At 38.0% G+C, this 72,089-nt stretch overlaps 2 protein-coding genes across 2 annotated transcripts in view; both read right to left on the bottom strand.

Moving 5' to 3' along the window:
- The window catches only part of LOC139936088 (lysosomal alpha-glucosidase-like), a 23,689-nt gene extending 16,263 nt beyond the window's left edge, over nt 1-7,426 (bottom strand). Inside the window, exons 1-7 of the mRNA XM_071930805.1 lie at nt 7,275-7,426; nt 6,094-6,626; nt 4,849-5,103; nt 3,649-3,779; nt 2,981-3,129; nt 1,707-1,878; nt 178-274 (exon numbers count right to left, since the gene is read on the bottom strand). Of these exons, the coding sequence (XP_071786906.1) occupies nt 178-274; nt 1,707-1,878; nt 2,981-3,129; nt 3,649-3,779; nt 4,849-5,103; nt 6,094-6,626; nt 7,275-7,426 (1,489 nt within the window). The remainder of the gene's footprint in view (nt 1-177; nt 275-1,706; nt 1,879-2,980; nt 3,130-3,648; nt 3,780-4,848; nt 5,104-6,093; nt 6,627-7,274) is intronic.
- A 5,234-nt stretch (nt 7,427-12,660) lies between these two features.
- LOC139936482 (uncharacterized) lies at nt 12,661-71,305 on the bottom strand. Its single transcript, XM_071931308.1, has 42 exons — nt 71,022-71,305; nt 58,985-59,314; nt 56,665-56,943; nt 55,486-55,628; nt 49,888-50,077; nt 48,757-49,083; nt 46,728-47,051; nt 45,333-45,605; nt 44,491-44,769; nt 42,920-43,062; nt 42,085-42,277; nt 40,376-40,705; nt 39,777-40,094; nt 38,998-39,273; nt 37,637-37,972; nt 37,070-37,393; nt 36,245-36,520; nt 35,741-35,883; nt 35,181-35,385; nt 34,004-34,282; nt 33,471-33,613; nt 31,261-31,453; nt 30,575-30,901; nt 29,986-30,312; nt 29,148-29,423; nt 28,550-28,692; nt 27,680-27,884; nt 26,889-27,200; nt 25,942-26,280; nt 25,000-25,308; nt 24,098-24,385; nt 22,275-22,550; nt 21,433-21,557; nt 20,798-20,930; nt 19,400-19,504; nt 18,913-19,023; nt 18,095-18,399; nt 17,197-17,319; nt 16,918-16,988; nt 16,280-16,420; nt 14,282-14,387; nt 12,661-13,757 (listed from the first exon to the last, which is right to left on the bottom strand). The coding sequence occupies exons 1-42, from the start codon at nt 71,149-71,151 to the stop codon at nt 13,050-13,052; spliced, it is 10,164 nt and encodes a 3,387-aa protein (XP_071787409.1). The 5' UTR covers nt 71,152-71,305; the 3' UTR covers nt 12,661-13,049.
- Nucleotides 71,306-72,089: the final 784 nt, after the last annotated feature.

Below are 72,089 nucleotides of genomic sequence, written 5' to 3'. Positions count from 1 at the left end.
CTTTTTTTTGGGGGGGGGGGAGAAATAATTTATTTCTCCATAACCACGTTCAATCAAAGTGAAATGTTTCTCAAAGTGCTTTTATACTATCCAAAGCTATTGTAGGCTTCTTTAAGTTAATTTTAATAGTGATTACCAAACTTTCTTATTTTTGAGTTGTACGTTTCTGCACCATACCTTGTGCATTGCTGTTGAGAATGAGTACACCATGTGTGTTGAAATCCTCTTCAATCACCATGTAGAAGGGATGTACTCCATAAAGGTTCCCATTGGCCTTAAAAAAACCAAAATATCTGTCTTGTCAAATTTGTCCCATAGCTTCCTGTGTTGTTCTCAATTTGTTGTTCAACTTATTTGAAGTAAAACATGAATTAAAGGGACGAAGCAGTGGTTTTGCCCACATCACAAAAGTTGTGCACACTAGTTCCCTATTAATTAAATTAGCGTTTCAAGCAACACCATCTCTCATATCACCCCAAACAATCCTGAGCAGAAAGTAAATCCGGTTACTTTCCAAGAGGATTACCTGTTATCTGGGTTTATAATAATGTTATCAAAAGTATAAGCTGTGTACAGATGAGCTATATTTTGGCACTTTCCTCTTATTGTGTAATAAAGCAGATAGAGAACCAGACTCATCAGCTCTGCTGTGTTTCCAATCAGAAGAGTCTGGGTTCAAGTCCCACCCTTGCAATTGTGTCCTTGGGCAAGTTACTTAACCATGTAATTCTTCTTGTCCTTCGGATGGGACATTAAGCTGTAGGTTATAAAAAGAACCCAGAACACTTATCATGGAATAGTAGGGGATAACCCCAGTGTTTCTGGTTCTCATTGCAAGCATTCTTGCTTAGCAAGCACTCTTGCTTAGCAAGCACTCTTGCTTACAGGTTTTCTCAGGCTTGGGAGCTACAGTGATTAAGTTCACTCATGAGGCATCATTGGTTTCATTACCAGAAATGTAAAAGTTCTGTATTTTTTGTTTTGAAAGATAGCTTCTGGCTATGATTGTTCTCCTGAGAAAAGTGGGCCTACAGTGAACTGAATTTCAATTTTAACTCATTACATTTTTATTAATTTCCATGACACTAATTATGAGATCAAGCTTTTTACTGATTGGTAATGTTGTAGCCAGAAAACATGACATTATCAATACAAAGCCAGGTGATCAGTCTATACTGCAGCACACTGGAAATGCTTTGAGCAAGCTGAAGTCATTGGCTGATCGGAAATTTAAACCAAAAACATTGAGATATAGGTTTTCTGTACAGACTAGACCCTTGGTAAACATACTAACCAAATCCTTCTATATCCTTCTCCTTATTGTAAAAATAACCTATTAGCCCAAATCCTTCTAAATCCTTTTGCGACAAAAGTTAGGGATTCAACGTTGTGATTGTCTTTAGGTGTTCTGATGAGGCCCTTGGTGTATGATTGTGTTTTTCTTCTTTTGTTTTGCTCAAGACCTTCAGAATCCTATTTTGGCCAAGCTGCATCAGACCTAAAACCTTCTAAATCCTCCTTCTAAAACAGGTAGCCCAAGTCCTTCTAAATCCTTCCATAACAAAAACTCATTGTAACCCAAATCTTTCTAAATCCTTCTGTGCTGCAGATCCCTAAAAGCTCAAATCCTTCTCAATCATGCACTTTGGCAATGAGGATAATGAAGGATTTTGGTCCTTTACGATTAAAGATATTATGAGTATTACCGTTGGAGGTTGGTCACGAGAGTACATGCCCATGGTTTGCCAGTTCATCTCATGTCGCAAGGAGTGATGCTCATGCTCTCCAAACCCATACAGCTCACTGTTCTCTGGAAGCTTGGTAGCAAACTGCAGATACTGATCCGAGTAAACAAAGCCACCGAGTGAAGTGTCAATCCTATGGGAAAATAACATTGATTACATATTAGTAATTTTGGTTTTACCCATATACACTGATGTGTGTTAGCACTGTATACTCAGTACCCAAAACAGGGGCATTACTTGCGTGGGGTTTCGAACCCACGACCTTTGCATTCTAGAGCAGTGTCTTAACAAATATGATTACATATTGGTTAAAAATGGAACTTTGGTGTGTGCTTTATCACAGCCAGAACAACAAGCACACCAGTTGACAGTCAACCGTCCAAAATTATTAAGGCAGCACTTTATTGTAAGCCAGATTCCATTTATCCACAAGCTAGTCCGCAATCCTTACATCTGGCAAACTGATATGCAATCCATAAACCAAGCAGTAGGTCCGAGAACAAATTAGTCAACTAGTCAGCCAGGATCTGGGTCTGAGAGATCAAGGTCCCATTTCATAAAGCCAGTAAGCAGCAAAAACTTGTTTAGCACAAAAAAAGTCATCTTTGCTTAGCTAAGAAATTTGCTTAATTTTCTGCTTAACAGATTTATGAAATTTGACCCTAGTCTCTGAGAGATGCAGAGTCAAATTGACCCTAAATATTAGTCAAGATAACCAAAGCCAATCTGCAACCAACCTGACAACCAGCCGACCTAAACCATGTGACTTGACTACACAACAAACAGCTAGCCAATCAATAAAAAGAATGATCAAGCCATTAAATTTGAGCAGACACTTCAAATATTTTTGGTTAAACAAAGACAAATTTACTAGAGCGGGATCTGAACCTGAGACCTTCGGATTTATGTGGCATCGCTCCACCAACTGAACCAACTGAATCAACTCAACCAACTGTTTTGAGGTATCCCAATATCTTTGTTCAGGTAATCGGGGTGCAAGTCAGAAGCCATGCTTTCTTTCACTGCTGTGTAGCCAGGGATCACACCCAAGTTAATGACACAACCTGGAAAGCAGCAGCCAGGGCATCAACTCTCCTTTCTTACTTAACCACACCAAAAATAAAATAGTAAGCACTTGACATCACCATTAACAGTCTTTTGCCTAATCTGTGTCTTGCTATTACAGTCAGCAAAATTTGAGCAAACTATTATTAAACTAGTGAAAACAAACTTACACTACAGTACCAGTTGCATTTCGGATAACCTGCATGTTGAAGATCGGGTAATTGGAGAAAACCACGTCGTATTTTGGACTTGATGCCTTCACAGTAGGAGCAGGTATGTCGAGTGGAACCTCAAAGCGAGACTGCATAGCATCTATGAACTTACAGTTTTAAAAAAATGAACACAAATATGAGTGAGAAATATGAGTTTTGAATAGTCCGTCATTTATTGTTGTATGGTACATTGAAGTAATTTTCATTGTTTTCATAGACCTTCAAGGGAAATGTGACAGGTGGAAACCCCCCCCCCCTCAAAAAATAAAAATACAAATAATTAAATAAATTTTAAAAAAGAATAGGGAAGTTAACTTAATATGGAATTCCTTTAAGAAGCCTTCAGAATCCCTGCCATCACTAAACTAACTTTCAAATTCTCCAAGGTGGAGAAAAGCTCAAGAGGTAAACAAATCAAACGGAGATTGACAAACCCCAAAACTTGGACAAAGATGTAAAGTTATATGGAACTGCATCCCAGATGCCTCACTCAACAACCCACCAAAACTGTTTCAAAATAAATTTTCTAAAGTCATTCAGCTGCTTTTATTTCCATATTCTCTTTGAATTGAACTTTTTATTGGGAAGGCAAGAGGGGGAAGGGTTGGGGTGGTTTACAAACTCACTTTCAAGTGGAGGCGATCATCTGTTTGGAACTCCACAAAGAGGACAAGTTGTTTCATGTCGTCTCCAAATAATGTGAAATCATGCTCCTTCTTGAGAGAGATGATGTATCCAGTCGGCGTTTCAGAGAAACCTATAAGGGGATTATAATATGTCATGTTTTGTTCAATCATTCTTTAAAGGGAGGGTACACGTTTGGTAATTACTCAAAACAAATATTAACTTAAAAACTTACTTGGTAACGAGCATCGGAGAGCTGTTGGAACTATAAAACATTGTGAAATTCGTCCAACAAGGGTGTTTTTTCTCTCATCATTTTCTCGCACCTTAGATGACCAATTTAGCTCAAATTTTCACAGGCTTTTTATTTTTTGCTTATGTTGGGATTTACCTAGTGAGAAGACTGGTCTTTGACAATTACCAAATGTGTAGCTTCCCTTTAAGATAACAACCATGTATAAAATCTCTTTTGGGAGAAGTTTTCGTTGTAAGAAAAACATTTGTGGTCTCAAAATTTTGAAACAATATATTCTGATCGGTCCACCCCAGGAGAGTGCTGGAATGCTGATGCTGAAATGCTGGACTGGAGGGTGCACATTATTAATATGACTAGATTTCAAAAGCATTATTTTAGTTTTATCAGGATTAATGGCAAGATGATTACATTTATTAGAAAACATCTATCATATGCTCCCAGTAGTGTAAATAATAATATCATCAGGAATACTTCCTAAATATTGATTGAGGAATTGGAAATAAATGTTGTACTGAAAATAATACAACTAAGCGCACTTGGAATTAACACTTTGATCTCATTGATATATAGTTAAAAAAGGATCGGTCCAAGAACACTTCCTTGGGGTACTCCACTGAAATATAATTTGGACTTGAAACTTCACCATTGCCCCTATACCACTTGTTTTCTGTCAAAAATGTAGCTCTTTCCTAATTACCCGAAGTACCATGCTGATATTGTTAACTCAAAACTATTGTATTGCAACCAATTGTAATGGATATCCCTAATCACAGACTCATACGGAAATGAGTTCCGCGTGATTTAGGGATAGTAATTGGCTACTTCTAGAAACTATAGGGAGCCTTATAGTTTCTAGAAGTAGTAAGTGGCCTGACATTTCGACCCAAGCCGAGCCAACATCTAACCAAACCCACTTGGTATCTTCGAAAATTGTACTTTTGCTTACCACTCATTGTGTATCCGAGATCAACGGGGAAGAAACACAACGGTGCACCCATGACGTCGGTCCCTGCCAGTTCGCATCCCCTAGCCAAGCACTCGTCGTAGCGGCCGTCAGGAGCGCAGTCGACACGGTAAACATCCAGGGCTGGATCAGGCGATTCCCCGGTGATGTTGAAGAAACACCATGGGGTGCCGGGTGTGGTGGATGCGCACCAGAAACAGCCGCGTGCTTCACAGTTATCCTTGGAAGCACCTCCACCTTTTGGTTGATGGGGGAAATGACAGAGAACAGTGTTTCATCACGACCAGAACAAAGGTACAGAAGAAATGTGGACACTAATTATTGTCATGAATAACGCAAGTTTTGTTTTACAAGATGTCATTCTTCTCGGTGCCTGTTTTGAGCACCTGACCGTATTTAGAGCAAGCACCTGACCGTGTTTAGAGCACCTGACCGTGTTTAGAGCACCTGACACAAGTTGAACTGTCCATCATTTAAGGCACCACGCCCACAATTATTGTTTAGTTCCTTAGCAGGCTTTCAATGTGCAAGTTTGACAATCGAATGCGATACTAGAATCTGTTTGAAGTTTAAAAAGTCTTGTTCATGTGATAACAGTTTTCTTGCAAAATTCTTGGGGAAACTCTTAGTAATAGTACACATCTATTCGAAGAGGAAACACGAAAATGCCTGTATTTGTGGACTAGGATAGCACAACAAACAAGTACCTGCTGGTGAGTAATATTTGCATGTCAAGTGGGAAGAAAAGAAAGAGGGAATCGAGGAGATGGTTTAACCACTTGTTGTAAGTTATAAACCAAAAAGACAAACAAGACAATATCAAAGGTGGGAATAGGGTGTAAAAGTAGATATTTTAGTGACTGAGACAGACTACAAAGGGGCATTTATAGAACAATGAGAAGGCATGCAAAGACAAAAGTATTGCATCTGATTTTAGTTGTAACTTGTCAGTGAAAGTTTGTTTTGTGAGACTCTATCCTGTACTGGCTGAGAGGGTGCACAATGAAAATCACAAAGCTATATTGTTTGAAGTGTGGTATTGTGGTATACCCTGTCTTTTTTTTTAAAAGAAACATCTGAAATCTCATCCATGTTTTTGCACCAAAGCTGTAAGTTTCAAGGTTTCAAGGTTTATTTGTTTCCACAGTTACAAATTATGCAGGCAATACTATTTACACTTTTGTGATACTGCAGGGGAGCAACTGCAATCAAGGGCATTCTACTTACCAGGGTAGCAGTCTCGCCGGCTCTGCTCTGGAATATCAGACCAACATCCACCATCATCACCATCATCACCACCAACTGGATCAGTAGTGGGGTACACTGGGTCAAGTGTTGGGTAGCTACACCAAGGTACTCCATGAGCTTCCTCACACCAGTAGCACCCACGAGCCAAGCACCCTGCTTCACTGGCACCCTGCTCCGGATAGCAATCAATACGCTCTGATGGGAGGAGTGTGGAAGGGCAACCGGGGGATACGGTAAGGGGTGAATCTGCCCTGGTGGAGTTATCGGTCCAGGGTGATGGAGTAGTCGACAGGGGTGGGTTGACGACATTGTCATCGTGGAAACACCATGGTCCTCCGGATTCGGGACACCACACACAACCAGCGTTAACGCACTCACTATTGGTACCCTTACTGCAATCTGCTCGCTTGGATGGAGGTATGCTGGAGGGACACACCCCGTTGTAGCCCGGCTTGGTGTTGTAGAAACACCATGGGGCGTTGCCATCATTTGCCCGGCACCATGTGCACCCCCTTTATGTGTTAATGAATGAAATGAGATTATCACAAGTGAGTCCAAAAATGTTGGCACTATTCTCAATTAGATCTCAAAGAAGTAATTGTGGAGGAAAAGTTTACATGGTGCCTAGAATGATTCCAGAAAAGAAAAAAAATGAAGAGAGAAAGCATCTTCACAAATCTGCCCCTCCAGCAAGTTTAGCCCCACCCAATAAGTTCTCACTACACGTAGATCTGCTGTAATTTAGTAGCAAGGACCCTTGTTCGGAATTGACAAGCGTCACTTGGACAGATGGTAAGAGCTGCAGTTTGGCTACAACCAAAAGTCAGTTGTCCCTTTTATTGGAGTGGTACACTATATCAAAACCAAAGAACCTGACGGGAAAGGGGTGAAAAAAATGTCAGACAAGCTCCTTTTGAAATTTAAAAATTAACATGAATTGAGAACACCCCAAAATATGAATTTATTATTATTATCTGTGGGGCAAAGCCATGGCTCCCTTTACCCAATACCATTACTTTTCTATTAAGTTAACTCACAGTACCAATACCATTGTGTACTTTTTATGTTGACCTATGCACATAAAGTAATAGTTTATGAATATTTTGTTCACCCTCACCCCCCCCCACCCTCTTTGAAAACCCTTTACCCAATACCATTACTTTTGTATACATCCAGCTTCACTTGATCCCGGCTCCTCAAAGCAGTCGACCCTCTCGCTCTCCAGCAACTCTGTGGGGCAGAGCCATGGCTCATAGGCAGAGCAGATGCCCAGAGCCAAGACCAACAGGTACACAGGTGTCATACTCCACATTACAATGCATCAATAATGGACTCTTGGAAAAGAAAACCCGATTTTAAAAGAAATTTCCATTATCTTGTATTAGTATCATATTAACGGTCTGTTGTTGACTTCCAGATTAATTATTAGGTTTTAATTGTAATTACTGGGGCTATGAGCAAATCTGCTTGGGAAAAGGACAGTTGTTTCTAGCTATTTTGTAGGTTTAAGGATTTGCAGCTTTATGTTTCAACACACTGTTACAAAAACATGGATAGATCAGGTCAAACAAAGGAAAGGGAAAAATGTTCCTGACTCCTGATTACATTTCAGTTTTCTCTCCCTGGTTTTGAGTACCCGTACTCTCTTCATGTAAACAAGTGAAAATTTCACTCTTGCCCAAGTGGTGTCAGTTTCACTCTCCTGAGAGTGAAAGTCAATCTGAGTCGCTCTTTTTGAGTGAAATTGGAACAAACTTCACTCTAAATCGTGTTGAAAGTACCCGTCTTTCACTCCAGAAAGAGTTGTCTGCCATATGGCTCTTCACAAGAGTGGTACAGGGAACAAAACCAGTGTTTTTTTAAAACTATTTTACATAAATAGAGTACACTTGCCATCAGTACCAAGATAATCTCTTACCACTTGAATAAAAACAAAATGAAAGGTACACTTGTCAAATTTCTTCACGTTATTTATTATAAATTCAATTTACAAAGAAGCAAAATCTGCTGAACAATAGAACTTTGTGAATTTTTAAAAGAAAATATCAAATAAAATGAAAAAGCATTGATCTCAGACCTTTTTCTTAAGGTACAGAAGTTTCTAATTAAAAAAAAGTCAAAAAAATGTAAGCATAAAGAGCAAAAACGAACCAGCCGCTTTAAAAATTAAAACCAAATAATACATTGTATAATTATTTTTTGCATCTCTTAGGAAAATAATATGGTTGCATTGTCCTTATTGAATCTAGTAATTGACAACAATACAATATTTAAGAGAACTATTCATTCAAAGAATGCCTTTAAAACATGCGTTGTTTTGCCACACTGCCTGCAGGAACAAAACTAAATTAACAAGATCACTTTAATGATAATTTTCTTGCTTTGTAAGTATACATGGCTAATACAACCTACAGTTTACAGCTAAGCATGCATGCTATGAATCCACTACATCGAGTGGTAATACAAACATTTACATCAACGGCTAACAAATTGTTGAAGCAATAATACAGGCAAGTAATATTTGTACAGTGAAATTTATATAATACAGTGTGTCAAAAAAAAGGGGGGGGGGAGGGGAATCAGCAACCTAAAATAACTTAGGTCCTTTAAATAATATCTCTCAAAAATATATTATAAGAATCTTAGTTAAGCCCGGTTCATACTTCCTGCGAATGCGATACGAATGTTGTTGTCACAAAATTCGCAACTAAAAGTTCGCAGCTGTTGAACTCCGCTCAACTCACTTGCGAATATCGCTGCGAAAGGAGGGTTGTGATATCAAATTCACGTCAAATTCGCTTCGCATTCGCATGAAGTATGAACCCGGCTTCAGTCCTAAAAAACTCAAACCGTGGGATGTACTTTCTTTTAAAACACAAATTTAAACAAGAAATTCAAGTTCAATTTGAACCTGGTTGTGGTTAGACCCCTTGCATTTGCCGACATCACTGATTTTAAACAATGGAAATGCCGACATCACTGATTTTAAACAATGGAAATTGTAACGCATGTACACACCGCTACTCAGCTAATGATAGGTCTTTAGTGACCTTAGTGAGGGCGCTGTTTTGAGCTTGTGACGCCTTGTGCAAGAGGTCCACTATTACAAATACATTTTGATAAATTCTTTATTTTAAAGTTGTCCAGTGAGGTCTGTGTCCGAAATACCGATATGTATACCATGACTTTGAGAAGAAGTGGTGCGCAGAATGTGTTCTTACAGTGAAACTCACTTTGGGCAAAACCTAATTGAGCCTTTTTGAGCAATTTTAATTTACAAGGACACTATTTGGATTGGGTAAATCTGTTGGTACACACCCTCTCAAAAGGACTAATCAAAGCTCTCTAACGCAAATCTACATAAAGACTACTGAATTTGAATGAAATTTCTGAGGTTAAACAATAATAACTTGACAACAAGCTTCCTTAACATTTCTTAGGAAATACTTAGTGGAGAGAGAACAAAAGAGTTGTTTTTAAAGACACACTGTTTCTTGTGGGTGAACACAAATAAGTAAAGCACTTAATGAGCAATTCAATGTATGAATGAGATTCTATTTACATACCAAAACAAAAGCTGCATAATAATAAACATTTCCTGGGTATATATCTTTCTCAACTTGTATGAGTAAGCTTCAAAGAGGGACAATCAAATAAGGGACAACTTTAAATGAGTGCGTTTTCTTATTGTAAAAAATCAATAGGTTTTTTTCCTGGTAAATTTTAGCAAAAATTCAGTTTAATCAATACTCATTCGAATTCACTCATGTTTCCTTAGATTTTTCAAGTTAGGATTTAATTTTAGCTACTGTTGCATCCAATTTCGTTTGTTCGGATGCACATGATTTTGTTCTTTTCATTCATTCTAAAACTCAATGCGACACAATGAAATTGATTGATCTTATTTGACCCAGGATTACTGAAACTTGAAATTGAACTACTCCTTTTGACCGATGAGTGCTGATGCAATGGTACACTTGTTTTAAAACATAATTGAGGTGTTAAACTGAATGATTTTTAAATGAAATTGACCAAGAAAAGCCTGTATCTATTAATGAAACGTTTTTTTAGGCAGACAGTTGCTATTTCTTTTTTTATATGTAAATTATTATAAGTACCCTTAAAATTTCGATTTGAGAGTAAATAAAATTTACAACATATTTTGAATGTATAGGTGTTTAACCAACAAATGTAAGATAAAATTATGTTTGTGCTAATATCTGCAGCATAATAACACAAGAGGCTTAAAATAGGATTCTTCAAAAACATCTTTGGCACAGTGGGTCTTTGTAACTTCAATAAACTTGTTGTGGTCTGTATTCGAACTGTATATCAGCCAAACGCAAGAAAAGACAAAATTATTATTATTTTTTTCTGGTCATAAACCCAAGGAAACCCTCAAAATGCCTTTGACTCTGACCTGTAGTTTATGATCATGTGAGAAAAAACAACATCAAAAATGAGAATTATAATACTTTGTGATATTAACATGATTGTCAAGCAATGTCAAAGAATCAAGTGTTCTTATTTCATCAATGTGGGTTTTGGGCAAGAAAAACATAAAGTACAAATTCAAAAGAATGAAAAGTTATGCATTATAATTTTCTTTTTTAAAAGGACCCTTTATACTGAATAAACTATCACACAGCAAAAAACCAAGATCAGATCTTCACTAAAATGATGGGCTAAAAAGTACTACTGTAATTAACATGGCAGCTTCAGTGGCTGGTTGAGCTTAATAACAGCTCTGAAATATAATACGGTAATTAAGCAAAGGAACGATATCTTAAAGATTTAGAAAGCCGGAAGTTGCTCCCAGCTCCTATTGCACACTTCCCTATAATCAAGTTGCATGGAATGAAGGTTCATGAAAGATTGGTAATCATTTCTACTGACCCCTTTGCTTGATGCACAGCGCACTTACATAGACTTTTTGGCAAATACCCATTACCTAAGCGCCAACTGTTGAATAAGGTGCATGTTGGTCTAGCTAGCTATCAAACTTGATTGCTACCTATCCCAGCATGCACCTCATTCCACACCCAACGGGCACCTACCGGGTATCAGGCATGCCGGGTATTCCCAATAAGGTCTATGCTCCTATTCTGTCCCACATTTAAGGAGCAAAAACATACACAAAGGGTTTGACCCCAAAATGGTGAAGGTAGAAAATGCGCATTTTGCAGCGGTGCTTTCTGTGTCTGCAATGGGGTGACTAAAAAACAAAAACAAAAACAACACTAACGGTGAATGACCCCAGCAAAAGAAACTTTGACTCATTGCTAAAAAAACTTTGAAAGCTGCTTATCAGTTATAAATTATTGGTAATTAGTTACTGGTTATTGTGGTGATTTTCTCATTGGAGGTATTCCTGTAGTGAGTTGATTGTGGGGTTATAATTTCTCAACAAGATGATATGTGTTTAAATGGATGTATTCACTAGATTTTCTAGTACGAACAAAATCAGTAATATATTTAAGAATTGTTGTGTACTTCAGGTGGATCAACAGTAAGAAGTCTAAAAAACAATTGCCATTAAACGTTTCAACCATTACTTCAAGACAAGTGCTTAACAATAACTGTGTTTCTTTGGCAGGCAAAGCAACAAAAGATACGTAATTGTTTACTTTTCTGCGAAGGAAAGTTTGAAAAGAGGCTATTAATCTTAGTCCAGAAATAGTGAACACAAACAAAAATGGGAAAAAGTTTGGCAAAGGGAAAAAGTTTGGCAAATATTGGAAACAAAACTAATTATACACTGCCAAACTACATGTATTTCTGTAGGTGATATTATAACTGACAGTGGAGTAAGTTGCCAAACATCTTGCAATTCATACAGGAATGAAACAATTTAACAGTAATATTTACCTTCCCCTAAACTGGTTCTCCCAGTAGTTAAGGTTTCTTTATCTTAGTTTTACTTTTATCTTCAGTTTAATGTCTAATGTAGATAACTTTTTAAGTGGCAGTGGATAACACATGAGGTAGAAGATATTTTTGCTTTTATTAATCTCAAATATATATGTTTGAATAATATAAGGGTTTAGATTCATTAAAAAAGGAAATTGAAAAGGCATTTATTTTTTTCAAATTAATATTTTTTTCTCAACTAATTGCATAAAATATATAATTTCTTATAAGCACTTTCCATGATTGAGCACCTTTTAAGAATGGTTGTTTGTAAACTAAAAAAACCCATAGCTGGGTTTTTTCCAACATGGTTAAAAGTCAATAAAATTTGTACTTTTTATAAAAGCTTATTTATGTGCATAGAAAGGAGACATTAAATACACTTCAAGATCAGAACATTATTTCTGAAAAATTGTTAAGGCACTTATGTGAGAATTAACTCTTATCTTTTGAAAAGTGTGTGGGATGAATTTAACAGATTTGTTTCTTTTGCATCTAAACAATCATAATATATACACAATCTGTCAGTGAAAACTAACAAGAAACAGGCACTGGTAAAACATCTTCATTTTGGGTGGGGGGGGGGGCAAAATAAATCTCTTGAAGACATACAAGATGGTGGTGGTGGGGGGTTGATAGAGTAAAAAAATACCTTTGGCTTGTAACTCTTTTTCGAAAATAGCATGATGAACGATCAAGAAGTTACATGTATCAGGGCTAAAAGGGAAGTGAAAGTCCCTTTCAACCATTGCCATGGGTTAATCACTGAGATGTCGGCAGTTTTTTGTCGGCAAAACCTGATGTAAAAAAAATATCAAAGAACAAAAGCAGGCAATTTAGTGGCATCAAATATCATGATTTATTTGAATTAGAAAATGGAGGTAACATCTTAAGGCAAACAGTGGATTTCTTTCTCCACTCCACCGTTGTCGGGGACAAATGAAAACAAGCTGCTTTACATCAAGGAAAACTCATGTGGATGGAGAATATAATATATATCTGTATATATCTTATAATTTGAATACTCAGAAATGAACAGTCACCACCTGCATGACTTTATTGTATTCCGGTGGAGGTTCATCTTCGTTTGCGTCTGAGATATAACCACCAGAGCGAAACCCGCTGGAGGAGTCTGAAGAAACTGACTCCTCACTCTTACTGTTGCCGCGGCTACGACTGTGGAACGCATCCCGACTGCTCTCGAGTCCTTCTAGTTCGACTTTCTCCAGAGAGCTGAGGGAGTCACGTCCCTCCTCCATTAAGAGAGTGGTTTCGCTTATGTGGCTATCGTTCAAGTGATTCTCACTGCCCGCTACGGCCTCAATGAGGTGAATTTGCTCTTTGCGGACGGCAATCTCCGCACTGACCACACCCGAAGATGCTCCTGCTTGCTCCATCGGCTTAGCCTCATTGTTTGTTATTTGCACCACACACTGCGTATCCTTGCTGGGTTCTTGTAATCGGTTGACTAATCTAAATCGTCCGTCCAAGCTTGGGCACACTGGTCTTGGATCTTGAATCTCTACTTCCACTGCGTCTTCTCCTTCTGCTGCAACTGCTTCCCCTTCCTCCTTGGCACCGGGCTCTGCATCCTTGCTGGATTTCTCTGCCTGGACCATCTCTGGTGGGAGAGTGACTACCGGTTCCAGCTCTTGAGGATCTTTCTCAATGTATTGTGTGGAGGGACGACTAGCATTCTCAATCTCAAAGGGAACATTCAGATCCAAATACTCCTAGTAAAGTCAACAAAAATGAAACATTTTATTGTTTTTGCATATTAATAATCTACATAGGACTTAAACAAAAAACAAGCAACCTAAACCAGGAACAATAAATACACCCTGTAAAGTGCTTTTGTAAAGATATTGAACCAAAAAATATTAAAACATTACTATTTGGGGGCAAAATTACTCCAGTTTCTTAAGCCTGGTTGAAATCTCATCTCATTATGTCTGTGTTTGTTTTTTTCCAATGGGAGACTTTTGGGACGTAGGTGGCAGCAGACTTACCAGGTAAAATCCATTGTTCTCAGGCATGTGCGCACGCTCAGAACTACGTAAACAATGGACATTTACCTGGTAAGTCTGCTGCGCCACCTAGCGTCCCAAAGTCTCACATTCCTTGGGAATGTACCCGTATAACACACATCGGTGTAAGGTTAAAACAATATTGTATTCTTTATCCTGATGCAACTTTAACATCTATTAAATAGTTCTCTTATGACAAGGAAATCTATCTTATTAGCCATTTGACTTACTTGAATGACATTAGCCTCCAGTTGATCTCCCAGCTTAATGACTAGATCACTGAAGTCTGGTCTGTCCTTAGCCTCTGTGTTCCAGCACTCTAACATGATGTGATAACTGCAATAAAAATACAAGGACACTATAAATATCAGTGGAGACCTTATAAGCAATGAATCTTTGGGCATGGAGTGACAACAAAGGTTAGATTCTGGACTGGAAGTGTTTGAAGCATCTCACCCCAAATTCATGAAACTGCTTACTGCACTTGCAGCCCACAAAATCACACACTTTAAAGGGTCATTTCAATACAATGCCTTTATATTCCACATCTCTTTGGAACTCCGAGCCTTACTAAGGGAATCAATGTATGGTGAAGAGGTTTTCAACGAGTGGTTTAGTCCCAACGAGGCCTGGTTCTTGATAATTTTATCGAGACGAAGTCGAGGTAAATTATCAAGAACCCGGCCTCGGCAGGTTTAAACCACTAGTTGAAAAACCGATTCAACACACTTTGATTCCCATTCATAAATACCTTTTCGGTAAAAAAACATCAACACTTTGGGTCAAAAAGTAAAATAAATGAAAAAATTATAATTGTTCAATGATTTCTTTCAACACAACACCCCTCCAGCTATGAAATGCTAAGGCCCTCCGCCGCCCTCGGGTAAACAACTCTTTATAAGGGATTTATGTGCACATCGCGCGTGTCGCGTGATGTGGCACAACTGTCCCGGCCGTTGCTCTCGACCAATAGGAATGAAGAAACTGTCTTATAATCACAGGTGCAAGCTCGAGTGTCACGCCCATGTTTCAACACTTTTTACTGGTCATAAACAAAGGTTTATACACACACGTGACGCCCTCTCCACCAATAGGAAAAGCGAAACTGTCTGAGGTATTTATGAATGTGTGTTTATAATACATAACTGAACCACCAATCAAGTTTCACAGTTAAAGAATTTTGAAAAATAATTTTGTATTTGTGTACACACAATTCAGATATTTTTAATTTTAGGAAAAGTGTGAAAAAAATACATACAAATATGACATATAAATTCTACATAATGAAATATTTCCCTACAATCTTAAATGTTGAAACTTTTGAAAGTGAAGATATATTCATAATAAAAAGTAATTTTTTTTTGTAGATTTGTTAGTCAAACCCAAGTGAAACCTTGATTTCACTGCCTGTAAAATGTTAGGTTAGATTAAGCACAGTCAAATTTGCCGATCGTCTAAGGTCCACCCACACTCAGAAGATTGTGCCAAGTTTGGGGAACATAAACACTTTTCATTGTAGCCTACTTTTACAAAGAATCTGACATATGTCAAGATGAGATAAGCAGCATCCAAAATACCCACAATCTTGTCATTCATGAAGACATATTCAACCCCACGACAGCTGATAGCATTTTTAAAAAGTCAATGGCACACGGCCAGGAGTAACCACAAACAACAGGAAGTTATACGGCTTCCGCATGACAGAGCCGCACAAGGCTTCAGCAGGAAATGAACCCATGACGGGGAAGGGGAAAAGAGGGGGAGGGGGTTGAGAATTTTATCTGGTGTCATTGGCTAGGGTGAAGGAAGTCTGATTCATGTGTGTAACCCTGAGGGAAGAGGCAAGTCCACAAGGCCAGGTTGAATCAAAACCATATTTTGTGTGATTGTGAACTGGAACTGGAACTGGGTGTGGTTGGGTGGAATTTTTCCGTGATGGTCAGGAAAGTATGTGAGTTTGAGTAGCGACTGCTCTAGGACACCCCTATGGTCAGAGATATTTGGAGCTTTGCAGAGTATGGAAAATAAGGAGTAACTATGAATAGTAAACTTGCGGGTACAACCCAAAGTGTATTTTCTCTTGCTGTTTGGAGAAACTTGTATGTGATCAAATCTTGACTTCTTAAAAAAGTTGAACGCATTCCAGATCCCTTAACATTTCATAAGTTTGTGCTGAATTTGCCATAATTCCCAGGAAAAAAGGGAAAGAAAGTAGTAGAAATTCTTACATTTCTTGTGGTGCATGTTCGGGTGCACACATACGATAGCCGTTCTTTAAGCGGTTGTAGAATTCCTCATCCACCTGTACTCCCGGGTATGGGGATCCGCCGAGTGAAAATAGCTCCCACATAAAGACACCGTATGACCACCTGGAAAGAGAATGGCAAGAATTATGTTCTATAAATTTAACGCTCAAGACTTTATAACTTTATTGAGACAAGCTATTTTAAGAGAAAGTACCGGGGAAAAAGTTATTATTTTCAATCTGGAAAAAAGGGAGAATGTCATATGTACTGCGTTTATGACTTGGGAAGTGCACGCTCTCTATAGTTTGCATGAAAATAAAGACTTTGAATAGTATAGCCACTCTGTGAACCTTGTATCGTCAGAGCAACTTTAAAGAAATCAATTCGTATATCCATGAGCCTTAAAAAAGTTACGTTTATCTTTGGCAATGGAGTGGCGGATATTTATAAACTGTGTACAATTTTGTTGATTATACCCATATTTGTTTGAGAAAAGTGTTGCTGCTTTGAAGCAAGGAAACAACAGTAAAAATGAGCATTCCAGAAAGATAACATCATCGAAATATAAAAAATATAGGAATATATTCAACAAACATAGTGTATGCTGTAGCCATACTTACACGTCACTGTATGTTGTGTAGACTTTATCAAAGATTGACTCTGGTGCCATCCATTTAATTGGAAGACGACCCTACAAAGCAGAGCAGAAGCAAACAAGTTATAGAAATACAAAAACATCTCCAAAGTCGTAAAATTTCAGTCTATTTCACTGGGCACAGGAATGTTTTGCAGACCAGAAATAGATAACTGGCCAACACCCGATGTGTGTTATTTTTTGCTACATTTGGATTATTAGTTGTCAGATTTTCATTGATGAAGTGATTTCTTTAATGACTCACCCCTCCTCGTGTCACATAATCAGGATCGTGATAGATGTCCCGTGATAGGCCGAAATCACAGATCTTCACGATGTTATCCTCTGTCAGTAGGACGTTGCGAGCAGCCAGGTCTCTGTGAATACACTGCACAGGAAATGAAAGGAAAGCCGATTGTTCAATATGTGGCCATGAGATTGGCTTGTTGTTAACTAACTATGTGATTATCTCATGATCTCTACTCGAGAGTTCAAGGTTCTCAGAGCCTTGTCACATGAGGTAATTTTTAAAGGCAACTTGGAGACAACTAAACTGCACTGCAGCCATAGGAAACACTTCGGTAGTTCCACAGATTTACCGAACATACAATCATATAATTGCAAACAAAATAATAAAAAAATGGCCAAACCCAATAAACTTGTGGGTGTTCTATGGCCGTTCTTTTAAAAAAGAAAAAGGAGCAAATCAGGTAATCAGCTGAAAAATTTCATGCCTGATTTCCTGACCAACTTATCCAACGTCATCATCATAAAAGTCTCGGTTGCGCTATTATATTTTGAAACTTTGCATGAGTACAATCAGGTGAGAAGTGATATGTGGTGACAAAATGTATAAACTTAGTGATGGTTCTGAGAAGAAGCAGTGGATTGGCAACTCATTATTTTGTAAGTATGTTTTGACCGTCTTCAGTTGAAAAATTATTTGGAGAGTCAATGTTTTTGAAATGGGTTAAAAGTGAAAGATGGAAAAAAGAAAGGAAAAAAAAGAGTTTTCACATCAAACATTTCTTTGACAACAATACAACTTCCTCTGAATTAAATTTTACACCAAAGTATATTAAGTAAATTACTATTGTTTACAAAAACAAATTTTCATATCAATAAAACATTGCCATGAAATGTTTGAATGAGTAAATACTGACCTTCTTGGATGCCAAGAACTCCATTCCTCTAGCAACCTGGAAGGCAAAACAAAGCAAGTCCTTGAGCGTCAGGGGTTCCTTCTTTTCACAGAATGTGAAGACGTCATCGTCTTCATCCTCCTCTACATCCAAAGAGAGCCCTGGGCTGTCTGGCTCTGCCGAGGCACCCCTACTGCTTGGTCCCGGAAGGAGCTGTGGGATAAGACGCTGAGGGGTCTTGGATTCAATCACGAAGGAGTCACGTCTGCTTCGCATGTAGTCTGAGAGGTTACCGTATGCGCAGAACTCAACAACGATCAGCAGATCTGGAGTTGATAATAATAATCGTAAAAAGTATATAGTGACTTCTTGTTTAGTGTTCAAATCCGTCTCACATGGATGGTCACTCATGGTTTTCAAAACACAGTCACTGGGTCATTTATTTAATTCCTTACAATGGCAATACATTGAAAACACATTTTAAGATGAATCTTAGTACTTTGTGAAGGGCCGATTTCACAAATTGCTAAAATTAATTTCAACTGTGAATCAATCTTAATTGTGTGATGTCACAGTATAAATCACAACGGCAATACATTGAAAACACATCTTTGTGAAATCGAACCCTGGGCCCAATTTCATAGAGCTGCTAAAGCAGAAAAAGTTGCTAAGCACAACAAAATGTTGCTTACCAGAATATGGTTACCAGCCAAACTACCGTGTACAATTTGTGACTGGTATCCTGCTCATTTCTGCTCAGCAAAGAGTTGTTAAGCAATATGTTCTGCTTAAGCAGCTCTATGAAATTGGACCCCTGTCTATATGTCTTGACAGCTTACCCATCTTTGTGCAGGCACCCATCAGATTAACCACGTTGAGATGAGGGCCGATGTGGATTAACATCTTCAGCTCAGTCATCAGGGCTTTCCGCTCAAGATCAGTCGCATTTTCTGTCAAATGAAGGAATACTTTAGTTTAGTTTGTAACTTTCAAGTTATTACTACTCCCCTTGGATATCCCTTCATTTAAGTTGTTAAGGATTTCTTTGTGTTGATTCTTTATTTTCTTCGATATTGTTGTCACACTGATACGTTTTTTTGATACATGAATTTATGTTGGTGCTACAATGAAAAAAATTTCAAGAAAAGTGAATGGTTTCAAAGTTTTTAAACTACTCTATAAAATGTAAATTGCTCAAACAATGAACATGACCACTCGGTGTTGTTGGCTGCAGCAAAGTTCTCTAATCTTCAGGACAAGATAGAAATGAAAAAGTCTATCTTCACGACAATTGAGTCCATAAATATTGTGTCTAACTATTCTAACCTTTTAGCATCTTAACGGCAACTGTCGTACAATTCTGAGTCTTGTCAATACCAAAGGCAGCTGCTTTGACCACTCTACCAAAGGCTCCCTGGCCGAGGATGGAACCTGGTAAAAAAAAAAGGTGTTTTTATTATTAGCAAAAAATCCACTTTAAGCATCCTCTTTCTTATTGCAAAGAAAACATACTGAGGGCAAGACTATTTGTCCTAAAAAGCAGGAAATGATGGGGAGGGGGTAATCAAGAGTGTACAATTTGGAAAAGTGTGTATTTATGTTTCTACAGTACAATCAAAGGAAGACTTACAAAGAAGCAAATCATTAAAAGTATAATCCAAAATGTTTTTACAGTAAGCAAAATGTTTACTTCTAAGAACCTCTTCCCTTAAGAAAAAAATATGGCAAGGCTGTTTGTACAAATTTGTAACCTGAAAATGATGGAGGAGGAAGTAAGAGTGTACAGCATTGAAAAGTTTGTACAATTATTTATGTTTCTACAGTAGAATGAAAGGAGGAATTATGACAAACAATAAACTGAAAAATCAAGTAATTACCCCCATTGTTACATTCAACTTTGGAAAATAAGGCAACCAGCTAAAATACCATGTTACAAGACCATCTGTGACTGGTATCCTGCTCATTTTTGCTCGGCACAAAATGTTTATTGCAGTGAAAGACTTGTATTAAATTTCTACCCAAGTCAGCAGTTGACCCCATTCCTGAACAGGACTTATGAAGGCATCACTAGATATGGGATTTCAGGCATTGCATGGTGAGGTATCAAAGTATATTTGGTTTGCGGTAACACCATGTGTGTATCTACTCGCCAGGTAGAGTTTGTTCTTTAGAGAACTGCCTTGCTTTATATTCCACTACCGCGGAGTAGATTTTCTGAATTCGGGAGACTTCTCAGTTCTAAAAAGAACTGTCCTGCTTTTTAAAGGCAGTGGACACTACTGGTAATTACTCAAAATAATTATTGGGATAAAACCTTTCTTGGTGACGAGTAATGGGGAGAGGTTGATCGTATAAAACACTGTGAGAAACGGCTCCCTCTGAAGTGCCATAGCTTTCGAGAAAGAAGTAATTTTCCACAAATTTGATTTCGAGACCTCAGATTTAGAACTTGAGGTGTCGAAATCAACAATCTAAACGCACACAACTTTGTGTGACAGGGGTGTTTTTTCTCTCATTATTATCTCGCAACTTCGATGACCGATTGAGCTCAAATTTTCACAGGTTTGTTATTTTATGCTTATGTTGAGATACACCAACTGTGAAGGCTAGACTTTGACAATTCCCAATAGTGTCCACTGCCTTTAATTACTACCTAGGTCTTTATGAATCTGTCATTGAAAGGCAAAATAAGAAGTATAGAGTTGCTGTTCAGTGTGTACTCACCTAGTTTCAGCCTCTCTCTAGGGAACTCCCACTTCGGATCATATGGTAGGTGATCACAGATATCTTCAAGATCAGCAACTTGACCCAGTGATATTGGCAGTAACATGTCATCACCTCCAGCTATGTACTTTTGCTAAAATGCACAGGGGGGGAAAAAATATAATGAAACATGTATAACATATGAACTAACAGCCTTTGTGCTCAGCTTTGAGTGCACTTTTGTGTGTTGTAAGTTTGGTTGAAAGTTGTCATTGGCAAAAAGACGGGTGTATAAAGGCCAAATAAAAAACAACACGTTTAGCGTCCTGCTTTCTAAAGAAAAACTCCCCCAAAATGGTTGCCCGACACATTCTTAAAGACAACCGGTTGGGCTAATTTTTTCAACATTTTTTTTCTTTATCTGAGCTTGTTAGAATGTATTTTTTTTTTTTTTTTTTTTTTTTTAAACGAAAAAAGGGGAAACAAAATTTAATTTGGCCTAAACAGTGCAGTCGACCAAAGTCACCATGGTAATGAAAGGGTAAATGAAGATCCTCACCAGGCTTTTATGATAAGTTGTTCTAAAAAAAAATATGAACAATTCAAAATCTCTCTCTCCCTTTGATGAAATTTTAAAAATGCTGCCAATGCCTCACCTTTGTCCGTCTTATTCTTATAACAACAAAGAGAACAGCCATGAGGACGACGAAACAACTGACGCCTATTACAACAATGTCACGCGGAGAGGTCCCACTAGTATACGGCAACTGTAGAGAAGTATCTGGGGACAAAATAAGTAACATCGCTTTAAAGACTAACCAGTTCAGTGAAGTTATTATCACAAACAAAACAAACCAACACCAAGTCACTTCAAAATTTTGGGTGCCAGACACAAACATTATTATAGTTAGTCAGAATAGATAGTATTCATATGCATGAACTTTTAAAAAATGAGAAAAATAGAATTCATTTTTAGAAACATTTGATCCTTCCAAACTTCAAGCATTCCTTCAGCCCTATACTTCAGCCCTAGCATCAACAAGAGTCAAGCACACTCCTGAAGATGAGTATACTGTTTGAAATCTTGCAACCACAACAGACAGCGCCATTAACACTCCTCCCGAAAAAGTTTTGCACATGGTTGTAAACGCAAGTTTACTAGTTTAACATTTGAATCGAAATGTCAAATTGTTAATCCACAGGTTCTCTGAACCACCACTGCTCAAAAAGAGATTTAATCTCCGCAAACCTCACTTCAACATGCAAAGTGCAAATCCCACTTACATTTACTGGTAATAAGTAACTATCATTTGAATCTTTGCATGGTGGAAGTATAACTGAGAGAGGTTTGTGGTAACACCATGTGAATATCTCTTTTGCGTATGTGTTGGTTCTGAAAACCACGGGTTCTTTTCAGAACCAATACTACTCAAAAGAGATCTTCACATAGTGTTTCAGCAAACCTTCCTTAGTAATAGTAACTTTCCTCCAAACTCACCTAACTCAAGGGTGATATTCCGGACCGCTGATCCCCTGTTGTTTTCAGCAAGACAGCTATATAACCCTTGGTCCTTTAGTGTCACCCCAACAAACCTCAACTCATTCTCCTCATTGCTATACAGCTTCCTAAGCACAAGCTGGATGACACCTTTGACGTTACGGGTCCACACCACGGAGGGTTTGGGGGTGCCTGTTGCTGAGCAAGAGAGGGTAACGTTGCTGCCTGGTACTGCCTTCATGGTAGAGGGAAGGTTCTTCTCAAATTTAGGTCTTTCTGTGAGGGGGCGTGTGGGAGAGTAGTACAAAACAGTTTAGTTTCAGGTTTCATATGTGTTGAACCACAAAGCAGGGTTGTCCACAGTTTTTAAGGTAGAAGAGGGAAAAAGGTGGGGGGAACAAGAAGAAAAAAGTAGCTGGCAGCAAAGGACAGAGTAGCCGACAATTGCCGGCACTTCTGGACAACACTGCGAAGTGAACAAACAATGATAGGAATGGAGTAAAGGCTTTGACTTCAACAGTCAAGTTTTTTGATGAATGCGTTTCTGATGATCTCAGTCAAGAGTGATTTGCTGCGATGTATGACACGCCTTCTCAATCAGTAGATACCATTATTTTTGCCAGTTCCTTTTAAAAGAATCTCAACAAAACTTTCTTCAACTAGTAGCAGACTCTACCTCTAGGTTTGATAGAACTGAAGACCAACAATCCAGTTTCAAAACATTAGAATCTGCTCAAGAGAAAGAAAACCCTTTTGGCTGGTGGTATGACGGTATAGCAAAGTTGGATCAAAACATAGACTGAGAGCTGGGAGAATACACTGTTTATAGCCATAACATCCCATGGCAGGGACTGTGAGTGACATGCTTTATTTCACCTTGTTTTTTTAGTGTGACTCATTCTATTCTGAGGAAATGCTCCCATTAAAGGAAAAGTGCATCAGTGGGTTTCAAAAGAGTAAGTTATCCTCATCTTTAATCTTCAAAAAATAATACCATAAATGAAAATGATTTCAAGGAAAGCAATGATAAATGGTACATGTATTGGTACATGTATTGTCTGGAAAGTTTTTTGGGAAAGTTGTTTTTCTAAAACAAAGTTTTTGTTTAAAGAGATAGTTTCCACTATGACGGTTCGTGATTAATTAATTGATTGTCATTTAGGGATAGAGAATGCTCATTTAAGACACCTGTCTTGAACAATCTTGAAAAGTATTGAATGAAAAATAATCACAGTTGTCCCCGGGTCTCAGACTTAATTTAGCCATGACATCAAATTAGACCTGGCCCTCATTTCACAAAAACAAATTAATTGAGAGAATCCTCAGCCCTAAGTATCCATGAATCACATTCTGACATTGATGAAATGTCAACGCACTCCTGTTGAACAGTTTCAAATTTTCATTCATGCTTATTTCACTTAGTGGGGTGATAAATGGCTCCCCTGTTAAGAAATCAGTTAGACTTGCTTGTCAGACAGCAGTACTCTTTCCTTTAAGATATAAATCACAAGACATAACGAGTTTCTATAAAGGGGTGAACAAGTTCTGTGGTTTTAAGAGGTATGGGCCTTTTGGTTTTATTCAAAAACAGAAAAAGTGTGTAATTTTTTTATTAAGAAACCAATCATAACATCATATTTCAGTAAACCAATTAGGCCGTATAACAATATATTTCATTTTACTGTAGACATTTGCATTGATGAAGAGAATTTGCAGAGTTGCTAGAACTATTTGTCCTCAGACAAAATTGCCTTGAAATGACCTCTTTCTCCTTGCTTCAAAAACATTCGACATGACGACACATAGACCATAAGTCAACCTACCTTGGACCACTATCTCCACTGTGCTGTTTTGACTCCCGGAAGGGTTTGTAGCGATGCAAATATACGACCCACTATCGCTGATTATGATACGCCTTCTCTCAAGCCGCAAGACTCGCCCATGAGACGTCTCTTCTAGATGGATATCGGACGTTAGGTTCCTGCCGTCTTTGATCCAGCTGAGGGTGGGTAGAGGGGTACCGGTGGCTTTACACCTCAGGGAGATCTTGTCGATGTCCTTGTCAAGTTCCAGGGTTCTGGGGGATGTGCGGACCTCAGGGGCTATGTGCTCTGTTGAGTAATTTAGAACATAGGTTCAACAAAATAGTCTGTCAGTTTTTTGAATGGGTAGTAATATACAAAATGCACCAAATAAAGGTAGACAACTTTTTGAGTGGGCTCAAATCTGGGCAAATTAAATTACAAAATTTGTGAAAAAGCTACTGATGCAATAACAATTGGAGCCATATGAAAACAACAACCATTCCACATTCTGTTGTGCTTTTATTTGGATTACCTGTGCATTCACAAATTGCAAACAATTTCATAGGTGTTGTTTACTAGGCATTCGTTGCTTACACAGCTAGTCCTAAAGTAAAGAATGACAATCAAAACTGCCAAATTTGGCGGTAAAAAGAACCATGAAATCGAGCCCAGGTTATTTGCTTTAATTGTCTAATTTCTTGGCTGTACTAAGACACTAAGAAAAGAAATGTTTGCCACTAAACCAGCCACCCAGTTAAAAAAAACACCTAAATATTGCAAACATTGAAATAAGAATAAAATATGTCAGTTTGTTCTTTGAGAAGCAAGCAAGAATATTAAAAAATACACTGATTATTGCAAATATTGAAATAAGAATAAGTGTGAGTTTGTTCTTTGAGAAGCGTGTAATAATGACTTACCCTGGACCTCCACATACACCGCTTCCATCCTCTTCACCTCTCCTCTCCGTTCCTGTGCATAGCACTGATAGTACCCAGTATCACTCCCAGTAACGTTACTCAACGTCAGCACAGACTGCTTTGAGAAACCCTCCGGCTTGGTCTCGATGTGCCAGTTGTCTTGCTGTTGGCGAGTCTGATTGTGTGGACCAACAAACTGCCACTGGATCCCCTTGAAGACGTAGGTGCTTGCCTTACAGCGGAGGGTCACAAGACTACCCTGGAATGGAGTGGGTTTGTCAGCTACAACTGAGAATCCCATGGGTATATCTGAAGGTAAAAACAAAACAAAAAACTTAAATATAACTGCAAAGTTATAAACAATGCTATAATGAGATGAACTGAGTTTTCTAAGGATGGTCCACTTCTACTTTGTTTCTTGGAGTGTCCTGGCCGAGCGGTCAAGTCCACTGGACCCAAGTCTGGTGTTTCTGATCAGCAGAGTGTGGGTTCAAGTCCTGGTCATGACCCTTAATCCTTAAGTCCTTAAGTACAAGACACTCAACCAATATTGCTTCATACTTCAGATGAGATGTAAAAGCCATAGGTCCTGTGTGTAGTGTAATGTGCGTGAAAAAGTCCAGTAGACTTTTGTTTTCTGGTATATTGTGCCACAGCATCTTGTGAACCATTACATGGTGCTAATTAAATAATTTGGTTTTTATATTGCACACATAGCTTTGCAAACCTTGTAGACAAAGTAATGAGCAATTTAAGATTCCCTTGGGTGTGATCAAGTTTTATATAAGAATTGCATGTCATTATTAAATAAAAATTCTTAATAATACTTTTCACAAAAATGTCTAAGTTTCAGAACCGTTTTCTGAAGTTCCAAACTCTAAAGACTTTGAGAAAATTATCAAACATTGCCTGGATAAATGGTCCTGGGTTTGACAGACTCACCAGTAACTCTGAAGTGAATGTCTTTACAGTTGTTATCAGGTGAAGGGAATTTAGGAGACTCAGCACAGCAGCGATAGATCCTTGGGTACGAGGCAGCCACCTGAAGCAATGCCTGTTGGCCCGGCATTTGGTCGCTCTCCACCTTGGTCCAGCGACTGTTCTTCTTGTTGCTGTTGCAAACGTTGGAGATGTTGGGACACACCATGAACTTCCAGTGTACTGTCGGCATGGGTCGTCCGGTGGCGCTGCAGTTGAAGTGGTACATTGTATCCAGGGTGTAGAGGGGAGGATCAGTGTTTGTCGTTAGAGGCCAGGAGGTGATGCTCACCTCTGGTTTGACTGAGGAGTAAGAATTGTTTGAGATAGGGGAATGTTTAATCGTCACAACTCTGTTTTTAAGCAAGGTTTTGTTGGACTATACTGAGGTGCAAGTTAGCCAAAGCAACCACGCACTGTGGATGAATATTCACATGATGTAAGTTTTTGCACAGAAACTTTTATATGAACAGGCCTGATAATTCATAAAGGCAATACACGCAACATTTCCTTCTATGCTCCTTGTCTTGGTACAATTTTGAAATGTTCCAGTAAAAAATTTCCCTTTTCCCACATAGAGGCACCTGTTCTGTTAACAAGGTAAAACTGCTTTGCCCTAACAAGAACCAAGTACCAAGGACCAATTTCATGGCTCTGCTTCTGGTATACCGTTGAATTATGCACTTATACTGCCCAAATATGCTTTAGGGAACCAGTTTCCCTGGTAAGCAGAGACATGATATTGGGCCCAGGCCTGTATGACTTTGCAAACGGCGCATGATGCTACGTATCCAAAGCCCACTCAGAATAAATACAAAATTAACTAAATATTTGGTTTGTTATTCACGCAAATCATTTGATTCTATTATTTGTTCAAATAGTACAAATCAACAGTTCAACTTTCATCTTACCATTTACTACCACGACTACATTCTCTGTAACAGTAACGTCCTTGTTGCTAGCTACTAATGTGTAGTTGCCTGCGTGCGCATCCGTCACCTTTAAGAAGCGCACCAGGGCAATGTCATCCCTGAACCTCGTCCTGTAGTCGTTGGGGATATTACTCTCTGAGAGGTTCTTGCCATCCTTCAGCCAGTTGAGCTTTGGCCTGGGGTAGCCCTCAAAGTAGTAGGAGATACGGAAGCCGTAGTTGTCACGTACAACCTCCATCGGGTCTTCGCTGGATTGACTTCGGATAGCTTTGATTCGGATGTAACCATGCTCTTTGTGTAGGAGAGGAAAACACACAAGTTTGTTCTGGTTTCTTAATTGTCATCAACACAATAACAGTTGCAAGTAGGTCTTGAATACACACAAAGTGAAATTTAAGTTGGAAAAGGTTATATGATGTATGTGATTAGTATTTGTTTGAATTGATCATGTCTATTAGACTCAAGCTCTGGATGGAAAATTAAGCTGCAGGTCTTGTGTACTAGGATGGTACATCAAGTGCACGTAAAAGAACCCGCAACACTCATGGAATAGTAGGGATTAACCCTGTTTTTCCTGGATCACAGAGCAAGCAGGCCTCGGAGTCTTAGTTTCATCATCAGATATATAAAATAATAATAATAATAATTCATGAAAACTTCCTGTCAATTTTCTCTATCTTGTCAATTTTTTTTATCTTCCTGCAACTTCAGCAAAACGCTGGACCTTACCCCTATGGTTTCACAAAGTGAGGAGAATTCAGTGGGCTTACCTAGGACAGTTACATTCAGTGAGACGGATTTCTTTCCCTTGTAGTTTTGCGCAGTGCATGTATACTCTCCATCATCATACTTTGTGGCATTCTTCACATGAAGCACGCTGGTGAAGCGACGGAATGATCTGCTTTGACCCTTGTGGAGTTGGGTCTCTTCTGAGGAGGTTTGTTGTATATCATAGTCGTTCTCAGATTGGTTTTTCTGAAGAGAGTCAAATAAGGATAATACAAAACAGGTACAAGATGAGGAGAGAATACATTTCAAGGCAGCGTATTTTTTGGGTACTTGACTATTTTATTGTATTGTATTGTCAAAGATTTTATTGTATTGTATTGTCAAAGACCAGTATCCTCACTTGGTGTATCCCAACACAAGCATGAAATAACAAACCCTTACAAAATTGGGCTCAATTGATCATCAAATTTGAAAGGAAATTATTGCAAGAAATAGCACCATTGTTGAAAGGCCTCATATGCCTGAAGCCTTTCTCAGATTCAAATAAGGTTTTATAATCACAACAGCTCACCATTGCTCTTTACCAAGTAAGATTTCATGATTAATAAAATTTTAATAATAATAATAACAAGAATAATAATAATAATAATAAGAAGAAGAATAATAATAAGAATAACAAGTTTATATGGCACATAATGTAAGAGCTTCTATGCGCAACATAAATGATAAAACAATGAGGGGGAAAAGAAGAACACTAACAGTCTACCCTGCCTTTAGAGTAGGTGGGAAAAAAACATTTGATGATCACTATTGGCTTACTCAACTGGCAAAGAATTGTTTGACTGTGTAGTTTATTATCAACAACAATAATAGTTTGGGAAAATATTCTCAGAGGGAAACAAACGTCTTACCCCCAGGCCGGGATAGGACCATGTTTCTTTCATGGAGGTGCTGAGCGGTGCCTCTGCGACACATGTCACTTGGAAACCCTCACGCCCTTGTAGAACTTGCTGTTTATCTGCAAAAATCTGTGGACTTGGCTTGTAGGATATTGCTGCCAAACAGATATTGCAATCATTAAGTGCATTGAATTTTCTGAAGGTTTTTGAACTTTGAAAAGTTTACATCAAAATCATAAAAAAACATTTTTAATTGTAATTCTTCTTATAAAAATGTCCTTCAACAATTTTGTTTTAGCCTTGGAAAAAGACTCTGAGGATCAGATGAAAGGCCACTTTTTTTCCTCTTCCTAAATTTAACACAATTATCACTCTCACCAAAAAGCCCTCGAAAAATTTGATTTGTCTCTTGGACAAAGGTACATGAAAACGTATTTCTCAAAACAAAATTCTCAAACATGAACTTAAAACATCTCAAAAGCATCAAATGCAATCCATATGTTTTTAGTGGCACTTTTTTTGGAATTGTTACAACTTTTTGGCATTCTCTAAATTCCACATTCTTTGCCTAAACAAAGAAAATCTATTTAGATCCTCTCCAAGTTCTTACCTTCAAAAAATGTGATGAATATCTGTTTGGTGTAATTAACACCAGAGTAAGCAGTGCAGGCCAGGATGCCTTGCCATTGGCTGGGCTGGACTCTGAAGCCAACTTTAGGGTCATAAACTGCTCCAACCTCCTCCCCAACATTCCTGCTGTCTTTCTCGAGCATGACTTGAGCCGTGGGGTCACTGACCTGACAGGGGACAATAAACGGCTCACCCTCAAAGATGTTGAGAGCGGGTTGGATGTCGGGTTTACGAAACAGGAAAAGTTTGCTTGGATCTGTTGAGGGGATAAAAGGAAAGTGGTAGGAAGACAAAACTATTTAGTTAACTTAACAGAGATAACACATTATTGCAATCTTGCCACCGTCCTGGTACCGTCTTGGTACCATCTTTGTATTGCATTGGTACCGTCTTGGCACCGTCTTGACACCGTCTTGGTACCGTCTTGGTACCGTCTTGGTACCGTCTTGGTACCGTCTTGGTACCATCTTGGTACCATCTTGGTACCATCTTGGCGCCGTCTTGGTACCCTCTTGCCATCGTCTTGGTACCATCTTGGCACCCTCTTGGCGCCGTCTTGGCATCGTCTTGGTACCGTCTTGGCACCGTCTTGGTACTATGGTGTACACATACATTGTACTTTTATTTAAAGTGTGTGTGTGTGTGTGTGTGCAATAAAGATGCAAACACATCACATATTTTGAGAATAATTACAGTATAAAATGTGTTGCCATAATAAGTTGTTATTTACCACCAGTTATCTTTGTTAGGTGGCACAAGAACGGTGCTTCTTGTTACTTGAGCACAAAGAAAGAGTAATCTGTGTACAAAAAACTCACCGTTGCTACGTACAAATATGTAGACCTCGGCAGATGTGTCATTGCTGATGTTATCTAAGAACCGGCTGTAGACGCACTGATACGCATTGGTGTCCATCGACATCATCTTCTCAATTCTCAAGATGCTTTGATGACGGAGGGCAGGGGGGCAGGTTGGACACGCCGTGGAGGTAGAGGTAATCTTTTCAGTCTCGAGGGACGAAGGGTACAGCCATTCCAGAGTGTAGGCTCCAGTGCAGGTAAGCGTGACAGTGGAGTTCTCAGTGGTTATCAGGTCAGGCGTGTCTATGTGGATGATGGGTGCTCCCACTTTGTGAACGTGAGTGTCTGAACAAATAATTCAAACAACCATCAAGAAATTGTTTGTCAACAAACACTAAGGAAGTCTCAGGCGTATCCAAAACAAGCTCAACGAAGCATACATATTTTTGTATGAAAAACCTCCTTTTTAAATTTGATTTATATTCTTGAAAATAAAAAATACCCTGTAGCAAGTCGTCGTAAATACAATTTCATTTTTCAAATACAAATAAGTGTGTTAAAGTTAACATTGAAATCAAACTAAACTTTAGATGAGGATGCAACTAACCATTGCTGGTGATGATCACTGTGACCTGTTTGGCCGTTCCACTATTAATATGCTTCATGTACCGACTGTACACGCACTGATAGTTCCCAGAGTCGCTGTATCCAACATTTTCAACACGCAGAACACTCGTATGTTGAGAGTGAGTCGGGCAGGTCGGGCAAGCCCTGGAGGAGAGGAGCACATGGGCCTGAATACTCTGAGGGTAATTCCACTCCAAGGTGTAGGCACCAGAGCAGGTAAGCTCCAAGGTTTCTCCATCGATGATGGTGAGATGGGACGGGGAACCTTGGAAGCGGGGAGGACCCCTCTCTCGAAGCTCATCTCCGGCTGGGGTCAAAAACACAAAAAGACGATGTCAATTGAATCAAAGGTTTTTGTCTTCTCGATATCCACAATCTCATGAACACATTGTCCAATCACAACTACGTATGCTTGCTAGGGGTTATGAACAAAAAGCTTAGTTGAAGACTGTGGCTTGTATACACACAACAAAGCTTGGTTGTTTATAATTTAGAGTCTGAACATAATTGCCCAACATTCTGTCAAGAATCCGACAAGTTAAAATGAGGGTGGCATAGTTTTAGCCATAGTGGCTTCTGGGCATCTCCTTAGAAACACCATGTTTCTTCAGTAAATTTACACAATGTTTTGATACCAGGGGAAACTTGTTTTAAAGCAGATCTTACGTATTGCATTGATGTGAATCTCTGAAGAAACACTCTCCAGGTTTTTCTTTGCCGTACATACGTACAACCCGCTGTCGTACTCTGTAGAATTGGCAACGAAGAGGCGACTGACAAACTTCTGGTAGATCCTGGAGGGTTCAGTGATGTGACGTGATGTTCTCTCCTCTCGATAGTTGGATTCAGAGTCTGCGATCTGAAATGCAAAGGAAAGGGAATGTTCAGATAACTCTTTTCAGGTACATTAATTATGTTTGCTCCATACATCGAGATGTGTTATTAGACGTTGAATCTCGGTATTTTCCTAGAATTCTCTGACAAATTCCACATGCATATTACTCAGATGGGATTCGAACCAACAACCTTTGCCTTCAAGTGCGGAAATCTATCACTAAACCAACAAGCTTGCGCAGTAGCTAGATGCAGTTCGAATCCTTTTTATACCAATGAGTAAACTTGCAATATTGTGCGTTTTAGGTTTTTCTAAAAAACATCAACAATCTAATTAAACTGAGACCTTTATTTAAGTAACATGAACATTGTGTGTTCTCAAATTATGTCATGAGAAGAAGAAAAAACGGTAAAAAAAAACCCCTGATGCAATTGGAAAAGGTGGCTAAAAAAGTCTTTTGTTCATCATTTTGTTGAGTTTGATTTAAGAATCGTTACCTTTTTTTATAAAGAACTTGTAACACCACTCAAAGAATATTGTTGTTGTGATGAATGGACCACATACTCTGTCGACCAACATGTATTTAAAAACTGCCTAGTCAACATCAATTGATATCTTGAACTTTTTCCCCAAAATGTCTATTTTCAGACTTCAAAGAAAAAAACTAAATGATGGACTTGGGGAAACTGAATTCCCAGGTTACACACAGCTCAATTTCATTTCATTTCCCGTTATTTCCTTCCTCTTAATCTTGAACACAATTCTATATATGAATCATTTTGTGAACTTTGGCTGCAATTGTTTTAAAGAAAGGGAATGGAACGGATGGATATAGAGCTGCCAAAAGCTGCATCTTGCAAGAAGGGAGATTTTGCACAACAATCCAGAAGATATTTAGAATTACATTCAACATAATAAGGAAAATATTTCCATGATCAGGGAGATTTTCAAATTTATTCATCAGAACACATTTGTTTTCAGGAACCTTTCTGCAGAATCAGGGACAGTTGGCAGCCCTTTTAACGACAACGAACAAGATATACAGAGACTGTTAAACAGCTTATGCTTGGCATGGAAACAACTGCAATAGAATTTTGTGAGGAAGTGTTACCGTTGTAACACTACTTACAACAGGTTTTGGGGGATAAAAAGAGATAACTTTTTCAATAACCGTAGTACTTTGAAGTGAAATGTTTCTCAAAATGCATTGTACTATCCAAAGCTGCTTTAACTCTTACCACGTAAGTTTTTATTGGCAATAATTTTCAGTCTCATTATCAAATGTATACAGACCCTTTTAATGTTTCACAACTGCAGTGTACTTTACCTTTAAATAATAAAGTGCCTTCGTGGCAGACTCAAACTCCCTGACGGCTAACAGTTTTTGACATTGCACTTTACTCATTCAAAACATATAAAGTCAGTTATCAGCCATCAAAACAAACCCTCGTCTGAGAAATGGAACGTGTCTGTTTTCAATCTAACTAACACGTTACTCATACTTTTCCTGGGACAAGCTAATAAAACTAGAACAAAATTACCTGATTTATGCAGCAAGGGGATCAAGTTGGCAGTGAAATATTACAGATTTGAATGACACTGTGAGCGCCTGTAAAAACATATAGCATGATCTAACAAACTGTCTTGAGAATGATTTGAAAACAGGAATTTATCCATCACATCAAACCTTTTGCATCTTCTCATCACTGGCTTTTTTAAAGGTACGCCGCAGTGCTGTTTTGTCAAACTGATTCCAAATCACAATGTGGACTTCCGGGCTCCCATATGCCTAGAGCAAGCCAAACAACAACTTGGAGTACCTCCAAATGTACTTCACTAGGGACTTCTGTGTAGTTTATAAAACGTTTTTGTAATTTTGTTGTTGGCAGGCCTCTCAACAACCAATGAAAACGACCCCCCTGTCGCAGACTAATCAATCAGCATGTACAATGTCAGAGTTGTTTTGTTTATTCCAAACCCTGTCACTCCAGGACAGAAAGAGAGGGGGAAAGAGAGCGGTTAATATTTTGGAACAACTTACCCCCTTTCCTGGATAGTCCCATATGAGATCTAGACTGCTTCTTGATGGCATATCCACCTCACACGTCACCTCAAACCCTTCCCAGCCCTGGATCACCTCAGTTTTACTAGCTTGTATCTTCGGTTTGGCAAGCGGACTGTTGACTGTGGTTGAAACAAATTGTTGCAAAATTATTTTTTTATTTCAAATGAGTTTTTCAGCTTTCAAACTTTTGGCTTTTCCATAGTTTCCGCAAATTGGCTTTGGAGTGAACATCCGGACCAACATTAAAAATATATTTTACGATATGTGTGTCTACTGGCCAGGTAGATTTTTCTCTTTAGGGAACCATCTTGCTACTTATATTCTACTACCATTGAGTAGATTTTCAGATTTCGGGAGACTTTCCATTTCTGAAAAGAACTGTCCTGCTTTTTAACTACTACCTGGGCGGAAGGTAGAAAGTCTTCATAACATCAATAAATCACAAATTTTTTTTTTGGCTTAAAAAAACAAATACCAAAATTCTGCCAAGCGTGTTCTGGGATCTTTACCTTCATAATACACTGTGAATATTTGCTGTTGCTGAATGTTTCTAAGTTGTCCCTCGCAGCGTACGAGTCCATCAAACAGCTCCTGATTGGCTGTCACATTGAAGCCCACCTCAGGGTCATAGATGACCGTGTGGTTATCTTGGACGACCACAGACTCATAGCCAATGACCAGGGAGACTTGGACATTGAGGTTGGCGGTGCGGCAGGGAATAACAAAGGGTGATAGGTCGTCTGCTTTGACAATGCGCTCGCTAGACGGTAGGAATAACATCCCTGGATCTAGAGGAAAAAAGGAATCAGAATCAGGATTACACATCGACGTAAACATCTCAGCTCTGTTTTTTTTTATATCTTGTCTCCTCTAACCCAGGGAGGACTGGATTTCTAAAAGCATTAAAGCCTGGTTCATACTTCCTAGGAATGCGAAGCAAATTTTGACCTCAAAAGTTTGCAACGAATAATTTGCATTACTTGAAATGTGCTCGACTCCTGTGGAACATTCGCAGAGAAATAAGGGCTGTAACCTCAAGAAGGATGAACTGGGCTTAAGACTCCTCTTCCAAAAAATAGTATTTCTTATTTTTTAATTTTTTTTTTGACAAAAAATTTTACTTGGCAGTTATGATTGATTCATGGCTAGCACATCTGTGGATGAATCTTAGAGCTTTTTCAAATAAAAAATTGTGAGTTCAGTCCAAAAATTTGATCTGCATTGCAGGCCTGCTGACCTTACAATGTCTATTTTTTGCTGAAGATTTTTAAAATGTGTGAGTTCCAGGATAAAATTCAAAGGGACTAGTAAACAATAATGTGTGTGTATTCTGAAACAAAATTTCCATCTAGCTTTACACAATATTGGAATGTGAAGGAGAGGGCTGGAAAATGTTAGGGTTGTCTCCATTAAATAGAGGCATGCAATTGGGATTTTACGAAAACCTCAAAAACTCCAAAACACACAAGAATTTGTACAGTGTTTTACAAAAGTAAAAAAAACAAGGAATTTAGTGGATCTGAGGAAAAGTTGCATGCCTGACACAAGTGTTATAAAAAGCTCTTTCTGTTAATCCTGAACTCAGAAAGACCGTTAAAAAAAAAACTAAACTAATTTATGGAAGAATTTGGTAAGCCATAATAAGGACAATTTGAAAAGCAACTCAGTTTACCATCCATTACTTACCTAGAACTGTAACATTGAGTGAGACAGACTTTTTGCCCTTGTAGTTTTGAGCTGTACATGTATATTCTCCATCGTCATGCAGGGTGGCGTTCTTCACGTGCAGCACGCTGGTGAAGCGATGGATGGTTCTGCTCTGTCCTTCGTAAGATTCCTCAACTTCTTCAGTGGCTGGTTTAACGCTGTAGTTAGAACTGGATGGGTTGCTCTGAAAATGGGTGAACAAGTCAAATTAATTTTAAGAAGCAAAGCAATATTGCAGAGGAAGTTTAGTGTGCTAACTATTATTTATTTGTCGGTCAATTCGTTAAATCAAAGGGTCATTCAATGAAAATTGCAGATATATACATTTGAAAAAAATAAATCAAAACTAACAAATAAATATTTTACATAGAAACTTCAGCCAAACATCTTTGAAGACCACTCTTGATAAAAAAAAAACATAATCTGCAAAAGCAACTTAATCAAACCCATACATTTTGCACTATGACCTTAAATTTCTGAGCAGACGAATTGCTTCTCAAGTTTGACATTTCTGAGATGATCAATGCAAAGAGCCTCACCCTTTTGCCTGGGTAGGACCAGGTTGTTGTCACAGAGCTCCCGAGTGGCAAGTCTACTGTACATGTCACCATGAAACCCTCTTGGCCTCGAAGAACTTGTTGTTTGTTGGCAACTACATGGGGATTTGGATTGCTTGATTTAGCTGCAATGGTAACAATTGAATTGGTTTAAATAACTTATAAAAAAAAGGATTCAAACAAAAAAATTCAAGATATTCAATCGCTACTTTTACAAATTATTTGAATATTTCGCTCAAAATGTCTTTTCCCCAAGTCTGTTGTAGACATTTTAAACATACCAGCCAGCGATTCTGACAATACACAAACTACAGAAACACTATCTTCCTTTTCCCATTCCACCAGATGTGGGGAGGCAGGTCTACAGACTACAGTAATTACTTTGCTTTTGTTTCTCCTAGCCCATCTGAAAGTACTTTTGTATTGTCTTGTATCGTTAAAATAGCTGAATAAATAAAAATATTAATAATAATGACCTCAACTTACCTTCATAAAATAGGAGGAATATCTGCTCGGTGTGACTGGCACCAGAGTAGGCAGTGCATGAGACTAGTCCATGGTACTTGTTGGGCTGGAGTTTAAAGCCCACCTTAGGGTCAAACACTGCCCCCAGTTGTTCCCCTACATCTACCTCACCTTGGAGGAGTCTAACAGGAACCTCTGGATCGCTGATTGGACACGGGACGACAAACGGCTCATTCTCCAGGACGTGGAGGGAAGTGAACATATCAGGTGACTCAGTAAAGAACAGCTTTGAAGGATCTGTATTTACATTAAATCAAAATAACTTTTCAAATTGATTTGTTTTTTTCGTTAACAAATTAAAAGCATTCAAGGAATACTTATTTTTTAACTACTTTAAAATGCCTGAAATAGTTAAGTTTAAGCAACTAAATTTTACTTAATTATGCATCACATAATTCCACTCAGAAAGCAGATTTGAAAGTATGGTACACATAATAGCAAAATGAAAAGCTATAAGAACTTTTGAAGGGGCACCAAGGCCTCTGTATAAACTCAAGGCCTGTATAAATTGCTTGCCAGAAAGGCCCAAGAAAATACAAGTCCACTCTTTTTGCAAACAATAGTTATCTCACCATGAATTGCCTCAAATCCAATAAAAGTTACATAGTCTATTCTGCCAACTTGTAAGGTCATCGCATCACATCACATCCCCTCACATCTACATTGTACATGTGTCATGCTGCTCGAGCATATTGTTATCAGTTTATTTAACAAGAAGAATGCGTCTTGTCATACAGACAGGCAGAGAGGAAGCGCTATCTACTATCTATCTATTTAAAAACTCACCGTTGCTCCGTACGAAGATATAGACCTCAGCGGATGTTCCGTTGTTGGCATTACCCAAGAAGCGACTGTAGACGCACTGATAAGCATTGGTGTCAAATGACATCATGTCCTCGATCCTCAAGATACTCTGATGACGCAGATCAGGGGGGCAGGTTGGACAAGCCGTGGAGGTAGAGGTAATCTTGTGGGCTGTAGAGGAAGGATAGTTCCATTCTAAGGTGTAGGCTCCGGTGCAGTTCAGCTCAACTGTTGAGTTCTCAGTGACTGTAAGATCGGGGGTTTCAATGTGGATGATGGGGGCTCCTACATGATGAAGGTTGGTATCTACAAGCAAAGTCGGAGAAATATTTTAATTTCAAGTTATTTTGTTTATATTTTTTACCACATTCAGCAACTTGGAAAGAATCTACACTTAAAACGATAAATATCATTTTAAGTTGTAACATCACTTTAAAAACAAAACAAAATCATCATGAATATTTGTTTAAAACCAACTGAATGATATCCATCTCTTTTGTTGCCAACTGTACAACAACAGGCGTTAACTTTTACGTAATATTAACTCACCATTACTGGTTACAATCACAGCAACTTGTGTGGCTGTTTCGCTGTTAGTATGCTTCAAATACCGACTGTACACGCACTGATAGTTCCCAGAGTCGCTGTATCCAACATTTTCAACACGAAGAACACTCGTATGTTGAGAATGAATCGGGCAGGTCGGGCAAGCCCTGGAGGAGAGGAGCACATGGGCCTGAATACTCTGAGGGTAATTCCACTCCAAGGTGTAGGCACCAGAGCAGGTAAGCTCCAGGGTGTCTCCATCGATGATGGTCAGATGGGACGGGGTACCCTGGAAGCGGGGAGGTCCCATGATGTTGAGCTGATCTTGAGCGTTGCCGACTGTGATCAGACCAAGAGATGAAGAATAACATTTTACAAAAAAGATCAATCAATAGCAGTCAAGAGGTATATTCTTCATAATCTTATTAAGCAAGTGTGAGTCAATGATCCTCTTATCGTCATCAAACACTAATGTAAAATTGCTCTGCAGCCTGCTAAAAATGAACAATTAACAATGGTCAATGTTTGAGAAAGTTCCTCTGAAACCATTCTTTGAAAAAATCAAAAAATTAAAAACAATAATCAACAAAGTTTGTATAGCACATATCACTGCTACATGTAAGTGTCTATGCGCTGGAAAAGAATATAGAAAACAACAGGAAAAGAAATACCAACAGAACAAAAAATGGAAAAGTAGAACTGGAAAACCGGCATGGTTGGAGCACAACCTACAAGGAGTTTTACAGTGGAAGCAACCCGTTATAAGAGTTGTGTAGAAAGGAACCAGTGGAGTAACTGGATGTTTTGATCATGCTCCGACTGTCTTCATGAGGGGAAAAAAGGGACCATGATGCTGTAAGTTCATAAAATGTAAATAATTTGAAGATCCACTCAAGGAAATGTAAAGGCAGAATCCCAGAGGAAGTGTGCGCTGACTGAACTGTGTCAGTCGGGAACAAACATGAGGGGTAAAGAAGCAAAGAGGTCCCAAACCTAAAGGGGTAGGTCGACGTGGGTGGTTCACTGTGATTATTAATGACCTTCCTCACAAGGATATAGGGAAATGATGTGCGGCTTGTTTTTTTAAAGACAAGTATGTTTAGATTTGCATTGAGTCAAATCCCTTACATTATCAGCTTCAGCATATCACACAACACGTCCACAACAAAATGGTTACCAGAATAAGGTTACAAGCTGAAATACTATTTTACACTACAAAATGTAACTGATATCCTGCTTAGTTTTAGCTAAGCAAACACATTTTAAACAATATTTTCTACTGCATGAATTAGGGACAAGTATGTTTAGATTTGCATTGAGTCCTTCAAAGTAATTCAAGAATTGTTTACAACTTGATCACTCACCTTCCAGGCTGAGTGTAAAAGCCTGTTCATCCATTACGTTCCCTGCTTCAGCATAGCACACCACACGTCCACTCCAGCTGGCAGGTGGCATGGTGAAGCCTACCTGTGGATCATACCACGCCCCTACCTCTGCACCAAGCATCTGATGGTCGTTGATGTCCAGGGTTAGAGTGGCTTGAGGGTCACTCACACGACACGGTATGACAAAAGGATCATTCTCCAGGACCGCTAGGACGTTCTGATTCGTCAGAAGTGGCAGGAATAAACTGTCAGAACCTAATCACAAAAAATAATTCCAGAAAGACAATTAAACAAATGACTGCAGTGGGTGACAAGGTTGTTTACAAAAATAAATGTATTGATAAAATTCTACAATGACTAAAAAAATAAGGTAAAAGACAAAACCAGTTTGACAACTGAAAGGAAAACAAACTATGAAAGCTTTATACTCTTTGATATTGAAACAGCTACCAAGTAAAAGCTTTGAAAAAAAAAGAAATGAAATCATTTAAGCTGTGCATAAACCAAGGGCCCAATTTCATGCAGCTGCTTCAAACATAAAAAAGTTGACCTTGCACAACAAAATGATGCTTACCAGAATAATGTTACAGGCTAAAATACCATTTAACACATACAAAATGCAACTGATATCCTGCTTAGTTTTGCTTAGCAAACAAATTGCTTAAAAACTGGATTCCCTGATGCTAAAACAATACAGTCTCAATCCCCAGAAGGGTATTCTTTCAAAAGGTTTTGAAATAAAGAACTTGACTATTTACTTTTGATGTAGATATAAATCCCACTTGATGTCTCATTGCTGATGTTGTTGAGCTGCCTGCTGTACACACATCGATATGAACCAGTGTCTCGACTCTCCATTCGATCAATCTGAAGCATGCTCCTGTATCTGACAGACTGGGGACACGTTGGGCAAGCTACTGCAGTCAATATGACCCTGGGGGCTACGCTGGCTGGGAATAACCACTCAAGGGTGTAGGCACCCGTACACTCTAACTCCATTGTGTCATTGCTCGTGATGACGATCTCGGAAGAGTTGGTCAGAATTTGTGGGGGTCCGACATCGAGAAGACTGCCATCTATACGGACAAATGTTAGAAATGAAGATAATTATCTTGCAAAGATATTCTTACTGAATACTCAAGAGATTTTTAATTTATTTCCCAAAGTAAGTTGTCTAAAACTCCTTTAACTTGTAAATTTTTTGAAAAGTTCGTCACGAAAATGACAAGCCTTCTCCTTGTATCATTGTCCACCATGCAAAGATTCATGTATCATTGGAAAATAATATATCTTTATTCAAAAAGTAAAAACGGGGCTGAAATTGAAAAAAAAGAAAATATTTTTTAGGGTAACATACCTCTGCCAGTGACAAGAACATCAACTTGCACAGCTGTACCGCTGTTGATATGGTTCATGTAGCGACTGTACACACACTGGTAGTTACCCGAATCACTGTATTCAATACTCTCAACACGTAAGACGCTGGTGTGTTTGCTTGCTGAAGAGCACATCGGACAAGCTCTGGATGACAAGAAGACATGGGACTGGATACTCTGGGGGTAGATCCACTCTAGGGTGTAGGCACCGGAGCAGGTAAGCTCCAGGACCTCTCCCCTGGAAATGCTAAGAGGAGAGGAGGTGATGTCTTGAAGATGAGGAGGACCCACTTCATGGAGGCGGGTTCCAGCTGGAAAAAAACAAATGCGGAGATGTTTTCTTGAGTGATATGATTAAATGACAGAAAAAGTTAACATTCAAGTTAACATTCACTGCTTATAACAATTAGTTACCTGTTTATGTTTGTTGTGTTGTCATTGAGACTTCTAGAAAGACTCTGTTAGTGTTGAAACGTTAGGCCATCAACTATTTTTTGCATTAAAGTTTTAAGTTTTAAATAACAGAAATAACTTAATACAATTATACAGAACTGTCACTATGCATTATTGTACTGTTACTTGAGTATGATCAAATTGTTAAGGTGAAAGTTTTCAGTTTGCAAGTTATTCTACAAGAAAAGTCAGGTAAAAAAAACCTCACAGGGCGATAGTTCCCAAAACTCATCAGTGGTCCTTTTCTTAAACTATCCACAAATTTAAGTATCCATTTTAGCCAGAAATTTAAATTTACATCTGGCCATTTGCTTGACATCCTTTGACTGTATTCACAGTCAGTGGAAATTACTGTTTTTGGCAAGAGTGTGACCTCAAACTTACAAGTTCACATACTTTCACTTGAACTCTTTTCCAGATTACTTTCCAAGGACTTTTCCAGGACAAGGAATGCTATTTCCAAAGCAGTGTTTTGTTGTTCTGAAGAGGGGGGGGGGGGGGGGGTCTAAATCGACTTTCATCATTCTCTGATCACCAAGTAATAGATGAAAGGGGGCGTATTGGTGTCCATTTATCAGAGTTCACATTCTTTTACTTTCTTAAATAGTTTTCCAGGGTCTCTAGAGTACTTTTGGATGACAATTTGCCTGTTTGAAGAAGTGCTTGTCATTGTAAGTGACCGTGGGAAAACAGATTTGTTTTGTTTTTAACTGCTACAAACAAAGCTGCATGCATGGAATTCCATTTGGTGGGAAACCTTTTAAGGGGTCACAAAGGCTTTGCCAAGACCAAGGGCAACAGAGGACATAACCCCTTGTAATCCTAAGGCCAGGAGCTGGGAAAGATTTTGAATAAAAAAAAAACCAAAAAAATGGAAAGTCTAAAAGCAACTCTTTTTAAATCAATTGAAAAACACCTTAATACAGCTTTACAAAAAAAACATGTGTCTAAATGTTTCTGTCCGCCCAGGTCTTCCCTTTCAGAAGTAAAACAGTTTGTAAAAGTTTAATTAGCTTGTAAACATGTGCATGTCGTCTAAAGTGCACATTTTAGTATAACACAGAAAGAAACTGACTCATGAAATAGTGCAACCCAGATAAATTGTGGTGATGGCGTAAGGTAAATACAGTCAAAATATTTGTCAAGAACGATTTGCTAACAGCACCGCTTTTTAGTAGTTTTGCAAATAATTTCTATGACTGCACTGCTACCGAATTTGATAAGGAAACCAACTCACACAAAACATGAATGTCTATCTCTGATGTGACAGCCTCCTCGTTGGCTTGCACTGTGCAAAAGTAGGTGCCGTTATCGTGCTGAGTGGTGTTCAGAACATACAGGGTACTGCTGAACTTGCGAGAGATACTCAACGGCTCGCTGATCAAGAGAGATGTTTTCTCCTCTCGATAGTTGTATTCCACATCAGGCATCTTAAGAGAACACACAATTTCAAAACACAGTTTTCACATTTGTTTTATATTAGAAACACCTCATGCTGGGCTTTAAACCTTGAGCCAAGATTAATGGCTTTTCTCAACATAACACTGAATAAATAGTAACTTTTTACAAATAATTTGGGGTTGAGGGGGAATTCAATAGTGCACTTGACCGCTTGGCCAGGACACCACCTCTCTGTCTAAGTTTTTCAAATTGTCTAAAAGTAGTAGGTATGCATAAACAGTTGAAGATAAAACAATTTTTTTTCTTTGTTCCTTTTGCAATTTCCAATTATGGTTAGAGAAAGGAGGCAGAGAGAAACATCAGTTTCAAATCAAATGCATTAGTCATATATGCACAATTCAAACTGAATCACTGGGTGTTTCCTCTTAAATCAAGACGTTCAAGAGTCCTGCAAGTACCACACCCCATCAATTACGTTTCAAGTGTTTTATCGCTCCATCTTTACCCACACACACACATAAAAAGTACAAACTCAGACAATGCCCCGTCCGGAATCTTAAAAATAGAGTTCTGTTTACAATTAAGCTTTTTTACGCAGGGACTGACGCTGTGTATTCTGAACCCTGATGAGTCATCATAAGAGAGGAGGCTGTGAAACTTTGTGCTCTTACCCCCTTTCCTGGGTAGTCCCATATGAGATCTAGACTACTTCTTGATAGCATATCCACCTCGCATGTCACCTCAAACCCCTCCCAGCCCTGGATCACTTCTCTTTTGCTGGCGTACACCTCAGGCTTGGGTAACGGCCCACTCACTGCATAAAGAAGGAATCCAAAGATTGAAAAGTCTCCTAAATTTGTGTTAATGATGTCAACAATTAGTAACAATGGAACTGGGCTGGAGTCAATCAAATTCCACCTCTAGGGATTATGACATGGCTTTCCCTTAATGACACAGCAAAAACATACTCAGAAAAGTTCATGGCATCAGTATAACACGTTGAAAATTTACCACAGGGATGAATTTGATGAATGTGAACATTCATACAGAACGGCTCGTGGTCCTTGTTCCTCCCTAGACCCAGACCCTCCCAAATGTTACAATTTTCTTGGTGTACATCACAAGAAATATAGTACCTTAAGTATGGACACAATGTGGACTTTTTATAGTGACTACTTTATTTCTCCCAAGAAAACTTGAAGGCCTGCTTTAAGAAAAACCCGAAATAAGATGAACTCCTGCAAAATCACATGGCTTACTGACTGTTACCAAATTTAATCAATTGTTGTCCCTTATGAGGAAGATTTATAATCCTTTGATGCAGTAAATGTAATCTTATTCTCATGCTCCTCTTTGTTAAAGGTTGCCATTAGCACCAATGGTTTAAACACATGAATGTGTCTAGTCTTTATTCGGCCGATCTCAAGTACATTTGCAAAGTTTATATTCCGAACAATCCCCTATTAAATGTACAATCCATAAACCGACATTCCGGAAACTGTCAAATGCCACTGTAATCCCATATAAAGCACACATGACCTCAGATAGACATCTATTCCTTTCGCTACGTAACTTCTTGCTGGACTACAATGGTACATTGTCTGGTGTTCCAAGGAGGGCAAGGTTTACAATGCCAGTTGTTTCTATTTATTTTATCTTCCTACAGGTTCCCCTCAGGATGATTATATTTGGTTGTAATTACCTCCTTCCTTTTCCTTTGTTCCTTCCATTGACCTTCACTCTTCAAATGTATACTACTCTACTTCCCTTTCTTCCTGACAAAGTACCAATTAAACGCATGGTACAGAATGGCCCTCTTTCTTTTCTTTTCTTTTTTTTTTTTTTGGGGGGGGGAGGTTGGGTTGTGGAAGAATATATTTGCTCCAATTTTCAATAAACACAACAAAAAACTTGTTGGTTATTATGCAAGCTTATAAGGTTGACTTCGGACATTAGTAAGTTTTAGTTAGTAAAAGTTTAAACAAGACATAAGAGGATTCTTGTTGTGTTGTTTTTAACAGGAGAACAATCTATTGTTGTTAAAGGACTTTTCAAAAAATTTTTTTTCCTTCAAGAAAACTATTCACAGTGCAGTAATTCTGACAAATATATGAGCAAAGGAGTGGGCCATCTTACATCTGACTAGGAAAAAAGAAACACTAACTGTGTCACATAATAAACTAGTTCACTGATCCTACATTACTTCTTACAAAAGTACACTTTCAAGTTGACGAAAACAAACCTTCATAAGTCACAGTGAACATTTGCTGCTGCTGGACCCTCCCAAGGTGACCCTCGCAGAAGACGAATCCATGGAACTGTTCCTGGTTAGCCGTCACATTAAAGCCAACACTTGGGTGATAGATGACCGTTACCCCGTCCTGCTCCACCAGGGTGTTGTACTCGATCATCAGGGAGACTTTGGTGCGGAGGTCTGCAACGCGGCACGGTATGATCAGGGGCTTGGTGTTGCTGGCGAGGAGGTTCTGATCACTGATGGGCAGGAACAGGTTCTTTGTGTCTGGGGTGCGGAGTGGAGGAATTTTGGAATTTGTAGGAAAATTTGCCTTTTGGATAATTGTCAATAGAAACAGTGAAGAAATATCATTATAGGTCTGGAGAAACCAACTTGGTTTCACCATTTTGGATACAAATTCATTGTAAAACTTTGTTCAAATTTCAACAATTATATTTGGGAATTATCATTGCAAAATAAAAGTGTTCCAAACAATGTTTCAGAATGTTTCTTTTCCCACCAAAATCTAGGCAAAATACACTGTATGGTTTGTAATACAAAAATCTCAAATTGTTTCCCCAAGGGTAAATTGTTTACCATTTCATGGCTCCGACAGGTAAGCGTTTACGCCAAAAAGTTTATGGTCTCAAATATCAATACTAAAGAACAAGTGTAGAGTAGTATGTGCCTAAGCCACATTCTCCAAGATTGTTTTCAGAAATCTTAACCACAGTGGAGATGTCATGTTTCAGCTCCTCTTTTAACTCAAACTTAAAAAACTGAATAATGGAGAGAAAAAAAAACCCTGAATTTAGTTTACTCGACTAAGATTTGAGTAATTCCCTTACCAACGAGATGAACCTCAAACAGCTGAAGGTACGACTGGCCCTCTGCAACTCCTTCACAAGCCACTACACCGTCCCAATCTCGGCCAGTCACGGAGAAACCGATGCGAGGGTCAAAGGTCACCCCATGCCTCTTCCCTGTTCTTACAGTGTCCTGCTCGTAGGTCAGTGTGACCGTGGCGCTGGGGTCTGTGACCCGACATGGTATAACAAATGGCTCGTCTCCGAAAATGATGAGGGAGTTTTCGTTGTCAAGAAGAGGCAGAAACAAATTGTCTACACAAGAAATCCAAGAGAAAAATGCGTTAGCAGATATTTGACATAAAGAAGGAAGGTAGCAGACCAATAACAGTTTGTTTAAATAATAATTTGGGGGGCTAATCATCTTAACTTGCAGCTAAGAGCTGAATTGCGAAGGACGCGGCTACAACGTGTTCGAGAAGCAGGCATGCAAGGGCGCATTCAGCTGCCAGCCACATCAACCCATAATGACCACGTACATTAGCACAGCCAAGATCGAAAGTGTTTGATTTTTCCTGAGGGAGGAAAACCGGATAGTCTGGAAAACCCTTGTGGCACAGCAGAGAACCAACACACAACTCAACTCACATATGGCCCCGACCGGGAATCGAACCGGGGTCACCTTGGTGAGAGGCGAGCGCTTTACGCACAAGCCAACCATGTCTTGTTTAAAATGCTACTTCTATCCATAATGATTATCACGATGCATAATTATCAAGAGGAAAAATTAATGAAAAGTTCAAGGCTCTAGCACCTCTACGAAAAAGGAACTTAATCTGGAGTTTCCTATCATGTAATAATGCAATCAACAGTACCGTACAACTGAAATTGATGTTCATGACTCTAACTCAAAGAGATTATTCCAATTTACTTGCATTTATTTCCAGATGTAATTTTGTTGAAACTCAATTGAATCATCAGGTCTGCAGGGCGCAACCATGAGTCACTGCAGTTTTAAACTTTGAAATGTCGTCTAAATATGGTCTTCATTTGCCTGATATTCCCAGGCTAACCATACTAGCATTTCAGACAACTGTCAGACAACCAGGGATCCTACCCAAGTTTACCTGGGAAGCAGCAGCAGAGAGATCACCTTAAGGGAACATGACTTTTGATTTCAATAATCAAGTAAGAAACCACAAAGGAAAAGAGTACTTAGTGTTTATGTGGCAGATCCACAGGCTGTTAATAAGAGGGGGTCCATGACAAGGAACTAATTAACTAATTCGTTCTAGTAACACTCTAGTAACACTAGTCTGATGTCAGTGAAAGACTGCCCAAAAGAAGGGCAGAGGGGTTTTAACTGAAATCAAAACCTCCTCCCCACCGATGGACCCGCCTTTTCCTTCTGGACAAACTCTACACAACAGTCCTCACCTGGGCTCTTAACAAACACATAAATCTCTGCAGATGTTTCATCAGAGATGCTATCAGAGTCTCTGCCATACACACATCGGTACAGGCTTGTGTCTGTGTACTCCATGGTCTCAATCCTCAGCACACTCTTGTGCCTTAGTGCTCTCGGACACGTCGGGCAAGCCGCTGATGTAGGTTTAACTCTGGGTGCTACACTGTCTGGGTACAGCCACTCGAGGGTGAAGGCCCCAGTGCAACTCACTTCCACTGTGGAATTCTCCGTTGTGACGACTTCAGAGGAGTCGACATCGATGTGAGGGGGACCAACCTGGAGAAGGCTGGCATCTAAGTAGCAAACAAGAGTATTGGAAATTGTTTGGGCTTTGGCTGCAAAACTATAGCTCAATTAGTCATTTTGAGGTTTGGTCCACACACTATGATGCCTCCAATAGGTTTGGGTAAATCTGTGAACACAAACCAAACAGTGCACCCGAATAGTGTCTTCCATATACTCAAAAAGGCAATATAAACGTCTTACAATTTAAATGGCACCCCCAAACAAAGATATTGACAAAATAGGGACACTGCCAATAGGGCCTATAGGGCTAGAAAGCTCAGTTGGTAGAGCACCGGCATGTTAATCCGGAGGTCGTTGGTTCAAATCCCACTCTAGTCAATTCTTTGTTCAACTCAAAAAATCAATTTAAATAAAAATGTAAAGCTATTTTGAAACATGAATTTACCATATTTTTGATCGCATGGGGGCACTTTCATCAGGGAATTGTCTTGCATCACAATTACAGTTTCATCTTAATTTAATTACCTGTACGTAGTTTTCTTGCATCAATGACGAAATACGTAAAAATAACAATAACAATGAACAAAAACCCAGTTTGTTTACTTGTTTTGCATCACATGAATTCGGTTCACATACGCCCTCACGAGGTTAGAAATACGGTAAATTAGGTTTCCCTACTTTCCAAATATTTCCAAATAACTGATTTGTTTTAAGTCAGCAGGTGTTTGTGGGATGATCAAAGTTTTATTCCCAATCGTTATTTCAACAATTCAGGAGGGACGGATGTTTAGATAATTCGCTGTAAAGATGTAACAGACAATCCACCACAAAAACACTTAATCCTTCCCTAAATCCTAGTAAATACAGGGCTGTACGAAGAAACAATTTAAAATATGCGCTTTGCACACTCCACTTTTCAATGCAAAGGGGTGTGGTTATTCCTCAGCCTGCAAAGCCAGGTCACAGGGTTTCTAACCACACAGGAAATATGTGATTACAGCGCAGAGAGCCTTGGATCATTGCTTGGAACCAATACCGACCAAAGAAAACAAGGAGTTCAGACAACTTCCAATCAAATCCGTGTTCATCAGTTTCTGAATCACTGCACAATACTGTGAGCTTAGATCTTCAGTGACCTTTAAATGCCAGTAAGCCTTCCTGGACCAAAGCCTGGTGAAGATGAGCTTGAGTGTATTACCCAAGAATTCTTGCAAAAATGACTTATTGGCCTTACTTTCCGACCCTAGCAGAGTTCTTTTCTTACAATGTAACTAAAAGCCTGTTTGTCAGACTGCTGTTTGTGGAATTGAAGTTGTGTTTGAATTGCTTTCCATTGTGATTACTTTACTTTAAATTTGTGTAACATATTCTACATTGTTGCTTTAAAAGCTTTCTCAGAGATTCATTTGATCATTTAAAGCTTGATTAAAATCACAATGCTACCGAATGGCCCAATTAGTAAAAAACAAATTACATTTTTACCATCAAAAGGGAGTTCTACAAAAATAAAAAAATACATCAAACAGAAAAATCCTGCTTAGCAGAAACAGTTTACCAGCTAACTTTCAATGAAGTTTATAGTATTGCCACCGGTCCCCCACTCATATCTTGCTCAGCAAAGAAATGAGCAGCGTTTTCTGCTTAAAACAGCTATATGAAATTTGGCCCTGCCTGATCTTGGAGGGATGCATTGATTTGACGAGAATAAAAGTTATGAAAATACGATAGAAATGCCAATTTGTTAAATCCTACCATTTCCAATAACTGCCACATCCACCTGGCTGACCGTTCCACTGTTGATATGATTCATATATCGGCTATAGATACACTGATAAGTCCCTGAGTCACTGTAGCCAACGTTCTCAACACGGAGGATGCTGGTGTGCTGGGATGCAGGGAGACACGTTGGGCAGGCACGAGAGGATAATAATACATGAGTCTGGATGCTCTGAGGGTAACTCCACTCCATGGTGTAGGCACCGGAGCAGTTGAGTTCCAGCATCTCACCCTGACTGATGTTCAGATGGAGAGGGGCTCCTTGGATGTTAGGAGGGCCGTATTTGAACAAGTGTTCTCCCGCTGATAGTAGTAATAATAATAATAATAGCAGAACTTATAATACGCAATGTCCACCGATAGAGTGTCCGAGGTGCCTACAATAATACAATACAATAACTTAGAAAAAACTTACAGTTAATGGAAAATGATGAGCATATTATCATGAGCAAGAAAAGGCATGTGACATCAAATAAGGCTGAGATTTAAGGAACTAGTAACCCCAAAACAATTACTAAAACTTAGCGGCACACATTTGGTAAACTTACGCACTATTTCCAAGCCGAATTCTTTTTAAGATTTTGCTGTCGAAGCGAATTCAAAATGAAGTCTTTAAGTTCAGTGTCAAACTTGATACTTGGTGACAAACATTCTTCAAATGACATTGATAGGGGTGCGATCAATAACAAAGAAAAGCAAAACAGTTCATCAAATTCCTTAAACACTAACAAACCAATTTTGTTTTCCACCTTTGTCTTGTTCTTCTCATGTAAATCGTCAATTGGTATTCAAAGAATATTTTGCATCGGGAAAAGAGAATATTATTTGGCTCTTCCCATGCAGGATTTGAACTACCCCTTACTGATAAGCAATTAACAGTCTAGTATTAAGACATCTATACACTGTAATGGCAAATGTTTGAATCCCATCCGAGTACCTGTGAACCCTTTTCAGAGCCACACTGGATGTATGACTAAAACCACATAATAATATATTGAATCCCATCCGAGTACCTTTGAATTTTTTGTTCACAGCTACACATGTAAAGCCCCACAACAATATTATTCCTGTTTTGAAAGAAGTGTCAAGACCATAAAATAAACTTACGCAAGACGGTTATGTTAACTGCTGCAGAGAGACTCCCAATCTGATTGCTGGCTATGCATGTAAAGGTTCCGTTGTCAAAGGCAGTGGCATTCTGGATGAATAGTCTGCTGCTGAATCTGCGGTGATGCAGCTCAGACTCACTGATCTGACGGGAAGATTTCTCTCGGTAGTTGAATTCCAAACTTGAAATCTGAAGCAAATTTTGATAAAATTATATATATCATTTTCAAATTTAATCTTACAGCAAATGTGAACACTGTCCATTCGGAGGCTGTTCAAATAAAAGCGATACATAGGCCTATCCAAATGTTTGACTCACCAGTTGTCATTTCCATGAATCAATTAATCTTAAATATTTCTCCTGAAGACAAGCAGAGCATACTATTCGACTATTTGAGACAGCCGATCTTATCAGAGCCAACACCCCTCCCAATAGAGATTAGTTACACCATGGTTACACCAGCAACTAGTTAGTTAGTTTTAGTGTGATAAGCACTTACAAGAATAATGAATGAATCACTGAATGAAGTCTCTTTAATTCAATATTTCAAAGGAGTTTTATAAAAAATGTCTCACTCTTTCACAAGCTAATACAACAAAATCACTGTTCGTATATCAACTTTGAATAACCTACTTTATCAATATACAAAAAATGGTCATGGAGGTCTACTTCTACTTACACTGTACATGGTTTGATTCAAAACTTTGTTTAAGTACAGGGGCGAAAAACTTCTTTCACCAAATTTAGTGACTCTATGATATTTCATAGATGGAAATTTGCATCGGGGATAACGAATATTAGTTTTGGTTTTAAATGAGACTCTAGAGTAGTTTTTAAAATCCTGAAATCAGGAAAAAATCTTGTCCATACATATAGACCTAACGCATGTTCTGCTACTAGACCAGCATAAATTTCCCTGATATTCACTTATTTAATTTAAAGATGGTCATTCACAACAGAATAAGTCGAGGAAGCTTTAATTTCTTCATTATTTTGGACAATTTTAATTTTGTTGGCATGACAGACCATGCATGAAGGTTAACAGCAGACCTGAAGGGATACATTCATCTTTTATTATATACAGCAGGGATCCTTGGGACAGTTCTTCAAACACATCTACACTAAGGTCTGTACCTGATTAACAACATCCTTAAGATTTCAAGAAATCCTTGGGAAAATGTGTGTGTTCCTTAAATCTTTAGAAGTTAAAGAGGAATATATCATTGCAGGGGAAGAGGAGTAAGATCTGGGTCAAGGTTAAACCATCAAAATATTCTTGGATTGTTGTGTCAACTTTAAATGTCAATGATGGAGGATGGTTTCCATCATCTCTGACACTCATTAAAGTCACACTATGGATATAAGAAGACATAACATCACTCTCTAACAAAACATGCGTAAATGGTTCTGAACAGTTTGGGAAATAGTGCCATCTCAAATTATCTTTTCTCAGAGATAATATAAAAAAATGTTGTTTTATTTATCTATAAAGGTATCATAACATGTAAAGAACTAAACAACAAGTAATGTCATTTTCATAATCCTAAATAACATCTATACTTGTATATGCCATTTTCTCTATGTGAAAACCTATTTAAAAGGAAAGTCCACAGGTTGAGTTTTCTGTACTATGTGCCTTACAATGACAGGGAACTTCCCATGCACAAGCTAGTGTGGTGGGCTAATGCGTGTGAATTACGTGCCAATACACAGACAAAATTATTTGGTTTTTATTGTTATTTTTTTGTTTCTCCAGATCAACTTTTTAAAAATCATCAAGATAAAAACCATTCAGAATTATCCAAATTCATTCAAAACCAAGACAAACACCAAGTCGAAAACATTCTAAGTACCTTGTTTCAAATTCAGCATGCTCTGGCCAAACTTAAAAAGTTTGGGTCTAGAATGTCTCACACTTCTGACAAATCTTGTGGAGACCCCTAAGTGATTTACGGTGCAATCTCTTTAAGGTTGGTCTTGAGATAATCTTAAATTTATTGTGTTGTCGTCTTCTTTAGAGTTACATATTGTACACAAGAGTTTCTCAGGTTTTTATTTTTTTCTGCTTGAAACATTTAATCTAATATGGATCACCAGCTGATGATCCGTTTCAGTAGACGGAGAGTAGCTGTTTTTTCTTGTGAACTTTCTAATGAAAAAAGTCAAAACAAGTTGGTGCCATGCAATGTACGGGTAGTACAAATATCTGAATTCTTGTTCTCAAAGTACATTGCAGTTAAATCTACTTGTGAATATTCAAGATGCTCACATATCAAAGTGTTTGTCAAAATAAAATTGTATATTGTACACAAAAGTACAGATAACTAGTGGAGGAATGTACAGAAAAAAATGGGTTTTCCTTTTCCTTTTTATAAGTTGTGTATTTTGGGTTGAACAAAGAAAAAGTTCCTCTTATAAAAGTTGCATCACCCTTAAAATGTGATCACATCATGTGCTGCCACTTCACAGGTTGTACTTTAAACTTGAATTTGATCCCTAGCTATGGCAGCTATAGGTTGTATGGCTGCTGACTGACCACCGATCAGATTTTGACAAAATAGGGAGATACCAAAATTTAGGGCTAGATAGCTCAGTTGGTAAAGAGCCGGAGATCACAGGTTCAAGTCATACTCTAGTTATTTTAATTTTGTTTTCAACTCAAAATTATTAAAGAATTTCAAAGTAAATCTCCCTTGTGATTTATTACTTAATTTTCAATTTAATAGTTTCTCCAGGATGCCATTTACCGTATTATTTCCCTGGAGGGAATAGGACTTCAGATTCCCAAGCTTTTTTAACAGGAAATATGTTTTGGCAACTTCGTCTTTGTTTTGTTGGGACAGGTCATATACATTTGGGGAAATTAAGTTATGCAATGAGGGAGCAGTCAGCTTTAGTGTGGATTTTATGTTGTAAATTGCTTAGTGTTTTAAACAACAAATAATTGTGACTAAATAGCACTGAGTTTAATTGAAATGATTTATGTAAATAAAAGCGTCATCTGAGCTGTAGGCTGATTTAAGAAATTGTTACTTATAGAGCCTATGTAAAAAAATATATAAATTTAAGGTTTTCAAAATGTATGTCAAGAATAAATGATTCTGCTATTATTTTCAAAGAAAACTCAAGTCAACTTTATAAGATAGATTGATTCTTTCTTATTGTGTTAGTAATAAGAAGTCCTTGTCGGTCAACAGGAAAGAAGACTGGGTGGGATGTGATGACTCGATTCAGGATAGCCCTTGCTTACCTACAACTACTTTATAAACTTGTGGGTTGCTAATGGAAATAATTAATTTTGGTCAAGGATATACTTCCTTGATGGAAGATGATAAGTGTTGATTGAATTAATTTCTCAAGACAGGCAACCTTGAGGCTTGATTTCTTTTGATTATTGTAAAGTGTCTAATTTCGTTAGATTCATTTCTGTTTAAAGAGTGGTCAAAGTGACTAACAGACACCATGTACGTCTACATGTGGTTAATTCAAGTTTACAAATGACAGAACTAATTTTCATCAGCTTTCTGCATCTCAAAACAAGCAATACAAAAAATACAGGGGGACTAAATCTAAAAAACTTGACTATACATTGCACTGCGCTTAAAGGCAGTGGACACTATGTTGGTAATTATCAAAGACTAGCCTTCACAGTTGGTGTATCTCATTATATGCATAAAACAACAAACCTGTGAAAATTTGAGCTCAATCGGTCATCGAACTTGCGAGATAATAATGAAAGAAAAAACACCCTTGTCACACGAAATTGTCTGCGTTTAGATGGTTGATTTCGAGACCTCAAGTTCTAAATCTGAGATGTCTCAAAATCAAATTCGTGGAAAATTACTTCTTTCTCGAAAACTATGGCACTTCAGAGAAAGCCGTTTCTCACAATGTTTTCTATCATCAAACTCTCCCCATTACTCGTCACCAAGTAAGGTTTTATGCTAATAATTATTTTGAGTAATTACCAATAGTGTCCACTGCCTTTAACTTTTTTACTGTCTAAATTTTAAGTCTGTGTACAGTACAGAATGCAACTGCAGTGCAATTTATGAAAACGTCATTTATGAAAGCGTCACCTCATTACCATTGAGCTGTGAAAGTGACAGTATTTGTCACTTTTCAAACATAACTGACAGCTGTTAGTAGACAGTAGTTTGAAGATTAAGACATCAAGTTTCCTTCCATCCCATACTATAGTCAAGATTGATCTATGCCACAAATTGATGCACAAAGTATACATGATGGCTGAATGTTATAATTCAACACACATCAATCAAAACTCTTCAGAGTATTTTGTTTCCATCTTCATTTAAATGTGACACTTTCACAAGCAGGTTGTGATGTGCACAAATTAGTTGCTCCTACAATACTAAGTTCAAGATTTAAAAGTAGGACACACCTCAGTAAAACTTGTTAACAGAAACATGATAATTATCCATGTGTTTCAATGTTTCTTTTGAATGTAGTCCATTTAAAAGTGCATGGAATAAGATACTGTTTTTAATCTGAAATGCCATATCTTAGTTGTGATTAGGCCTGGGCGAATTATTCGAATATCCGGTTAATGGCGAATAGGTTTTCCTATCCGTAACCGCGAATGCCTTTTTTTTCTTAACCGGATATCCGCATAGGGCGCGAATACCTATTTACAAACCGGATAATTCTGTAGTTACAACCGAGTAACCGGATATTCTTTAATATCCAAATATCCGCGGACGTCGGGCGACAACTGATATGAATTGTTTTTGTCTGAATCCTTATGAAACTTCTATTAAGACAGCATAAAACAGCATATATTAAGTATTTAACTATGCTCACCTCCGTGAAGAGTTAAAACAATGACATTTCTGGCATAATTTGTTCAAAGATTACAAAAAATTTCCTTCACGTAGAGTCAATCACGATCAAAAGAAAAAGCAAATCGCCATCTTTAAATTAGATCCGGTCATTTTTATGAATGAACCGAGTGACACTGTCTAAAACGAATATCAATCCGCCCATAAGATCTCGTTCACAAACGAACAGCGCCCTCTAGCGGCGAAAAAACTATTTGAATATCCGGTTAATTTCGGATAGTTGGCCAGCGATATCCGAATAACAAAATTTCACTATTCGCCCAGCACTAGTTGTGATAAGACTTGTTAGTCTTGAATAGTGTCATGTGTGAGAAACTGCCCATGAAAACTCACCGCTTGATTTAATTTTTCAAATCAAATTACTGTTAATTAAAAAACAATAACTTGGGAAAGATTGATGCCAATGATTTTTTTTTGTCAAAAAGGGGGGTAAGAGTAGATAAGGTTGGTGTAGATAAATGGATACATCCACAATGTTTAAGAACTTTTTGAATTTTCAGAGGAGTGCTTGTCATCCATTCGTCTTTTCTTTGCCTCAGGAAATGGATAAGTCCAGATTTCAACTCGTGTTTATTGTCAGCTACAATTCACTCACACACATCCAATATTTGTTAATATTGTGTGGTAGCTAACCTGTTATGAAGCAGGGATTTGCTTGTACCAAGTAAATACATACAGCTCTATGAAATTGTGCCCTAAGCTTGACTACCGAAATAAAATGATGAATCATTATCTTACCCTTTTTCCTGGATATTCCCAGCTGAGTTCAATATGGCTTCTTGATGGCACGTCCACCTCGCACATCACGTCAAACCCTTCCCAGCCCTGTATCACTTCAGTCTTGCTGGCGTGTATCTCAGGCTTGACTGGGGAACTATGGACTGAAAAAATAATTAATCAATCGATCAATCAATTGACCAATTCATCAATCAAGGGAGCAGTCGACCGATCAATTCAGTAATCAATCAATTCAATGAGAGTGATCAAAATATCTGAAGTTTATGAAGAATGTCAGGAAATAACAAATTATAAGATGTAAATAAATGATGAGGTTTTTAACAGCAAGAGTTCCTTGCATCATCTCAAAGTGTAAGAACGTTTGGGCATGCAATTTTTCATCCATAAAAACTGTCCAGAAAAAATTGATTTGATTCATAAGCTTACTTTCACCAATTTCCTTTTTTTCTAATTTGAAGTCTCCTCTATGCCCGTGTAATACTTAACTAATTAAGAAACAGAAAAGTTTACATAATCCAATTGAGTTATGTTTAACTTATTAATGCAGCTTATTTGCACAGATGTAGGGTTTGGGAAGGGAAGTTTAGATTAGTAAAATCAAGATGACCACACAGTGATAAAGGTCGATTGATAAAATGCCTAAATTTCAGTATTCAACAAGTAAAAGTTCATACTCCTGTGTGATGTTCCCGTCAAATTAAAAAAAAAGCTACTTGCACAAAGTCCACAAAGACATTAGCTTTACACAGTGAGAAAATATCAGAACCAACACTGGCATACACATTATCATTTTTTGGGGGCAAGCATGAGCCAAGACATAATTAGAGGAGGGGGGGCCTTTCAAACAACTCATTTTGTGAAATAGTTTTATTGTCATTTGGAGGCACGAGGGGGAGGGGGTCAGGGTTGGAGCCCTCTCCCCCCTCTGGTTACGCCAATGAGCACCGACTGTGATTAAAGTCATACTTCAGTGAGTTGATTTCAATCTACAAAACATTGTATGCTTCATAAAGAATTTGACCATAATGTGCTCCTCTCAGAGTCATAGCCACTAATGTACTTCAAATTACTTCTACAAAGTTTGGACTTCCACTAAGTTTGGACAAAACTTGTGACAATTGAGGGTCAGATTTATGTTTGAAATGTGGTGTGCTTCGAATCCTGCCTCTTTCTACTCACCTTCATAGTGCACAGTGAATATCTGCTGCTGGAGCATATTTCCCAGGCGTGCCTCGCATCTAACAAATCCATCGTACAATTCCTGATTAGCCAAAACATTAAATCCAATCTTGGGATTGAACACTAAGGTACTTTCATCCTGGTTCGTAACCGTCGTAAATCCAATGACCAGAGAAACTTCAGTCCTTGAGTTAGTTGTCCGACAGGGAATGGTGAATGGTGATTCACCACTAGTATAAATATTGTGATCAGCCACCGGTAGCAAAAGTTTCTCAGGATCTTTAAATGAAACAGAGAGATTAGATTGTTCAATTTGAAACTATCTAAATTGATCTATGGGCCAAAATTTTATTTGCTGTTATCACCCATGTTTGGGAGTCAGATTCACAGGTGGCGCAGCAAAGTTAACACGCGCACCATACATGTAGTTCTTAACGCAAATACTCGGTGTGGAATGCAGTGCATGCTGGTCCAGTTAGCAATCTAGTTTGATCACTAGCTAGACCAGCATGCACCTCATTCAACAGTTGGCGTTTGTGCAATGGGTATTTGTGTGCAATGGGTATTTGCCTCTAACTTGACTCCCAAAATGGCAGATCATAGACAGACAGCCCTTTTTTCTGAGATCTCAGGTGAAGGCTGAAGTCTATGAGTACAGTTCCATAAACTGTGTCCATCATTAATATTTCATATACTTTTAACATCTTCCACCAATCTTTCACCATACTGTTTGTTTTGAACACAAATGCACTCAATGCACTAGCTTGACACAAATTACAGCCCCCACCTCAATGTGAAGCGATGGTTTTTTGGGCAAAGTGTGCGAATTTAGTAGTAGCTGGATAGCTCCATGGTATAATGTAACAGAAAAAAACAGACTATGGACAGCCAAAACAACTCAGAATTTGTGCTCTTGGGTTTCTACATGGCCTTGCATGCTCACCATCATTCAATGTTGATTTTAAAACCAAAAAAAAAAATGCCCATCACAAACAACCAGACAAAGTGACAAAAGTTTGGACAGGTGTTGGGTTATCAATCATTAATGCATCAAAACAAGATACTTTTTAACGGTGTTTGATGATAATAGAAGACATCCTTGCAAAGTTTCATTCTATGAACTTCCTTGAGTATGCCCTATGCTCATCTTCATTTCCCTACTTGTTTATTTAACCATTTGACAACTTTTCTAAAGAAACTTTACCATGGCTCCATGCTTTTTTCAGATCTATTTTCGATCTCCCCAAAAAATATTTTTTAGAACATCATTGTTGCAGTCAAACCCTGACTTGATAACAGAGTAAAGACTAGTTACATTATCTTAAAATGCACCAGAACTTGTTGCTGTCTTTTGAGGAATTTGTGAATGTCTTTACTAAATGTATAAATGCTGTTACAAACATGACACACTCTAGGTTTCTTTATAACAAAAAATACATCAAACTACCGGAATTAAGAGTAGAGAGAAGCAAAATAGATTTTCTCATGAAAGTAACCCACACACCCAGCTAATGTACTCTGCACATTATAACTCTAGTATTGGTTCCCATGAGGCCTACAGTGTTTTTTTTTGTGGATATCTTCAAGTGGAAGTTCCAAGTTCCTGAAAACAAGAATCCTTGTTGAAAACAAGGATGATTAAGCAATTGGGAATCTGAATTGAGGGCATGCACGTTTTTAAGTGGAAGTTACACACTGGCTTTGCCAGGAGGCTCCCCTTCCCTTAACCCCTTACCCATGACCATCAATCCACTGCTGCAAACGTATTGTGACCTGCTATAGTGTTTGGAACACTAAAAGCAGTGCTTTCATGATAACCAAATTTAGTTTAGATATTTGCATTTAATATGGCAATAAGCATTGGTTTACCTTTTCAGAAGTGTCTTATCATGATGTTTTCAAATGCAAATTTAGGCCTAACATCTACATTATTGTAGATGCCCGCTGCCAAACTTAGGATTCGAACTGTCTCTAGCTATCGGGCAATCTCGGTGGTCTAGTTGGTAAGACACTGCTCTAGAATTGCAAGGGTCGTGGGTTCGAATCCCACCTGAGTAAGTTTCACAGGAACAGGGAAAGTACTGAGTATACAGTGCTAAAACACATCGGTGTATGGGTTAAAACCCAAAATAATAAAAATTAAAAATAGTATTCTTTATCCCCGATGCAAATTTAACATCTTTGATTGAAGTGTGACTAGTTTTTAATGCAGTGTCCGATTTAAAACTGACACTACCTTTTTTAAAACTCTAGGTCCAATTGGAGTGAAGAAAGGGTTGTTAAAGATATAAAACATGGTTTGAAACTCTCAAAAACTCACCGTTGCTTGAAACATAAACATACACCTGAGAAGACACGTCACTTGTCAAATTGTCCGAGTATCTCAGGTAGGCACACACATACTGTCCAGTATCCTTATATTGTGCTGACTCCACTCGGAGTACACTGGAATGTTTTAACTGGGGTTCACAATCCTTGCAGGGAAATCTCGTAATATCTGCTCGGTTTTCTACAGCTAAGTGTTCGGGATAAATCCACTCAAGAACGAAGGCTCCATTGCAAGATATTTCCAGTGTTGTGTTTTCAACAAGTGTGAGTTCAGATCCTAGTGGTTGTATGGTTGGTGGGCCAACTTTTTTTAACCTTCCAGCTAAAGGGATCAAAGAGATAAAAAATACAACTCTCATTAAAATTTAACATCTATTATAAAATTTGTTGATCATTTTGCTGATACTCGAATGCACTGATGTAAATCTTGCACTCAGATGTTTAGGTAGTTCATTGCATATAATCACAATCAAAGCAAATGTACAGTTTTATTTGGCATGCACTGTAATTTGCCGTTGACAATGTTACACCATTGTTGCTAGCGGAGGAAGTGTGATCAATTATTTTGTAAAATAATTGGAAATACCAAATATCAAGTATTAGTAAACAATACAATTAAATAATTAAGTACTACTATTACCCAGCATTAGCTGATATCTGCAGCAGTAAGCAACTTTTAAGCAAGGTGTGACAAAGTAAATTTTAAGTAGTAATTCTCAAACATAACCATAGTTATAAAACTTTCCACTCTTCAAAATAGATTGGCTACATTGTAGGTCAAATGGAAGCATGGTAGGCCTACACTCCCTTTAAAAAGGAAGTCCCTGTCTACAAAATGGATCACTAAAGTAAAACAAAATAATAAAGAGGGACAGTTAACACCTGTTGAGCATTATTAACTGTGGTGTCTCTGAAAGTTCATGCCTTGCGGTTATTCTTCCAATGTTTTCATTTTTGTGTTTTCCCCCTTTCATTACACCATCATTCTTCACCAAACTGCATGTTGCTCTTTTTCAGTCGCTCCCGTTTTTGTATGTCTACACCTAAACAGGTTAGCAGGAAACTTCAGAGATGAGTGTAGTAATTGGCCTAAGATGATGTCATCATCTCAAGACTTTCAGGTGTCCACACTGATGATGACGAGCCTCTCTGGATGAAACCTCCCCTTTGCAATGACGCCAATAAAAAAAGTCATTGTCAGAGTGTCAGCTCGACTCTAGTCATCCTACCCTTCCTTCTATCTTATTGATGAACCAGAGAGAGATTTAGATCAGGTGGTGATTTGTATCGAAGGATACCTCCTTTATTGTGACATGGTGATGCCTCCACTGACCCGGATATTGAATCCGACAGATATAGCCAAAGATGCTAGTCATAATCCCATTCTTTTCACTGTCTGCATCATATTGTGCATCTATCATATAGATCTTAGATGCTATTAAATAGGAACAATGTTTCTTCAGTGACCAAATTGGAACAAGAATTCTGCAGAATAGCCTAATACATGGTTTTTATGTGTTTTCCCATTGTAATAATTTTTTTTACGTAATCATTCCCCTCAAAACAGTATCACTAACATGAAAAGAGCAATGAAGTTGAAATTCATGTCTGAATTACTATTCCAATTAACAGTAAAGTATTAATAACGATGACACTTTAGTGAAATTTAGAACCTCATCCCCTCAACTTAGAGTAAGGACTAGGTTGAACCAATGATACACTATCAAGAAAGTCAAGGGAGCTGAGAGAGCCATGTCTTAGCCTTCATACATGTTTTTGTTACAACATAATGGAGGGTAGGCCTATGGCCCCTTAAAAATCTCTGCATCATAACGTGGATTTATAATGTATCCATTTAAACTCTACACTGTCATTTAATTAAGCACTCGTCTTTTGGTTGACAGAGCATTTTAGCCAATACAGGCTATTGCATCAAATTAAATGGTGGCATATGATTAACAAAAATTTGCCCTGTTTCAGGTATTTCTTAAAATGATTATACAGTAGACACTGTACAAAACATATAAACACAGGAGTCAAAACAAGCCTAGTTAGTATAGATGGTGTGGTTTGCAAACAGCTTGTGATAGATCACAGCTGCTGTGATCTTGAACTTACTCTTCAAAGCTAAAGCTGTTTTGACTTGACATGTCTTCAAAACAAAGTATTGAAGCTGGGAGTGAGTGTGACCTAGTCATTTGAGTGAAGAAAAATGTTCACTGCTCGTGTTTTAGTATTATTTCTTAATGTTATATATACCATTCAAGTTCAGTAACAAGATGAAAGATTGGAATAAATACATGTCATGTAGTTCATACCTCAAACCCACTACTATACTGGCTTAGACAAACTCTTTTAATTCATAACTTACATTATGAATTACTCATATTTAGTTGATCACTTTTCAAAAAGATAAAAGCACACTGAACATTTTCATCATGTTCAAACCCTGTTTTTAAATATTGGTATAAATTTTTAGCTTTATCAATGTTTTCACAAACTTTTAATTGTATGTTAAAACATTTTTTAAAGGAAACTTGTGAAAAGTATAAATGTGACAGTCTATACAACACCAACACTTTCGTGCATCACCGCTGATCCGCTGCCCAGTACTTAAGCAGCATGCAGCATCAGAGTCCAGCATTCTCCAGAAGACGATCAGAGCATACTGATCGAAACGTCGAGTTAATCCAACGGTTCTTTTCAGAACCACCCCAACTCATTTAGAGATTGTTATTACATGGTGTTACCGCAAACTCTTCTATATCTTATTTCCACCATGCAAAGTTTCAAATCCTACTTAAAGATTGGTTTGTAATATTAATAATCGGGCAACCACAACCACAAACAGAAGTTTAAACATGGTCATCATCATCATCATGATCATCATATGATGGTTTCTTTTTACATATCAAATATTCTAGTGCTAAAGCATGATATAGTTTCCCTTTAAGTTGACCCTGCTCCTCTAATCTTGTTTTCTCTAAACATCAGCCAGCTTCTGTTATTAGAATCTTAAAACATCTAAGTTGGATAATAACACTTTAACATCCAGCATAGATAGGTTTGTGAAATTACAGCAATTGCCACTTGACTTCACACAATATTCAAGGCCCAATGCTGTTTGCGTCTACATTTTCTGTCACGGTTCGAAGTCAGGAAGCCAGTAAAATATCCAACATTACTCGATACCTTGAGCTACTGATATTGCCTCTGGAAACAAATTGGTACTATCAGTCAAGTGGAAGTTGCCAGTATACTACATGTGGTTAGATCAGGAAACACTCTTTCCGCAGTGATTTAAATGTGATGGCAAAACTTACCCGCAATAGATTTAAAGACACTGGACACTATTGGTAGTTGCCAAAGACCAGTCTCCTCACTTGGTGTATCTCAACATATGCATAAAATAACAAACCTGTGAACATTTGAACTCAATTGGTCGTCGAAGTTGCGAGAAAATAATGAAAGAAAAAACACCCTTGCCAAACAAGGTTGCGTGCATTCAGATGCTTGATTTCGTGACCTCAAATTCTAATTCTGAGGTCTCTAAATCAAATTCGTGGAAAATTACTTCTTTCTCGAAAACTACGTCATTTCAGAGGGAGCCAATTCTCACACCATTTTATACTATCAACCTCTCCCCTTTACTCGTTACCAAGTAAAGTTTTATGCTAATAATTATTTTGACTAATTACCAATAGTGTCCACTGCCTTTAACCAGAAACTAAGTATCCAAAAGCAAATACACACTGGGTGGAGTAAAGATGTAACTTTGTACAAAGTATGATTAGGTTTTCCTCCTGTAACTTATGCAGAATTTTATTTGTGGCAAACACTCAACCTTATATTACTCTGTTTGCGTCAATGAGGACTTTTTCAGTTTTAATTGTTTTAATTGCTTTAAAGGACGATAACAAACCTCAGAAACTTTTACAAAAGGGGTTATTCAATAAACTAATTACTTGATAAAGCCAAATCAACAAACATCATGTTCATTTAAGTCCCTCTTATTTATTGTACCTCAATAGCATTATCTAATTGTTTCATGAAACTGTGTGCATGGAGGTAGAAATAAATTGATGTTTAGCCAGCATTATAAGATAATCTCCTCTTTTATTAATTAGATGTTGTGAGTTTGGTCCACTGAAGCGTGCATAGAATCTAAGATTCAGCAAATTCCAACTCAATGAGCTGTCATCTTCCAACCATGAAGTTTCTCGTTCATTAATTCATCAATTAGTTTCTGTCATCTTTTTAATATCCAAATCCAGGAGTAATCACCAGGAATATTAAAAAGAATGTCTGTCCTCAGCCTTTACATTTGTCAGCTAAGTGGTTATAAACCACAGAAGTTAATTTTCTGAGGCAGTCAGGGGTGAATGACCTTGACCTGATGATGACAATTTCAGATGTCTTGACTATGTCATGGTCAGTGTGTATGGTATCAGGAATGATGTGTACAGATGTGAATGTATAATATGTTGTGAGGGTGCTAAATGTAGAGCAAGGACACATACTACAGCCTCATAAAAAAACTGGGTCCAGCAATTTGAAGCTTGTGTGTGTATAGGTTTATCACAAATGAAAGTATACTGTTGGAGTCTTAACACATATAATGCTCAAGCAAGGCGCTTGAACAAAAACTAAATACTTTTTAAGACTATGAGACCCATTCATGTAGCACAGTATTTTTTATACAGGGTCGGTGCTGTGGTGCACTCTGCAGTAATGGTTCAATGTCTGTGGACAGACCAGGATAAGGCATGGCTAAACTTGTAGAGTGTAGCCGAGTGCAATAACACATTTGTAGGCCTCAATGCAAAGAATACTGTTTAAAAGAATTTTAGAGAAACTTCATAAAACCCGTATGATCAGAATTAATGTAGGCCTACTTTCCCAAAACCAAATGAAGTCTTCTTCTTTTTATACAACAGTTACACAATCTCAATAATAGTGGCTTCAATTGCAAGTTGCAAAGTAAATTCACCAAGCATTGCTTTCAGACAAGCATTTACACATTAAATCTCATTTTTATGAATAGATTTGAAAAAATGTTTCTCACTGACTGAATATCTCTACAAATGGTATGGATGAACAGTGCATGAATGCAAAAAAAAAAAAAAAAACAGTCCATTGACCCAATCATTTCTAAAGCAGTTTATGTTAAATTTGTTGAGGTTGTGATAGCATCCTACAGAACCCTGTCAATATTTTGACCAAGCTTGGAACCAGGCCCAGCATTTCTGCACGATATCCCCTGTGAGGATTTCCCGTTTGTACCTAGGGCAGTTTGGGTTTCTGGAAAGCTACCGCAAAGACACTCAATGAAGAATGTACTGGACACTCTGCGGTAAACATGGACGACAGGGCAGCAGTCAGTAGGTTCATTTCAGGAAAGTGTATTTTTACCTTTTAACCTAATGATCCACAGGACCAACATGTTTTGAGTCAGTGAACTTAAAGGCAGTGGACACTATTGGTAACTACTCAAATTAATTATTAGCATAAAACCTTTCTGACGAGTAACGGGGAGAGGTTGATGGTATAAAACATTGTGAGAAACGGCTCCCTCTGAAGTGCCATAGTTTTCGAGAAAGAAGTAATTTTCCATGAGTTTGATTTCGAGACCTCAGATTTAGAACTTGAGGTCTCTAAATCAACCATCTAAACGCACACAACTTCGTGACAAGGGTGTTTTTTCTTTCATTATTATCTCGCAAGTTTGATGACCGATTGAGCTCAAATTTTCACAGGTTTGTTAATTTATGCATATGTTGAGATACACCAAGTGAGAAGACTGGTCTATGAAATTTTACCAATAGTGTCCACTGCCTTTAAGGTCTTTTTAAGAGCTACAAAATGTTTATTAGCATTGTTTGGAAGGACTTACTTGTCAAGTATTCAATGTACATGTATCGTTGAATGGCTTCAACTTTACTACATTTGTACATTTATTTCATTCACCTCTCTTTATTTCTGTTCTGACTTTGGGGCTTGGGTGGATGTGCCTCCATGCGTTGGGGAGGGGATCAGGGAGGGGATCATTGGAACACCAAAGAACTAATAATAATGCATTTTTCTAATAATAATGCATATTGTATTGCGCCATCTATCTAGTGTACAAGACCCTATTCCGAGGCGCAGAACAAAAAAACAACACATATACAACAAAAAATAAATATATACTTTACAATAAAAAATTATACAATGAATAATCTACTGTAAAGACATGTAACGAGCTAAGTGTATGAGGATTTAAATAAATGAGTTTGCAGCAAGTTTTTAAACAATGGGAGAGAACTACAGCATCTAATGTTATTTAGTAAAGCGTTCCAAAATTTTGGAGCACAAGCGGAAAAGGCACGATCGCCATACGATGAGGAAGATAGTTAAAAGGGACTTAGCAGAAGAACGAAGAGTGCGAGAGGGGGCATAAGGTACAAGAAGATTTGCAATGTAAGACGGAGTTAAGCCGATCTGAGATTTAAATGCAATAAATAAAATTTTGAATTGAATTCGTTGTCGAATGGGAAGCCATTGAAGTTCCTGCAATATAGGTGTATGTGATCATGTTTTTTAGATTTTGTTAAACTAGGCCCTATAAAGAATTGACGAACAAATTAAAATAAAACAGTTTTAACAAATTAGTGCAATACTGTGTAGCATGTAAGGCTACTGCTGAAGCTTGCATTACAAGCTGAAAATATATTCAAACAGCCCAGATATTATGCCTAAATATACATGTATATATGTACTGCATCATGCTGTGTTTAGAATTTAAAAGCTTTATTTCTTTCATTTTACCCACACACCATCAACTTCTTAAACCAACCCAAACAACAGTGAAATTGTGTGTACAAAATGAATTATTGCACAATATATTATTGTTTTAATATGAAACAACCATTTCCTCTGCATTGATGGTCTTAAATATTCTATATGTTCCCCTGATGGCAGTGGACACTATTGGTAATTACTCAAAATATTTGTTAAAACTCAAATATTATTATTATGGTGACTAAGACAAGAACAGTTAAACTCCCAGTACATAAACTATCAAGTACTTCATTTACATGTATTATTACTAGAGCAAAATGTGGCCACACACTCTGAATAAGGGCATTCTAATGTCATAATACATCCCAACAAGGGGAGAACCTTCTGATCACAAGTGTTAAAAGCCAAGGGCTAAAATGTAATAACGGTAACCCCTTGTGTATCAAAGGCTAAAGAGAACATGCACCATCGGTTGGTTTGGTTGGTTTGGGATCGATGGTGCTCTAGCCATGCTTGCCATTTAAATGTAGGTTCTATGCTGAGACATCATTTCTAAGAAAGAACAGTGTTTGGGATATTTCCGCCGAAGTTCACATCAAATGGAATAAATTTATGGCTTTGATTGGCCCAAAGATAAACAAACTTATACGGGGCCTATACGCTCTTTCTTAATATTTTATGCATGCGGTACGTCACAATGCAAATCCAAAACGAGGCGATGGGCGCAGCCACTGCAAGTGATGGGGGACGTACGCCCATAGTAAGAATTATGACGTCATTGCATAAATATTAAGAGAGGCATATGGGCCCTAAATGTTATGCTCAAGTTTGTAAATTGATGAATATTGCCATAAACCTATTTTATGAAGTCATAAAGCAAAACACTTATGAAAACGCAAAAGTGTGCTGACAGTAAAACTTTTCACAGGACAAACTTTGAACAAAGAAACTGATTTTAGTCTTAGGGAAAGGCCAAAACAAAAGCAGTGAGCATAAGTGACGCTTAAGAGCAGTGGGGTCCTTTTCTCTTTAAAAACCTACCTAAGTTTACATGAATGACTGAGACATGTTTAGATTTGGGCAATTATGGCAGGCTCACTCCGCTGGATAAAATAAACAGTGAAATTGCCCAGGGATTTATGATAACAGATGTTGGGAGCAGATAAGATTATATTCAATTTTTAATCTTAGGCAGCCTACAACTTCTGGCAGTGGATGAATCGTTTTTAACAGTATTCCAATGCTTCGTGATTATTGTGTTATGTTTTGGTCTGCTGCATGCATCCCAGGCCACGGAGAAGTAGAAGTTCTGTTGACAAGGAAACTTGTGCTCATGTTTTTCGAACTCAATGAGGCATAAAAAGGTACAATTTATTACCCCAAAAACCTGGGAACAAGTACATTTAAGGCATCCATTTATCATTTAAATATTGTTCCTATTTTAAGAAATCTGATGGGTCATAGTCAAGGCAGCTGCCAATCAGCTGGTTTCCCATATCAAGATTTCTCTAGAAATACATACTAGCAGTCTACACAGTTTGTTTCTAAATGTCCAAGTGGACCACTAAACAAAGCTGCCCTGTGTACCTTTTTGCCATTTTGTCTACCGCCAAGTAATTCTATTGATACTATCAACTATACTTGTGGCCTGTTTTACCTTTTTTTTATTGTAAACAGGTGGAAACCAGTACTTGTGATCTTCACAATACACATTGCAGGTAATTACCCTCTTCCTGCCATTGTGAATAAAGCATTGGGGAAGCATACTACTTTTAAGTGTATTACATGTAGGAGTCCGTTGAGTAAGGAGTCAGTCCTGTTAACATTTGCACAGATTTGTCAGCCTTGTTTACATTCATACACCAAAATTGTTGGAATGGACTTGGTAAGAAATGTGTAATGCGACTCCCGTGAGATAAACAGTTCAAATATTTAACTCATTGATTTGATGACTCTGTTGTACAAAAAATTATTTAAGCCTATTGAACAAAAATCACAGTTTTCAACATCTTTACTATTTATAAAGAAATCGTAAGGAAAAAGAAAAAATTGCTTGCCTAATCTGTTGGACCGATGAAAGGTTCATGTTAATCCACCAATAGGGGGAACGAACTTGAACAAAATGGACACATTGTAGGATGCCATTTATGCATCATTACTTCTGTAAGAATTTGTAAAGTTCAAACCTTTGTGAACTTGATTCTTTGTATTAAACGACCTGATTTTCGCCAAGGTTACCCAAGGTGGCCAAGTAGTGAGTTGTGCTGCGTATGATCCATTACCAGATAGTAAAAAGATGATTCATGCAAATTGGCTGAGACTCCCTTCCCTCGACAATAAAAGTAATTTCCTGATCTTGATCTTGATGAGATATGTGGTGGTGGCAGCTTAATTTTTATCATGAGCAAGAGCTTTTAATACAATATTTTACACACAGGTAATATAAGTTGATAGTTGACTCAATAGAAATGATTGTCATTACTTCGTAAGTTTGTCAAACTACCACGTTTTCAATTTTAGCTTTCATGTTTCACTATTGTGGATTATAGCCTTTTTGTATGCATACCATGATGACAATGTTTAAAAACTTAATCATGGTGAGAATTTTCTTTCGTCTTATCATCTCATCTCAATGAAGAAAAAAACCCAATATTTTTCCAATATGTGCAAAATGCTCTTCGGAATGAATGTATCAACAGTTTTGAACCAAATGGCAATTATTGTTTCAATCCATGTTTCTGTTTTGTGTGAATTTTGTTGGGGGGGGGAGGAAGAATAGTAGTCACTAGTCAGTGATTTTCTTCTCAGACTCTGAAAAGCATGCAATTCCATAAGGAGGCATCAATATGTAACTGTTGACAAAACAAAAACATGCTTTTCATTGTTCTTATCAAAGTTGAAACAACAGTGCACATTCTTAAATTTGGAATGTCAACATACAGCTTAAATGGCTTCCCCTGTATAACTGTCATCGCCTGACAAACCTGTTTATGGCAGACTAGTAGGCCCTACTGTCCAAACATGTAAGCCTATGCTTTTAGATTTTACAACATTATTTAACTCTCTTCTTAAAGCCATTATACACTTCCGGCACAAACAAAAATTAAAAGTTCACAGATTTACAAATAACTTACAGGGTTTACAGAAGGTAATGGTGAAAGACTTATCTTGAAATATTATTTCATAAAATGCTTTACTTTTTGAGAAAACATTAAAACAATATCAATTCTCGATAGCGAGAATTACGGATTTATTTTAAACACATGTCATGAAACGGCAAAACGTGGGGAAACAAGTAGGGGTTGGTTTTCCCGTTATTTTCTCCCGACTCCGATGACCGATTGAGCCTAAATTTTCACAGGTTTGTTATTTTAAAGTTGTGGTACACGAAGTGTGGGCCTTGGACAATACTAATTACCGAAAGAGTCCAATGGCTTTAAACACTGGACACTATTGGTAATTGTCAAAGACTAGCCTTCACAGTTGGTGTATCTCAACATATGCATAAAATATCAAACCTATGAAAATCGGTCGTTGAAGTTGCGAGATAATGATGAAAGAAAAAAACACCCTTGTCACACGAAATTGTGTGCTTTCAGGTGCTTGATTTCGAGACCTCAAGTTCTAAATCTGAGGTCTCGAAAACTAAATTTAACATTACTTCAGATGGAGCAGTTTCTCACAATGTTTTATACTATCAACTTCTCCCCATTACTCGTTACCAAAAAAGGTTTTATGCTAATAATTATTATTGAGTAATCACCAATAGTGTCCACTGCCTTTAAATGAAGAATAAAGAAGAAAAAAAAAGGAAAACTCCTGTTCCAAAGGTGGCGAGTGCACAAAGCCCCGAAAATTAGAGTTTTCAAAGGACAATTTTATGTTAGTGTACAATTCTTTGTGTAAATTTGATTCAAAACCATACATGTAGTTAGTTTCTGACAGGACTTTCTGCATGATTGTAAGTTAAAAGCATAAAGGCAATTAACGGGTTGTTCTCTGTGCTCACTTCAATGTGTTCCCTTACATGTTAACAGAAATTTCTTTCTATATTCAGCTTGCCAAATTGTGCTCCTTTTTGATTTAGCCCTTTATTTCACATTCATGAAATTTTACTTTTAAATGAAAACAATTTAACATACAGGTTACTATCCCGGTATGACAAAATTAACAACAATCAAATTTCTAAATCAATTTAAACGAATAAACTTAATAATATTAATAAAGACAGATGTGTGGGCTCAAATAGGCTGCTATACAGTTTAATTTAAAAACAATAATTGTCTAACATACATCACGTAAGCTATAACTACAATGCTTTTTAACAGTGTCCCCCCCCCCCCAAAAAAAAAAAAAAAGTTAGTGGTGATGTTTCGACCATAGCAGTCTTTCTCAAAGGTTGAAATGACATTGACAACACAACCAACAGATTGTCAGCTTTGGCTAGATAGTCTAGGGTCGAAAAATCAAACTAATTATTGGTAGGCATTTTGCATTCAGCAAATACTATTTTCAAATCTTTATTTCAACATCGCCTTCTACACTACATGTAGTCTCATCCCTCCCCTTGTTATTCGCACCCCCTCCTCAGACCTCAGTCTTATCGCACCCTGGGTAGGAGTAGACCTAGTAATTTAGGCACCATACAGTTTTTTTTATTAAGTTTGAATGCAATAGTCGTTCGAAGTAAACCTTTCAAAAAGAAGTGCACAGCACCAGTAACCCCCACGTCCCAACCCCACCCCCAACACATCCATACATTGTACACCCAACATCCACACTTTTCCACCAAATAAACCGGCTACAAAAGACTGCTGGCAGCAGTCCAAATTCTTTTCGACCTTTTTATGAACTCTGGTTTTTACACCACTTTCAGTTACCCTTCGCAAGGAAAACTAGTTATCCAAAACTTGTTTATTTTGGTTTTAATTTTGACCAAACATACACAGCATGGCAAGAAGAAAATAAAGTTGATCACGAACATTGTTGTCATTAGGACAAATGCTCCAATGGTAGTGTTTAGTGGTATTGTGTGTTCGTTGCTGTTTTGTTGTTGATTTGTTGAGTAAGTTGGTGTTACTATGTGTTTCTATGAAGATAACAAAATGTCTGGGAATTACAAACAATACTGTAACAGAATTGACTAAATTCAATTGATTCCATTTGAAAGATTCACTCAAATAATTATTCGTGAACAAACAAACTCAACAAAACTGTTACTAGTGGTGGTGCCCCCACAGAAAACTTACCAAAAGCTGAGCCAGCAAAAAGCAGACAACATGCAACCTGTAGAATGAAGAGCAACGACGTCTGCCATCGAAACACACCGACGGGACCAATGTCCCTTAAAACTAAAAGTCTTGTGTAAAATCCAGGCATTTTCAGTCTATGTAATTAATCCAATCCGAGAAAAATTTCCACAGTACAATATCGTTCCATTTATGAGAAGGTAACGCTAGGTCATTTTCCTTTGCCGTCAAAAACACGGAGGAATTTTAGAGTGGCGTAAAACCTTCCAACGTAGATCCATGTTCTAAACACACACACGGCGTCTGCTTTCTGAAATTCGGAACGGAAATCATGGCAGTTTGGGGCAAACAAGACCGACTCGACCAAAGAGCTCGAACACTTTTACTTCATTAGCATACTGCTGTGCTTTTTATAAAACCTCCTCCCTGTGAATGCACTCATCTTTGGTTTGGTTTATCAAAAATAAACATGCTGTCACTTTTTTAAGCGCAACTTGTACATTGAATATTTTGTGAGAGTGTTACCGTGAAAAATCAGAGTCTTAAAAATGCAGTTTCATTTCAAATTTAGACAGCAATTTCTTACTTTTAAGAGGGTAGTGCGCAATAGAAGTAATAGCAGGCTGTGGGCGGAGTCATCTACCCCTGCCAACAAATAATAATAATAAGTCACGCCACGCACGCGCTTGAAGTGTGAGGAGTGCTGCCAAACTTTTAGGGGGACAAAAGCAACCCATCAATCAATCAAAGTGAAAACTTCAGGGAAATCTTTTGGAGATTTGCATACAACTGTCCCTCCCTAAGAAAGGTGACACGTGCCGCATGCCGGCGGCGACCACGGCACGCTGAGCTGAGATAAGCAATAAATACTGTCTTCTAACAAAATTAGGTAGGCCTAGGCCTACCGGTCGGTCTACGTCTGCGTTTGGATTGTATACAGTCATGGTCCCCCATTATTGCCCATTATCCTTTCACTTTGACTCAGGTAATTTGGCTGAGAATGTATTTTTAAAGACGTTTAGAATATGTTAACTGGGGCCTTATATAGTTTGTTTACACTTTGCGGGT

This window comes from Asterias amurensis, chromosome 4 (assembly GCF_032118995.1).
Source record: "Asterias amurensis chromosome 4, ASM3211899v1".
Classification (NCBI taxonomy): domain Eukaryota; kingdom Metazoa; phylum Echinodermata; class Asteroidea; order Forcipulatida; family Asteriidae; genus Asterias; species Asterias amurensis.
Note: the sequence above shows the minus strand (reverse complement) of the source record. Positions and strands in the feature narration are given on the sequence as shown.

Coding starts and splice junctions, on each gene's coding strand:
- LOC139936482 (XM_071931308.1), bottom strand. CDS start 71,151: ATGCCTGGATTTTACACAAGACTTTTAGTTTTAAGGGACATTGGTCCC. Junction 59,315..71,021: donor TTTTGCTGGCTCAGCTTTTG/GTAAGTTTTCTG, acceptor TGATCCCTTTAG/CTGGAAGGTTAAAAAAAGTT. Junction 13,758..14,281: donor TGGAGGCTAATGTCATTCAA/GTAAGTCAAATG, acceptor TGACTTTACTAG/GAGTATTTGGATCTGAATGT.